Source organism: Cryptomeria japonica, chromosome 5 (genome assembly GCF_030272615.1).
Source record: "Cryptomeria japonica chromosome 5, Sugi_1.0, whole genome shotgun sequence".
NCBI classification, from domain to species: Eukaryota; Viridiplantae; Streptophyta; class Pinopsida; order Cupressales; family Cupressaceae; genus Cryptomeria; species Cryptomeria japonica.
In genome coordinates, this window is record NC_081409.1 from 383,903,371 (window position 1) to 383,975,459 (window position 72,089).

A 72,089-nucleotide genomic window follows, 5' to 3' on the forward strand; every position below is an offset into this window, starting at 1 on the left:
GCAAATGTTTTTGGCGTGTAATTATACTCAGTCATGTGATAGCAGGCTACACGGACTCAAGAAGGACGATGGAAGTCAATCAAGAAAGGGGGATGGAAGACAGAAGATATGAAAGTGAAAGAGCTTCTTGTGCGTTATCATCATTGAGCTTTATTATGGTAAAATAGGTTATGACAATCTAGGCATATGTTCAACCCAGAAAGTCATTGTACTTGTTTGCATGGAGATAAGACAGTCACAAAAAAAGAATGCCTCAGTTCACACTAGACTCTCAGTGTCCTCATATCCTTGGACAAGTCATAGCATTACTAAGAGACAATCCACAGACAACAAATACAAATAGGTGACGATACCCCATCCTCACCTTTCTAGTCAAAGACATCCTGGAGATAGAATCTCTAGTCAGAGACATCCTGAAAAAGCTAAAAGACATGTCACCAAAAGATAAAATCAAAAGAAAACCAAGACTCGACACCAACATCCACTATAGTCCTCAAATTTAGTGTCTCTTGTCACTTGTATAAGTCTTATTTGATTGTGGTCACAATGTTTACTTTCACAGAAAGGATAGATAGCACTGAACCATATGTTGTCTGAGTCTGTTGAAAGATTTGATTTGTTGAAGCCCATTGTTGCTGCTGTGTCTCATCTAAAACTGACTGAATCCATGAAATTGATACTTTATTGCGGAGAAGATGAAACTTTATTGTGGATCTATGATGCAAATGTTGTTTTATTACGGATTGTGCACGGATAGACTGAAGGAAGCTGGAAGAAACTATACTCCTCGAAACATGTGATGTTCTCAGTTCCACACCCATCACTAGATGTAGGATTTGCCTTAGCCACAGATAGGATCTGATTTATTATGGATGGAAAGGGAGGTAAAAAGGGAGGTTTATTATGAATGGCTAACCAATCTTAGGTAGATCAATAACAAGCCATGATGGGAATGGGTAAGCTTATTATGGATAGATAGGCTATGAGTGTGTGCAAAGTGAAGGATGAAATGGAATCCTGAAGGAGGGAGGAGCAATGTCTCTACACATGGCGCTGGTGACCCATTTTTCACCATGGTACTTGCCTAGGGCGCCACCGAAGTGGTTTTCACCGTTGGACGAAAAAAAATTCTCTACTTTTTTTTTTATTTTTATTTTTTTGTGTCACAATGCGCCTGTTTGCCAGGTTTTCACCAAGTAACGATTTTTATGTTTTTATGATTTTTTTGTATTTTTGAAATTTTTGAATTTTTTTGTATTTTTTGAATTAGGATACTCTGAAGAGCTATGTGTAAAACCTACGAAGGTGCATGTTGTTGATAGGATCCTCCAAAGGTTCACCTTCTGTAGTTGAGAGCTGATATGTCCCAGATCCATATGTTGTTGTAATGATGTAAGGACCAAGCCAATTTGGTTTGAACTTGTCCTTCTTCTGTTTGTGTTGCTGATTTTTAGGATTTTCTCTGAGAACCAAGTCACCTACCTCAAATGTGCGAGGCTTGACCTTATGATTATAGTTGTATCATTCCTTGACTGAATGATATGTAGCTTGAGTGACTATCTTCCTTGATGAAGGAATTGAGATAGAATTACTAGTGTGTGGACTATGCAGGCCCGTATGCATGTCACCTGAAGAAGTTTGGGCATCCCTGATAATAAAGTCCTTCGAGGAAGTTCCATTAAAGGTCCATGATGTATCGCCAGAAGGGAAAGGATGTGTGGAACAAGTGGATGAGTTATGAAGACTCATGATTATGAAAGAAGTGAAAGTAGGATAGCATGATGGAGACTTAGGATCAACAAGTATGCTTTTTGGCTTGAAATTTTAGAACTTTTGCCCCCAGTTATTTTGATATTAGGGGAGATCAACTCTTTCTCTTTTTGCTTCATAGGATTTTTATCCTTGACTTTGATTTTTGCAGAGTCCAATAGCTTTTGATTTTGATTTGGACTAAAGCACTTTTCTTTATTTTTGACTTTTAAATTTTTCTTTTCAAAGCTTGATTCTTGATCCCCAATGAGTAAGGGCTTTTGTAATTCTTGTTGATCCAAGTCTGGAAGTTGAGTGGAAATGGAATGAGTGGATGAAATGGTAAGGCTATGTGAGTTCTCAAGAGGGCTGGCGATAAATTCAATAGATTCTTCACTGGAACCACTCTTAGGACTATTGATATCAAGATATGCTTGCACCACTAGAGGAGATTTTCATTTAGACTTAGTAGCCACAACACTAGGTGGTTCACACCCAATTCCTTGACATTGCAAATTGTTTGTAGATTGTTCTTGTAGATTGGATACCTTAGGAGATAGTGGGAGTTGATCAACATGAAAGATATACTCACCACATCCCAGGTCTTTAACCTTGAATTTTTCTTTGAGCTCTGCTTGTTTTGATGTAATAGCTTTTAAGGATTCTGGATCAACAAATGTTGATGAATAAATAGCCTCTCGATTGACTGGTATTGTTATTTCTGATCGAGCTCGCACATTGTTGCAATATATGAATGGATTTGGGTCAGCTTTGACGGTCACTTCAACTCCATTGTGTGGAAACTTGATACATCGATGATATAAAGATGGGACTACGCTCATCTCATGAATCCATGGACATCCCAAGAGTATGTTGTATGTGAGATCAAGATCAAGGACTTGACAAACCACATCCTTTGTAATTGGCCCAACTCTGAGAGGTAAGGTGACTATTCCCTTGGATGAACGCTCTTCATCATCATATGCTTTGATGGTAATTTTGTTTGTAGAATTTACAGCTTTGTCAGAATATCCCAATTGTTTAATAGTGCTCAATGTACAAATGTTTAGACCTGCTCCTCCATCTATCAGGACTCGTTTGATTCTATGTTTGTGTATGAAGGCTTCAATGTGTAATGGTGCATTATGTGGCTGACTTACGGAGGTGTCATCGGCTTCTGTGAATGTAAGGGAGTGTGGAATGGAAAGGTATCCCACCATGGCTTGAAACTGGTCCACGTTCAGATCAGTAGGAACAACAGTGTCTCTCAAGATTTTGTCAAGAATGGATTTATGTGCGGGGGATATGCGCAAGAGTTCAAGTATGGAGATGAGTGCAGGTGTCTTCCCTAACTGTTCTACAAGGTCATACTCAGGTTTGGTTGATGAGGAATAGGTGTTTTTAGCTGGGGCACCTTGCAAAGAGAATTTACCTCGATGAGTTGTAACATTACATTCAAAGGTAGGTTCGGAAGAAGATCCAAAGCCTTTCAGAACGATCTTGGGTCTCTGGGTAGAATTCTCAGGGTTTTTGTCCTTGATGATAATAGTAGAGACATAATTGTCCATTGAAATGTGATTAATAGTTGAATCATAGTTATAGGATGCTCTGGTATAGTTGGTTTGGTCATCTGTGGCTGCAGCTTTTCCCTTGTCATGCTTTGGGAATGGTTCCTTAAACATTTCATGTTCTTGATTGGATGAGTGTCCTTCAATCTCAATGTCACCTCTATCAATGAGATCTTGTATGATGTTCTTCAGTCGATGACAATTTCCTGTCTTATGACCCTTGCTCTTATGAAATTCACAATATTCATCATCATTCCACCAATTTGGTTTGACCTTTGGCTCATATGGAGGAAAATCTGGAATTGTGATTATCTTGTTTGCCACTAGCTTTTTGAAAATGGACTCAAGTGGTTCTCCCAATGGAGTGTACTTCCTTCGTGATTTAGAAGTTGTTTGAGTATTCACCTGATTTGATCTGGAAAAAATGAATTTGGGTTGCACTGTATTGGCATCAACAACACCGTCATTGACTGTGTTCTTGTTTTTATTCCAAAATCTTGGCTTGTCTTTTTCTTTAAAGTCATCTTTGTTTTCCTTGAATATCTTAATGACTCCTTGTTCAATTAGGACCTTTTCTGTCGCTAAGCCTTTTTCAATGACGTCCTTGAAGGTGGACAAACAAGCTTTCCTTAGATCATAGCCAATGTCTTTGTTAACATTTTGGGTGAACATCTCTACCATTTGTTTTTTTGGAATTTCACAAGAGCATCTGCTAGCTAGATTCCTCCATCTTTGTAAAAATGATGAAAAAGACTCTCCATCTTTTTGCTTAGTGTTGCACAAAGTAGTGACTGATATGTTTGTCTCTATGTTGTATGAGAAATGTTGAATAAATGCCTCTGCTAAGTCACCCCATGACTTAATACTAGGTGGAAGTTGGGAGAACCATTCCATAGCTTGATCACCTAAGCTCTGTGGGAATAATCTCATCAAATATGTCTCTTTCCCTGCTACCTCAATGCAAGCTATGAAAAATTGTCTTGTGTGTGCTTTAGGATCCCCTTTTCCTCTATACTTATCAAACTTAGGTGTCACAAAGTGTGTAGGAAAAGGAGGCATTGGAATGCTCTTGCCAAATGGATAAGGACATATGTCTCTCATTGTGTATGTCAGCTTCGGTGTATTTATGTCCTCCATTTTCTTTTGTAAGTCCCTGATTTGTTGCTCCAAATTGTTCTTAGGTGGAGATTGAATTCTTGGACCATACCCTATGCTTGAGGCACCAATTGGAGGAGGAGCATGTTGCATATATGGATGATATTGATCATACACATGTTCATATGGAGGAGGTCTATAGTGATGTTGCATATATGGATCACTTGGTATAGATTCATGTTGAGGAACGAAATATCCATTTTGTCCATGTATACCATACTCTACAGGCATGTCATGTTCTAATGTGTTGCCCCCAAATTTGACACGGGGTTTCCTTGTGTCCAAATTTTGAGCATGCCTTTAAATATCCAATTGCTTTGGTGGTTGATCCTTAGCATTGATATGTGATGGAGCATATTTCTCTGCATAAGACTTCCATAATGGTCTGCGAAGGTGAGTATCATATGCTTGACCATATGTATGTGGGACCTCTGGTTTTTGAAACAAAGATGATGGTGATTCAGGCACAAGATGTGGTCTTCTATTGCCTCCACTATTAGGCCTCCTTTGATCCATGTTGGAGTGAGGTTGTTGCAAAGGTCGATTTTCCATTATTTGAGACATGTCAAAATCATGAGGTATCTTGGCTCCACTTTGTGCCATCATTTGTAAGAAGTATTGTCTATCCCTCCTCATTATTTCCTCAACCAATTGATTGAAACGGGGATCCATAATGGATTCTTCCACATCTGCTGAATGTACTGAAAAGTTGTCCATATCATCATTGTGTGTATCATTGTTGTTTGTAGTGTCCATGTTCTCAACAATTGGAATGTTTCTATAGGCATCCACGTCAAGTAATGTAGTATGATCAGAATTGAAAAAGATATCATTGTCATACTCATAAGAACTCATGTTTGCGGACTCTTGAGCCTCTTTAGTTTCTCTCCTAGATTTTTGGGAACGGGTTTCAACCATGAACTAGGTATTGATTGAGATGTGTGAGACTAGATGAAAATGGAAAAAGTATGGAAGACAAAGGGTTGGATGGAATGTAAATGAATCTGAAGTGTACTTGCAATGTCCAAAGTGTAAGACCAAGTATGTATGTAGTAGAGTAGGTGTGACTTCCAAAGAGAGGATAATTTCTCTTGATGAGGTAAGTTGACCTTGACTCTAAGTAAGACCAAATGAGACCCAAAGGTGATAGACCTTGATGAGGGACCACTTAGCAAAATGTTGTTGTATGTAGTGTGTTGACAAAGTATGATGAGGACAAGCAATTGACCTTTTGACTCAAGTTTAGACAAATGTAAATTTAATGCAAGATGTAAAGCAATGATGGACTTTGTGAGACCCAAAGACAAGTTGAATGCTAGATGAAAACCTAGAGAAACAACCTAGGAAGCTCAAGAATTCCGAAACTGATTGCTCTTGTTTGCTGGACTGTAAATTTTTTCCAATTTGTGAAGTTGTTGGTTGTGACCAAATCTGAATGTTTGACTATTTTTCATGACAAGAGGACATAATGTTGATGAGGACTCAATGTTTGCAAGTGTTTAGACTCAAAATAACTCCAAGAAAAGTGTGTTGTTTGATGTAAAAATGTTTTGCATACACTTGAAGACACAAAAGACACAATGTTTTGTTGTTTGGTCTTGAATGTTTTGAATGTTTAAAATAAGTCAAGCACAATTCTTATGGCTGGCCAAGATAATAGTTGTTGATCCCACATGAGGTTTTACCCCCGAGGCTACGCTATTCAGACTGGATACTTAGATGCTTGACCTCACTGGCTCCACCCTCGGCACTCACTTCTCGGGTCAGCCAAGCATCAATCCCCACGAAAACTCCCCGTGGTGAACTTTGTATCTCTATTAAGAACCATATGTGTGTGGGCCGTTACCAGAGGTCCAACCTCCTGCCTCAACAACTAGAAGGATTTTGGCTTCTAAAACAAAAAGGTGCTAGTAAGGGCATCCGCTCATGTGGCCATACATGTGGCACTTTCAACTCTATAAATATAGAAGGCTCCCAGCCGGTAGGGGTTACGCCCTACAACTGATCAAATAAATTTGATCAAACGGGTTTATGGGGAGACATAGTTTCTGTATGAACTAATCAACACACGTTATCCATAGTTTTCACCATGAATACAGTTGTTTATAGTGGTTCGGAAGAGGTGGGTTTTCCTCGGTACCACTTGGGTCCTTCTCTTCTCACTAGTAGTCCTAATGACCACACGGGAAGACAGGCCCTCTAAAGATTAAACAAAAAGAGCCTACTGCTCAAGACACAAAAGACAATAATTCAATTTTAGTGCACCAATTGAAGTGTTTGCTAGTCTATGAAAACAAGGCACACAATAAAAATCCAAAAACCCTTGCCAAGGACCTGCAACAAAGATTTATTAGTAGTTTGGATTGTTTGAAATAATCACCCCTTCCTGCAAGCACACAAGTTAGGTAAATTTTAGATCCAAAAGACTTTGTGAAATAGGGGCCTTCAACAATGCATTTTGTTGACGAATTCAAAGATATGATTCATCATAAAAAAATAAAACTTGTAAAATTTCAAGAGATTTTCAGAAATGTAAGAAAATCCAAAAAATTTGCTAATTTCCTCCAAAAATTAATTTTTTATGAAAAATCATAAAAAATTCATATAAAATGTAAAATGGATCCAAAAAATCTGAAATTTTTACTGGAGAGTCCTGATGGTCTTTCAAACCTGCATAAAAAAATTTCTACAACAACTCCAAGCAGTTTGTGAGATATGAGTAAAATAATGCAAAACCCTAATTTTCAAAGATCTAATTTTTGAGGAATTATTTTGCATCAAATTTAAAATCACAAAGAATAGATCCTATGTATAATTTTAAGAGATTTTCAAAAATGTAAGAAAATCCAAACAATTCGCTAATTTTCTCTTAAAATTAATTTTTTATGAAAACTCATAAAAAATTCATATAAATTGAAAAATTGATCCAAAAAATCTGAAATTTTTACTAAATCCTTTTGATATGTTTCCTGACCTACAAAAAAAATTTGAACCCAAAATTCAAATCAGTTTGTGAGATCTGATCAAAATAAGGAAAAACCCTAATTTTTAAAGATCCAATTTTTAGGGAAATATTTTGCATCAAAATTAAAATCACAAAGAACAGATCCTGTGTATAATTATGATATATTTCCAAAAATGTAAGAAAATCCTAAAAATTCTCTCATTTTCTCTCAAAATTAATTTTTTATGAAAAATCATAAAAAATTCATAGAAAATAAGAAAATGCTCCAAAAATTCTAAATTTTGTATTGAGACATCCTAATGATTTCTTCAACTTGCAAAAAAACTTTGGTGCAAAATTTCCAAGAAGTTTGTGAGATATGATCAAATCTTTCCAAGATCTTGATTTTGTGTCCAAAACCCTAGCTACACAAGGTTATTCTCTAAATTGTTTTACAAAACAACAATATAGGGTTAGAAAAATCTGCAAAATACACAGATCTAATAAAAATACATGTCCCATGGGGCGTGCCAAAATATATATGGTGAAAATGGATACAATAATAATAACGATATTGAAAGGCTAAATGAATTCAACCACAAAACCCTAGCCTAACAACAACATAGATCCACCATAACATATGAAGATTACCTAAGACAATGCAAATCAAGTGAAATCATAAAGATTATACCATCACATGTCCAATAGGGTTTGGATCTCCATTCTTCCTATCTCCATTGATCTTGCTTGATATATTTGCTCTCAGATTTTATGTGCACAAGAGCTCAACAAAGAACGGAATGTGGTTGCAAGTAGGATCGCCTATGTTCAAAAGCGTAGTGTAGTCAAGTAGTCAACGGGGGGCCTTTGATAATGAAGGAAGCATCTCCTTATATAGAAGACACTATATGAAATGGAGGGATAAGATTGAGAGGTGTAAAAGAAGGTCGGCTATGATTAGAGGGTAGGTAAAAGAAATAATAAAATAATGAAAGGGGTAGGTAGTGTATGAATTAAGAGATGAATGACATGTGTCATGGGTAGAAAAGTCTAATGACTTAATTAAATAAATAAAGATTTATTTAATTAATAGAAGAAGTGGGATCAATTAAATAAATAAGATATTTATTTAATTTAGGAAAAGGATAATTTAAATAAATAAATGTATTTATTTAAATGAGAAATAAGGCTAGAAGAGGATAAATGAATTAATTAAATAAATAAAGATATTTATTTAATTAGACATGACAATTTTAGGTGTCTACAGATACCACAACATTCAACCAGGGAAATCAGAGTTGCTGATAATGTTACACTTGGAAACTTGTGAACAACTATATGTCCACCATCTTCACATGCCAATACAGTAACAAAAATAGACATTGCACCTGCCAATAACAACTGTTGGTAATTGACACTCATTGGATTCATATGTTGTCATTGATGGCAACAAGATTCTGTAGAAGGCTTATACCGGAAGATACCGACATTTGGAGGCATATACCAACAGATATCGGGATTGGAGTATTCAGGGTCATCATCGACACAGGCATCTAGCACTTTAGTGAAGCCGACATCAGTCTAGATCCGAAAGGTTTTATTTGTAAAATCATTTTGTAAATATTGTATAGGGCCTACATTGAATATCTTTTGTATTATAAGCCAACATTAGACATATTCTTTGTAAAGGGTATATAATTCAGTCTATTATGTCATTTTGATATATGACAAGGTAATATAATTGTGTGATGTGAAGGATATGTATGGAGGTCATTTTTTATGCAAAAGTAATATCATGCTATGATCAGTACATGGTTTTTAAAGAATTATTGGAGGAAAGGAGATACCTGTAGAAGGGTTCAAGGTTTATGAACCGGTATAGAACAGAGCTTTAATCGAAACTTTTTTTGGCATTACAAATGCATTTTGTGAGTTCATCATTACTAATTTATCTCAGCAGAAGCTTGTAGTCAGTGAGACTCTTTTGTGTTGAGCAGTGTGCCTTTCTACATGTGCAGGCCCCCATGCTATGTAATATCTTTCATATGGCCAATGAATTGATATTGTGGGTCACAAAACCCATCATGGTTTTTCCTCTTCGAGGTTTTCCACGTATAAATTCTATGTGTTATGGTGTTCGTTCATGTGGGTGGTTTATTTACTTCATGTTCTATGTTTCTTCATTTACCGGTTTACATGTGTATGTTATAAAAAGTTAAAATCTTGTATTACCAGAAGAACACTTATTCACCCCCCCCCCCTCTCAGTGTTCTTAGATTCATTGCATTGCAACAATTGGTATCAGAGCTTGGTACCTCGGAGGAAGTTTAACAGCTTAAGGAAGATCCTGACACCGAAATCATTGAACATGGATATGGAGAAGCAACTTGAGATGGCACTTGAGGACTATGATGTTGAAAGGATGAAGAACTTGAAACTGCAAGATGAATTGAATTCCGCTAATGAATTTATTCTTGTTTTTCAAGAAAGGTTATCATCGGCTCAAGCTAAGAGAAAGGAACTTTTACAAAACTAGGATGATGAAGAGAAAAATGCACTTAAGGAACAATGTCAGAAACTGAGTCAAGAAAACATGCTCATGAAGAATGAAATGCAAGCCCTGACTATGAGGATGTCAAAAGATATTGAGGATAGAAAGAAGAAGGAAGAAAATCTTTCTGTATCTCTGAAGAATGTGGCAGATTGGCTCATGAGAACGATATGTTGAAAACTAATTTGGTACAATCCTAGAATAATGAACAAGATCTTGAAAGACAAATAATAACTTTGAGAGATGATTTGACTACTGCAAGTGAGTACAAAGAAAAATTCAGGATTAGTGCTGCACAGTTGGATGATTTATTGAAAAGACAAAGGCAAAGTGAAGATTCTAGAGGACTTGGATTTGTACAAGGCGAAAGCTCTGGTATTGTATATGAAGATCAAAGAACTGGTATGTAGAACTCATCAAACCAGAGGAAACTGGTAAGGCAATCTAATGCTTACAAATTCAATGGTAGATGTTTTGTTTGTAATAAATTTGGGCATATGGCTAGACAATATAGAAATAGAGCAAATCAAAACTACAATTCAGTTCCCGGTCAATGTACAAATTGCAAGAAATATGGTCATAAGTCAGAAGATTGCAGAATGAATTTTTAAGTGTCATGCATGTGGAAAGTTTGGTCATTTGGCTAATCAATGTAGGTCAAGGAATGACACCGGATATGTCAAAACAATTCAAAAGAATAATGTTACATGTTATACATGCAATAAAATAGGTCATATTGCTAAGTACTGCAGAAGAAAGACTACACCGATTAGCAATGATAAAGAAAATGAGAAAGGAAAGAAGAAGGTAGATGAAATACAACAAGATCACACCAAGAGATGGGTTAGAAAATCTGAAGAACCAAGTGGAGATGCAACTACACCGGTAACTGTAGCTGTAACGCCACCGGTAGAATAGAGCATTCTTGCAACGACAAATTCAACTAGTAATTGAGGCATATGCCTTAGGGGTTGGAAAATTCATTGAAAATATTGCATATTCTTCGAAAGAGATTTGGAGAGTGGTATTGATCATTGATGGAGGTTTATTCAGCATAAAACTATGAAACCGACATCTGGTAGGGTACATCTCTAAGCATTTATGACAGTGAAGAATTAGGGTTTACCCACTAATAAAAAGGGAAAATGGACTCATTTTCACTCACCCAGCACTCGAGAAAACTTGAGCGAAGCAAAGGCAAATCATAGGCCATCAAGAGCGAGCAAAGGCATTCTAAAGGATTTCCAGTAGTTATCTGAGAAGTAATCAAAATCTTTCAACCGACAACTGTTATCCATGTATTTCTTTGAAATGGCATCCTGATCATCATCTTCTCCTACTCTCATTGTGAATCCCATAGTTGTTGAGGTTAAGGATAGGCTTAGACCTGTTTTCAAGGAAGTTCCCCAAACTGCTATGAGGGAAGACTCTACTGGTGCATTTTTTAGGGTTCCCGATGGCATGGTTTATGTGGAAGATGTTAGGGCCTATATTCACTACACATTGGAGGATTTAGGCACTAAGGAAATCAAGGGAATGTATCAATCTATGATACTAGGTAGCTCCAGAACAATCAAGTTGGAATATAAAATCATTGAAGACCTAGGGTTAATCAGAATCTTGTATATACCGAAATTCAAGGATGAAGTGATTAGATATGTTCTGAGCAGGGTCCATAATGAATTCATCTGGCTGGACCGGCCCCACATGATCACCAAAGAAGCTATTTAGGTGATCACCGACTTACTCAAAGTTGGACAGGAACCAGGAAAGAAGATCTCCAACACTGTGGTTGAAAAGCTCACCGATGCAACCCGTGATGGAAGATCGATGAGGGTCAGCACCATCAAAGACACAAAAGTGAAATTTGCTAGCATGATCATCGACTACAAGGTAACTCAATCAAGTCGATTTAACTCTGTTTCCAGTTCCTGTATCCATGATGCACACCAAATGATAAAGAATAATGAAAAGTATGACTTGTGTGAATGGTTAAGGAGTGAATTAATGATAAATCTTGGCAAGATCAAAGGGGTTAAGAAAGGAACTTTTTGGTTTGGAAATCTTATTGTCTTCTTGATTTTATACTTCATGAATGAGCTACCAGGTTTGGGAAAGAAACGTTGGGCTCATGATATACAGGTAGGTAAGCAGATCAAATATGCAATCACCAGTCTTGGTAGTAACATGGATGAGAAGCTTTGGGGCTACTTAAAAAATTTTCAGACGAACATGAGACTAGGGGAAATAATCTCCAAACACATTATGGAGAAATAATGAACTGATATTGCTTCATGGTAAAAATAAATGAGATACTGATGGAAGCAGTGGAACCTAGAACTATATGGATCATTGAATTGGGCTATGAAGTAGATGACAACATCTTGGAGCTATATGCTAAAATGTTGATTGATGCTCCTTTGGATGATAAGGTTGAATACTTTGGCACTGCAGAGGAGAAGGCTCTTGAGGTTAAAATTGGTTTCAACAAGAAAAGAAGAGAAAAGAAGATAGACAAAATGTTTGCATTTGTTCAGAATGTAATTCACAGGATAGTTACAAAACTAGGTTCTGAATCTAAACCGATAGATCAACTGGCAGCAACAAGTGCTCCTGAGGTAAAGAGGCCTAAGACTTTCATTTTTTCTATCACTTCTGACTCTGATCCAGAGGAGAATCAACCTCTTGCATCCAGAAGGGTACAGAGGAAGAAAGCTGACAAGCCTCCGGTAGAAGATAAGAAGGTGGAACCAAAGAGGAAGCTAGTAAGAAAGGTAACAATTGCATCCACACCTTCAGCAAGGAAACCTACCTAGAAGAGGCAACCTTCTCCATCTGCTCCTACAACCCCTAGCAAGAAGAAAAAGAGTGTGATAGATGAAGCTATTGAATCTGGTAATGTTACCATCATCCCCCCAATGACTTGTGCAAAATTGATAGATGAGGTAACTAAAGATGGAATGTTGAAGAATGTGTCAAATTTTTATGAAGATTTAGATGATAATGAGCAAAATTAAATAGAAGACAAAATTTTGTTATATTTAGACATATATAAGAAGGCTTAGGTAGAGATTTTGAAGGAAATTCCCTTATCATTGTATAACAAGTTAGATGAAAGGAGATTAGATGCAATCAGGAGAGACAAAGAAATTAAAGAAGTTGAACTTTTGAGTATGTGTGGTTCTATAAATAATGAGGAAATGAAAAGGTGTATAGATGTTACAAATAGAACAATCTTTAGCAGTGAAACCCGACAAATAGGCTTAATGATGGCAGAGTCAATGAGATAATAAATGAGACCAGAGATGGTTGGGCTAAATTCTTCCAAAACAATCCTGATTTTCTCACTTCTCAAGAAGAATTTGCTAAGGCAACAACTCCCACCATTCCAGACAAATCTAAAGAGAAAGAAATTTTGGGAAGTTCAGATCAAATTTTGAATGAACCGACAGATAGTCCTAAAATTGATGAGTGTACAAAGTAAACCGACAGAGGCAACATTTGTATAGTCTGAGAAAGGTAATATAAATAATGTACAAGTTATAGATAATATTGTGGATAATACTCCACCGACAGTAACAGATACTGCACCATGTAAGCCACTAGTGCAAAAGAGGATGAGAAAAGAGATAGACCAAGAGAGGATAAGGAAGAAAAGGAAAAGGAGACTGAACCGACAGTTGAGTCCCCAGCAAAAATTTTGGCAATTGACACTTCTCAAGTTGAGAAGAAATCACTCACAAAGATGAGTCCCACAGAGCTAATGAAGGAAGGATCTGTAGATAAAGGAATAATAGATCAATCAATAATAGTTTTGCATAGAATGATTCCTGATTGTATGATTGAAAATGAAGCAAGCCCTTCCGACAAGATTAAGGTATTGACAGACCACATATCTAAAAACTTTCAATCATTACAACAGATTTCCGACAAGAAAGAACTTGAAAGATTTACTTTGGCCAAGAAAGTCACTTTTGATTAGATTATTGAGACAGAGAAGAGGAAGGTTGAAGAGAAACTTATACTTATTGAAAACTCTTTGAAACAGTGTACTAACATCTACAGGGTCTGTAGTAATAAAGAAATTTTTACAGCAAATGTAGATAAAAGGTTAGAAGAGTTACATGAAAAGATTGCTAATATTGCTAATTCTTCTGATGGACTAACTTCACTTACAAATTCAATTGATGGACAAATTTTGACTTTGGAGAGCCAAGTTTTTTATTTTGAAAAGGAAAGAGACAAGATCATTCAAAGATCAAGGAGTCTCAGAGGTTTGGTGATTCCAAGATTGGATTCACTTGGTGTACATAAGAGGGAATGTATGGATATGCTTGTGAAGCCCACACCAACAGAAGTCACTGAGAAAGAAACACTTGCACATTTAATGAGTGGACTTGTATCCATATCTGAAACATTCAAAACCGGCTACGACACCTATATACAGTTGCTAGAGAAGGCTTATCTAGAAATCTTGAGATTGGTCAAGCTCTGGTAAAAGTAATCTGTAATTATTCTTTCACCGGTCTTTGGCATTGATGCCAAAGGGGGAGTGCATATTAAGTGAAAAATATGTATATGTCTATAATCTTAGGGGAAGGATATCAGATAAAGTATATCACAGACAGAGTCAATCAGCTCAGGGGGAGCATATTTCATGTTTCATGTTTCATATTTCTGTTGAACTAACAAGGAATTTATTTTTCACATGAGTGATGCCATCAATGCCAAAGGGTGAGATTGTTGGCAATTGACACTCATTGGATTCATATGCTGTCATTGATGGCAACATGATTATGTAGAAGGCTTATACCGACAGATAATGGCATTTGGAGGCATATCCTGACAAATACTGGCATTGGAGTATTCAGGGTCATCACTGGCACCGGCATTGGAACTGACATCCAGCAGTTCAATGAAGCCGACATTAGTCTGGATCCAAAAGGTTTTATTTGTAAAATCATTTTGTAAATATTGTATAGGGCCGACATAAGGCATATTGTTTGTAAAGGGTATATAAGTCAGTCTATTATGTCATTTTGATATATGACAAGGTAGTAGAACTGTGTGATGCGAAGGATATGTATGTAGGTTATTTTTTATGTGAAAGTAATATCATGTTATGATCAGTACATGTTTTGTAAATAATTCTTGGAGGAAAGGAGATACCGGTAGAAGGGTTCAGGGTTTATGAACCGGTACAAAATAGAGCTTTAATCAAAACTCTTTTTGGCATTACAGATGCATTTTGTGAGTTTACCATTATTGTTTTATCTCAATAGAAACTTGTAGTCAGTGAGACTCTTTTGTGTTGAGTAGTGTGCCTTCTTGCATGTGCAGGCCCCCATGCTATGTAATATCTTTCATATCGCCAATGAATTGATATTGTGGGTCACAAATCCCACCATGGTTTTTCCTCTTTTAGGTTTTCCACATATAAATTTTGTGTGTTATGGTGTTCATTCATGTGGGTGGTTTATTTACTTCATGTTATATGTTTCTTCATTTACCGGTTTACATGTGTATGTTATAAAAAGTTAAAATCTTGTATTACCGGCAAAACACTGATTCACCCTCCCCCCCCTTCTCAGTGTTCTTGGATTCACTATATTCCAGTGAAATCAGAGTTCTTGATAATGTTACACTTGGAGACTTGCCAACAAATATATGTCCACCATCTTGACATGACAATACAATAACGGAAATAGACATTGCACCTGCTAATAACAACAACGCATGGATTGCTTTTTCAAATATAAGAGCACCAAATGAGATCAACACCTGGTTGGCCTCATCCTTATCTTAAAGTACATCAACATATAATGATATAGTACCAACAAATGTCATAGTAACATGGCCATAATCAGTCATTCAAGGAATAAGAAACATGTCAATAAATGAAGATACATCATCAACTCATGAGAGCATTCCACGCATCATCAATATTGCAGAGCTCCCTCTAACTCTAATTGAAGAGGAACCATATGATGACAAATCAGATATATACACCTATGTTGAGACAATCAATGATTCACATGACTATGAGTTTCTATCTCTCCATAGTAGCAACACAAAACATGTGGACATATATTATGATCACCTTCCACCTATGGATGATGACATTGTTTATGAAGATATAGGAATAAACCCAAATTCCTTCACAAGCTAGTTTGATAATCAGGTCTGCATGATAACAACAAGCCCAAATTTTGATGATGAAAGAGATCTATGCCTTATGTACCCACATTTAATAGATTGGGAGCAAACAAAATAACTAAATCTAGATTGGTTTGAAAATGACAAGGCTATTGTAGAGTTTTTGGGTGCTAGAGATGGATTCCTGTTTGATGACCACAAGGAAAGATTTTCCATAGACCTGGATAGAAAAACATATTTTGGAGAGGAAAGATCTTCCTCTAATCTAAATGACTTGGAAGAAGCAGAGAGTATGACCCGAGGTAGACTTGATGATCTCCCAATAAATCGAGAACAATCAACACTCTTAATGGAAGAAACTAAAGAGATCAACATAAGAGATGCTGAGAATGTACACAAAATTCATTTAGCAAAATCTCTAAATTCTCTGGAAAAAGAAAAATTTATCCAATTTTCTAAGCAAAGACCTATCAACTTTGCATGGTCCTATGCAAATATAGCAAGGTTGGATCCTGAATTTGTTTTACACCATCTACCATTATTACTAGGAACAAAGCCTTATAATAAAACGTTAAGAAAGATGCATCCACATATAGCCTTATTAGTCAAAATTGAATTGTAGAAATTGTTAGATGTGGATTTCATAAGACCCATAGACTATGCAGAGTGGATCTCCACTCTATTCCTAATAACCAAGCACACTGGGGGCATTCGAATTTGCACTGACTTCAGAGATCTGAACAAGGCTTGTCCAAAGGATGATTTTCCACTTCCAAATATTGATATGATTGTAGATCTTACAATAGGAAATGAAATGATTTCACTCATGGATGGTTTCTTTGGTTATAATCAAATCAGGATTGCACCAGAAGAACAAGCAAAAATAGTATTCACACATCCTTGGGGAATATACTGTTGGAACGTAATGCCATTTGGTTTAAAGAATTCAGGTGCAACATATCAATGAACTATGACGACATTGTTCCATGAAATGATACATGATATCATGGAGGATTATGTTGATGATATCTTAGCCAAGTCACGAACCAAAGAAAATCAATTGGAAGTTCTCGCCAAGATATTTTATAGATTAGAACAGTACAAGGTAAGGCTTAATCCTAAAAAGTGTGTATTTGGTGTCACGGCTGGAAAGCTCTTGGGCTTCATTGTGTCAAACATAGGTATTAAAGTAGATCCGAAAAAGGTAAAAACCATATTGGAAATGCCAACACCAATAACACTCAAGAAATTGAGAAGTCTACAAGGGAGACTCCAATCTATAAGATGCTTCATAGCGCAATTGAAAGGCAAGTGCCACCCTTTCCAACACCTTTTAAAGAAAGGTATAATATTGAAATGGCCAGAACAATTCCATGAGGAATTTCAAACTTTGAAAGACTATCTATGAACCACACTAGTATTAGTGCTACCAATCCATGGAAAGTCACTATTGTTGTACATATCTGTCACAAACTCCACCTTGGGTGCTCTCTTAGCACAACACGATGATCAAGGGAAAAAAAGAGCAATCTAATACATTAGTAGAACCCTTGTAGGATATGAACTGAATTACACTCCTATTGAACATGTATTCTTGGCAATAATCTTTGCTTCCCAAAAGCTTGGACATTATATGATTAACCACAAGATTTAGCTTGTTGCAAGGTTTGACCCACTTAAATATCTATTAAGCAGAGCTGCATTAACCGAAAGGTTAGTTAAATGGGTAATAATCCTAAGCGAGTTCAAAATTGAGTATGTTTATAGGAAGGACATCAAAGGGAAGATAATTGCAGATTAATTGGTAGAGGCACCAATGCCAGACTATCATCCAATGTTGATAGACTTCCCAGATGAATCTGTCTTCACAAATACAACAACCACTAGTTGGAAACTATACTTCGATGGATCACATACCAATCATGGAGTAGGAGCAGGAATCCTTTTTATCACCCCTCAAGGTGATTCTATTCCCGTCTTTCAAAATTAACTTTCTAAGAACCAACAATATAGCTGAGTATGAAGCACTGGTCATAGGACTTCAGACTGCAATAACATGGAATAACAAGGAATTACAAGTCTATGTTGATTCCCAACTCATCATCAATCAAGTAAATGATGATTAAACCACAAAAGATGACAAATTGTCACCCTACAAGAGATTGATAGAAGAACTCAAGCCACACTTCTCAAATATAACTTTTGAATAGATTCCTAGAATTCAAAACAGAGCAACAAATGCAATGGCAATTGTGGGATCTCTCCTTGATATGCCCGACAATGGAACTCAGTTTGAGTTCATAGTAGAGAAGTTGATGGTGCCTTCATATGAAATACCTACTTCAGAATATGTATGTGCAATAGTGGGACTTGAATCTCCTTGGTATCAAGAAGTCTACACATATCTACATGATCAATATATGTTGCATGATCTCTCATCCAATCAGAGAAAGACTCTCATACGACAAGCATCTAGATACACACTCATTGTAGACACTTTGTATAGAAGAAGCTTGGATACCACCTTTCTTAGGTGTTTCAATTGTGAAGAAGCACAAAAAGCCCTAAAGGAAGTGCATGATGGAGTTTGTGGTGCGCACTTCAGTGGCCCATCTCTAGCCAAGAAAATATTGAGAACAAGATACTACTGGCTAACAATGGAGAAGGATGCGTACAAATATGTACAGAAATACAGGCAATGCCATATTCACGGAGATCTAATTCATGCACCTGCACAAGACCTTCAAACCATCACATCACCATTGTCGTTCTCATAGTGGGGACTTGATTTAGTCCAGAAAATACACCCTACCTCATCTAATGGACACAAGTTCATTATTACTGCCATGGAATATTTCACAAAGTAAGTTGAGGCAATCCCTATGACTTACACTACAAACAAACAAATAGAAAAAATCATTCCTAATTACATTATCTGCAGATATGGAGTCCCAATGTGCATTGTGCCAGATAATGGAAGAGAATTCAATAACCAAGAATTAAGTGAACTTTGTGAGTAGTTTCACATCCAACAACGATTTGCAACTCCATATTATCTGCAAAGCAATTGACAAGAAGAGGCAACAAACAAAACAAACTTGAAAATTCTAAAGAAATTTTTCATTGAAACATGACGTGATTGGCACATTCAGCTCAATCCTACTCTTTGGGCCTACAAAACTGATGTACGAAGTGCAATAGGAGCTACACTATATTCATTGGTATATGGCACTGTAATGGTGGGAAAATGGTGAATGATAAATCAAGAAGGAAAACTACCCTTTCCCTCAAAGAGAGATGAGAGTTTCGCTATCGATTACCATTCAATCACTTTTCACCATTACATTAGGAAGGGGGAGAAGATAATTCACTAGATTCAATATCTCCACACAAAGATAGTAGATTGAATTTTGAGTGAATTGGGAATGCTAAGTTGATCCCCTCTTCCTTGTCTAACTTAGAAAGGAATTTGACTGACTTATATAGTGTAAAAGTGACAAAGAATTGATTATAACTTGAGATCAAAATATGGGATGAAGTTGTGCACCTGGATCTGGCAGTAAAATGTCAAGACGCAGTCGCCTTGTGAATTTGAGGAAAAGTTGCCTGAACCATGGCGGGAATGCACACGATCCTCCAAAAAATCCGTGAAATGAAAAGGGTTTTTCCATCTCTGGAAATGAAGCCCAAATCCAAAGTACAGTTGTGCCTCTGCAACCTACACACATAAAAGAGAGGAAAATAGGTTGGGATTGGGGGTTTGCCTTTAGGTCAAACCCCAGTTTTGGAATTAACCAAGTTATGAAAGAAAGTACTTGCAAGTAGATGTAAAGGAAAGACTGAATTATAAATCACCTCAAGGGAGTTTGTAGTAGCAATGTTGATAGAAGCGCTTGTGTGGAATTGAATGCTGGAATCAATCTCCTCTTCAATGGTTGAATCCTTGACTTGATCGCAACACCTAGCCTTGAATGGAGACTTGAGAATTCTCAATGATGGAAAATAATGCTTGATCTCTTGTACACACTCCAATCTTATCCAAATTCAACTTATGAAAATGAGAGGATGAATGCCCCTTAAATACATGTTACGTTGATTTGAATTTTGTCATGGGCCAACACCGGGGGAGTTTCCCACCTGAGGCACAACCCACAATGCATGCTCTAGGAAGGGTCCTGCCCCAAAATAGGGTAGGGACAGGGGCACCACGCCCCTGTCCTGGGGGGAAAAGGGCACCATGCCCCCATCCAAGGGGGGAAAGTGGCACCACGCTCCTGTCCTACCCCTTTCTCTAGGGCAGAGTGTGGTTGGGGTGATGCAGAGGCCATGAAAGAAGTTGTTTTCGCAAGCCGAACACTCTCCAGTCTCCGATCAGGCCTAAATGATTCGAGTTTGCATGCGTGAGGACCCTAATATAGTCAAAAATTGCTAGGGTTGTAATTTTATGACACAACAGGCACATAAGCTATTTTACCTATTGAGGTAGGATTGACATGCCTATGAGTATCTCTAAAGAACATCATATCCGAGGAAGATTACAAAGTGTCTAGATTGCAAGAGTTGGAATTATTAGATGAAAAGAGATAGATTTCTCTAAATCTCCTACAAGGTTATCAAAATTTAATGAGAAGAAGCCACAACAAAAGAGTGAGACCACGTTGTTTTGAAGTGTGAGATCTTGTCCTTAAAGAAAATCAAAGAAACTTAGCAGAGCAAGAATGACCAGGTAAGTTTGAACCTAACTAGTTAGGACCATTCGTCATCATAAGAGTTGTTGGAAATGGGGCCTATGGTTTATCCACCATCGAAGGAGAGTCACTTCCCCATCCTATGAATAATATGCACCTAAGAAGATATTACATCTAAGGGATGGGTTGCACAACATATAGTTGCATATCATAACTACTTTCTCGTGTAGTTGCATATCATTGCTACTTGTTCATGTAGTTGCATCAATAAAACAAGGTAACTATCCAAATTTATCATTCATTTACATTAAAGAGAAACAAGGTTCATCTCCTTTCTTAGATATTCAGACATGAATTTTTGGAGATCCTGAAGTCATTCATTTTCAACATCACCCTGTGATGACACTTTGCCTATGGTTGGGTAGAGATTTCACTATTTGTGCCTTGTAAACCCAAAGTATATCAATTACTATATCTCACACATTAACAAAATCTTAATTCATTCTAGACACCTAGTTGATCATATGACCAGTGAAAAATCTAATATTCGCTTCAGCGTCACTGTAATTGTCATACCCAAGTAGGTTTCATTACTTACAAGTCAAAGCAAGAAAATAAAATAAAAAAATGTTATGCCAATATCCATCTCAAGGAAAAAAGAGAAATGATATATAACTAAATTATAATGCATACAAGTGTGACAAAAAGCTTGACTATGGGAACATGCGAATAACTCCATCAGGGTTATGGACGCTTGCTGGCAATGGAGCAATATTCAAGAGATTACAGTGTATAACCTCGCCGGAGTCCTTAAAGCTTGCTAACAACGAGGCTCTATCTAGGATGCTTTTGAAGTTAGAATAATCCACATAGCTAATCATATAGGATGCTAAGGATCTTTAGTGAACACAAGAGTGGGAATTAACTCACTTGCACACACATGGGCTAAAGAAGATCAAAGTTTCGAGAATCAATGGGGAAGTTTTCCACGTCTCCATTTGCAAATCCTAGTCACTAAGTGTGTTAATTTGTATGTTCCAAGGGATCTTGAGGATAGATTGACCGCTTATCTATGAAATGTTTTGCACCTCCAATTCAATTGGTGTGTTACAAAATGCTAAACAAACAAAGTCATCCTTGTTCAAAATAAAAATGACATATTCATTTTGCATGTTGCATTAGCATCAAGTTGATGCTTAAATTCATTGTCTCCATGTGCATTTTTTGCAAATCATCATGTCATTATAGGTCTGCATACTGGGGGCATAACTAAAAAAAAAAACCCTAAAAATCATTAAAAAACTCCTAAAAATCGTAAAAAGTCATTAAAAAATCCTTAAAAACCGATAATGTCCTGAAAAAAAATATTAAAAATATTAAAAAAGAAAAATACCAAAAACTTTTGCAAAAGACCTAAAAAATCTAAACATCAAAAAACAACAAAAAGAAAAAACATTTGAAAAAAGATCCTAAAAAAAGCACAAAAACATCGAAAAATTGAAAATCAACCAAAAACATTCTGAAATGATCTACAAAATCCAAAAACATTGAAAAATCAATCAAAAAACTTGCAATAAAATGTCTTATGATAAACAAATACCCTAGAAGATATTCAGCAAACACTTTGCATGAAGTTCAACAAAGGATATAGCTATCTTATCAAACATCTGCAACCAAACTGATCAAACTGTCTTATAAATCGTATCAATATCCACATCAACATGATCATTATCTTGTCTTAAACAGAGATGGATACACTCAAAACTAGACATGTTAGTCTCACTATTATATTTGGCACCAATTTCCGACACATGTTTGTTGAAATTTTGACAAACTATCGTTGGATTATCGACAAAATACCCAACAAAATGTTGTCATTTGTCCGATGTTCCTATTTTCATTGAACTATCGACCAAGTGTTGTCAGATGATGTCATGAAAAAATACAAGAAGTTTTTGTCAGAATATCGACGAAAATCTCATTAGTCTTGTAACAAACAATCAACACAAAACATTGATAATTACGATGAAAAAAATTACCGCACATACAACAACTTCATCGGATATTTAAGTGGTTCGTCGCAATTGTGATGATGTGGAGCATGCCAATTCGATAAAAATATCATCACACATACAACAACATCGTCTGATGTCGATTTCACAAGAGTCAAAAAACAAAGGATGCGAAATGGTGAATCTTTCACTTTTTCGCGTATTCTAAGCATGAAGGATGTGAAATAGTGACCCTGTCGCTGTTTCGCGAAGCTAAAATAACGATTTGCAAAGCTAAAATAACAATTTGCAACATCGCTATTTCACGAAAGACAAAAGTGAGGATTGTGAAATAGCTAACTCGATGCTATTTCCAAAGGAGGAATAAAGAGGGTTTGTGAAATGGTGTCAAAACCTTTAATGGGACAGTGCACACATGTGGATCGGACCAAAAAGATATAAATGTTGTGAAATGTCTTGAATATGTTTGAACCAATTATCTTGCATTATTGTCTTGTGGTGATAGAGAATGTTGATAAGAAAAGATGTTGCCTTGTCGTACGCACTGAATGGCTAATATTTAGATGGCTTAAATGTCGGCTTGTGTGGATGGATTGTACGGATGAACTAGAGAACATTCATAGGAATGATGGTAGAGATTGTGATAAATGCCAATTACGGATGGTTGTCATAATTGAGTGTGAGGTGTTTAAAGCTTGAGTGGACTGGGCAAAGTGTTGTTGGAGTGCCATTTTCTTGGTATCATATTGTATGCAGAGTTGTCTTGGGTGCCTTACACATCATGAAAACCAATTTATCCTTCCATACTGACAAGAAATTAGTCTCATTTCTTAGATGATTCATAGACAGGAGGCTGAAAGGTTTGTTTTTGTTTAAGGATGAGCATTTGTACGAGGTTGTAAAGATGCTATTGGGAGAGGAAATTTTCCATGTAAGTCATCTCTACAGGATGAACATGGAGGCATATTCATTGATTGCAACTTAGGGTTTCCAGTTTGAGGCTGAAGTGGACAAGGTAAAAAATTCCTTGAGAGTTGTAATTGACTCAAGGTATTTGTTAAACTTGGATAGTGTGTGTGCTCATGTGGTCCAAATGGTGGGCATTGTTCCTGAGGCATGGGTGGCTGGTCCAGTGGTGCCGCTATCACTCATTCGATGGGTCAGTGATGATTTGAAGGAAAGATGCATAGCTCTTGCTTTTTGTGGGTGGTGGGCATTCAAAAATTTCAAAAGGTTGAAGCAATGTGATGAGGTTTTAGGGGTTCTTCATGAAGTGGCATGAGAAGAGGTGGGTCAAGAGTTGTGGCTGAGACCCCAGACTTCCCAAGAAATGAAGAAGTTCTCATAATTCCATGAGGACCCATAGTATAAGCCGCTTCTGGGTTAATCCTTCCATGGCTGGTGGATTTTGTGTTGTATATTTGTATCTTTTTGTTCTATGTCTATTTTCTCCCCAATTCTGTATGTATGTGGGGATTTTTGCTAGTAGTTTTAGTAGGCCGATTTTGCATGTAGTAGGGTTTGGTTTTTACTGGGATGGTCGTCTTGAGGGTAGTTTTGGGGTTTTTTTTGGAGGTGGCAGAACTCTGGTGGTTTTTCAATACCACCTATACTTGCATATTTGTAATATTTTATGTCCAAGCAATTCAATAGATAAATTATCGATCAATATTTTTATTCCAAGCAATACAATACATAAATTATGGATCAATATTTTATTTCCAATGAATACAATAATGAATGCATTCTAACCAATAAGAAGGGTCTAACAATGCATATATTCATGTGTATACTCTGTGTATGCTTTGTATCTTCATATATCCATGTGTATGCTTTGTATTTTCAAGTGTATGCTCTATATTTGGCTCTATATTTTTAGTTAATCTAGAATATGGGAATAACAAGAGTTAACCAAAGGGGATATGAAGTTCATAGATGTGTCATGCTTCTCACCTTTGTTTGAGACAATTAAAATTAACATCGCTTGAGGACAAGAAAATTTGGGAAGGTTGGACTGTAATGTCCCTACTTCGAAATATAATTTAATAATTTAATAATAAATAATAATAATAATAAAATTAAGGATTAGAAACTGTAAATTTATTTCTTGGATTAGAATAATAAAGGTATTTCCTTTTCATAAATTTACACAATTTGGCATGAGGCTTATTGTACATGTGCTAAATCCATTTTTTACCTAGAGCTAAATTTATCACTGAGATGTTGTGAATACCCAATCCACCTTTAGACTTATCTAAACTCATGTTTGCTAATGAGATTAGACGGATTTTTATTTTTTTATCTAGATTTACTTTCCAAATGAAATTTATGATAACTCTTCAATTTTGAGAATACCAATTTAGTATCTTTCAAAACAACCATGTAACAATTGGGAATGTGTCAAGAGCTGATTTTATCATTTGTATTCTAGATGCCATTGATAACCATTTGCCTTCCCAATCAGAGATCCTACTTTGTAAGATTTGAATGACTTTTTGATAGTCTGAAGGTCTATTTTGAACCATGAAGAAAGGAATGCCAAAGTGCTTTCAAGGTAGTTCTATCATTGGAAACGTAGGACCCTAGTAATATTAGCTTTTACAAGACAATTAGAGTTAAGGATGTATACCTTGGATTTGGATGAATATATCTTTTAACCAAAATCTAATGAGTATCTTGCCAGCAAGGACTTAAGAGTTGAATAGGGAGAACTGCTATAAGGCACCCTACAAGATAGAATTCAATAGGGAGAATTTCTATAAGGCACCCTACATAAATATATTTTCACCACTATCTCATTGTATGAATCTTTCTTTAATAACTAATTTAACTATACTTGTTTATATGAGCAACCCTTAATATAATTATTAGTATCTTCTGATTCTATTTTGCGGTTGCAGATTAATAGAGGTTAAAGGTATTTGCTTCTAAAATTTGATCAACATCTAAAATCATAACCTTATTTATTCATTTACCCTAGGAGACATTATAAATCTGTAAAATCAGAACCTTAAGGCACTCTACAAGATAACATTGAATAGGGAGAACTGCTATAAGGCACCCTACATAAATGTATTTTCAACACTATCTCATTGTATGAATCTTTCTTTAATAGCTAATTTGACTATACTTGTTTATGCTCTATAGTACATCGTTGGGTTCTTTCTCTTGTAACAAAATGCTGAATTTGGAAGGAATGCAAAGCGTGGTTGTACAATCTAATGACAAAAATTGACATTAAAAAAAAAAAAATGTAAGAACCATAAATTTTTTGGGTAAACTATGTGAAAGAGAGAGTTGTATGTCTGAGCCCATAAAAGTTAGGCAATCTCGTGAAGGAGATGTATGCCTCTGGACTCCATGAGAGCTGATACAAATTTTTTGTCCCAAAAAACCTTTACCCACTCAATGTAAAATAACACAATACTTCAGTATGTGCATAAGTTGGATCCTTGAGGCATTTATACAAGTTGTTGTGGAAGTTCTGTGGTTGGTTTGACTACTTATGTATCAAAGGACCCTGAAACTAGTGAAACAGTTATAGAAAGTGGAGCACTAGTATTGAGTGATATGTGTATTTGTTGCATAGACGAGTTTGACAAGATGTCAGATAATGCTCGTAGCATGTTACACAAGGTTATGGAACAACAAACAGTGTTAATTGCAAAGGTTGGGTTCATAGCATCTCTTAATGCAAGGACATCAGTTTTAGGTTGTGCCAATCCTAGCGGTTCACACTACAACCCTAGACTTTCAATTATTGATAATATCCAACTTCCTCCAACATTTCTTTCCAGGTTTGATCTGATCTACCTAGTGCTTGATAAAGCTGATGAACAAATAGATCAACGCCTTGCAAGGCATTTTGTTGCATTTCATTATGATGACCCTGAGGACCAATCACTAGATGCATTGGACCTCCCAACCCTCACTTCATATATCACTTATGCAAGACAACATATACATCCTAAAATATTTGATGAGGCTATAGAGGATCTGATCCATGGTTCTGTTGAAATGCGTAGGAAGGGAAACTTCCCTGGCAGTAGCAAAAAGGTTATCATAGCAACACCTCATCAAATTAAGAGGTTGATAAGAATTAGTGAAGCACTATCCCGCGTTTGATTCTCTGAGTGGGTTGAAAGATGTGATGTGGTAGAATCTTTCCTGCCTACTTGAAGTTGCACTTCAACAATCTACCACCAATCATTCAACTGGGACCATTGACATGGATCTCATCACCATGGGAGTTTCAGCCAGTGAAAGAATAAAACGAGCCAATCTTGTTTCATCAGTTAGGATTCTTATCATGGAAAAGATGTAGGCAGGGGGACCATCAATACGTATAACATAGTTACTAGAGGAAATACACAAATAGGGCTCCAAGGAAGTTAACCTCAATGATATTTGCAATGCAATTGGAAACCTTGTGAGTGAGGGGTCCACAGAGACAATGTTAAGAGAACCTGGAGGAATTTTAAGGATGGTACAACACCCATATGATAATTAGTAACAGTGTCTTTCATAAGACAAATGTCTTAGTGTTGTGACAAACTATTTTAATAAGCTCTGTAGTACATCGCTTGGTACTTTCTCTTGTAACAAATTGTTGTAGTTGGAAGGAATGCAAAGCATGGTTGTATAATTTGATGACAAAAATTGACATAAAAAAATAAAAAAATAAAAAATGTAAGAACCATAAAAATTTTGGGCAAACTCTGTGAAAGAGAGAGTTGTATGCCTGAGCCCATATAAGTTAGGAAATATCATGAAGGAGATGTATTCCTATGGACTCCATGAGAAATAATACAAAATTTCTACCCCAACATTGCTTTCCAGGTTTGATTTGATCTACCTAGTGCTTGATAAAGCTGATGAACAAATAGATTGACACCTTGCAAGGAATCTTGTTCTATTGCATTATGATGAGCCTGAGGACCAAACACTGGATGCATTGGACCTCCCAACCCTCACTTCATATATCACTTATGCAGGACAACATATACATCCTAAAATATCTGATGAGGCTGCAGAGGATCTAATCTATGGTTATGTTGAAATGCATACGAAGGGCAACTTCCCTAGCAGTAGCAAAAAGGTTATCATAGCAACACCTCATCAAATTGAAAGGTTGATAAGAATTAGTGAAGCACTAGCCTGCATTCAATTCTTTGAGTGGGTCGAAAGGTGTGATGTGGCAGAAGCATTCCGCCTACTTGAAGTTGCACTTTAACAATCTACAACCCATCATTCAACTAGGACCATTGACATGGATCTCATCGCTATGGGAGTTTCAGCCAGTGAAACAATAAGACAAGCCAATCTTGTTTCATCAGTTAGGATTCTTATCATGGAAAAGATGCACTCAAGGGGACCATCTACACGTATAAGAGAGTTACTGGAGTAAATGCACAAACATGGATCCAAGGAAGTCAACCTCAATGATATTCACAATGCAATTGGAAACCTTGTGAGCGAGGGCTCCACAGAGACAATGTTGAGAGAACTTGAAGGAATTTTAAGGATGGTACAACACCCATATGATAATTAGTAATAGTGCATTTCATAAGACTGATGTCTTAGTGCTTTGACAAAAGGTTTTAATATTCTGTAAGCATTATGCTCTATAGTACATCACTGAGTACTTTCTCTTGAAACAAAATGTTGGAGTTGGAAGGAATGCAAAGTATGGTTGTACAATCTAATGACAAAAATTGACATAAAAAATAAATAAATAAATAAAATGTAAGAACCATAAATTTTTTGGGAAAACTCTGTGAAATAGAGAGTTGTATGCCTGAGCCCATACAAGTTAGGCAATCTCGTGAAGGATATGTATGCCTGTGGACTCCATGAGAGTTGATACAAATTTTTTGCCCCCAAAAAGCCTTTACCCACTCAATGTAAAATAACACAATACTTCAGTATGTGCATAAGTTGGCTCCTCGAGGCATTTATACAAGTTGTCATGGAAGTTTTGTGGTTGGTTTGACTACTTATGTATCAAAGGACCCTAAAACTGGTGAAACAGTTAAAGAAAGTGGAGCACTAGTATTGAGTGATATGTGTATTTGTTGCATAGACGAGTTTGACAAGATGTCAGATAATGCTCGTAGCATGTAACACAAGGTTATGGAACAACAAACAGTGTCAATTGCAAAGGCTAGGATCATAGCATCTCTTAATGCAAGGACATTGATTTTAGCTTGTGCCAATCCTAGCGGTTCACACTACAACCCTAGACTTTCAGTTATTGATAATATCCAACTTCCTCCAACATTTCTTTCTAGGTTTGATCTGATCTACCTAGTGCTTGATAAAGATGATGAACAAATAGATCAACGCCTTGCAAGGAATTTTGTTGCATTGCATTATGATGAGCCTGAGGACCAATCACTGGATGCATTGGACCTACCAACCCTCAATTCATATATCACTTATGCAAGACAACATATACATCCTAAAATATTTGATGAGGCTACAGAGGATCTTATCCATGGTTCTATTGAAATGCGTTGGAAGGGAAACTTCCCTGGAAGTAGTAAAAAGGTTATCATAGCAACACCTCATCAAATTGAGAGGTTGATAAGAATTAGTGAAGCACTATCCCGCATTCGATTCTCTGAGTGGGTCGAAAGGTGTGATGTGGCAGAAGCTTTCCTGCCTACTTGAAGTTGCACTTGAACAATCTGCCACCAACCATTCAACTGGGACCATTGACATGGATCTCATCACTATGAGAGTTTTATCTAGTGAAAGAATAAGACGAGCCAATCTTGTTTCATCAGCTAGGATTCTTATCACAGAAAAGATGCAGGCAGGGGGACCATCAACATGTATAACATAGTTACTAGAGGAAATGCACAAACATGGATCCAAGGAAGTCAACCTCAATGATATTTTCAATGCAATTGGAAACCTTGTGAGCAAGGGGTTTGTTACAATCCACAAAGACAATGTTAAGAGAACCTGAAGGAATTTTAAGGATGGTACAACACCCATATAATAATTAGGAGCGATGTATTTCATTAGAATAATGTCTTAGTTTTGTGACAAATTATTTTAATATTCTCTGAGCATTATGCTATGTAGTACATCATTGGGTACTTTCTCTTGTAACAAAATGCTAAAGTTGGAAGGAATGCAAAGCATGGTTGTACAATTTGATGACAAAAATTGACATAAAATAAAAATAAAAATATATGAACCATAATTTTTTTGGGAAAACTATGTGAAAGAGAGAGTTGTATGCCCGAGCATATACAAGTTGCACAATCTTGTGAAGGAGATGTATGCCTATGGACTCCATGAGAGATGATCCAAATTTTCTGCCCCAAAAAGCCTTACCCACTCAATAAAAAAAAAACACAGTACTTCAGTATGTGCATAAGTTGGCTCCTCAAGGAATTTATACAAGTGGTCATGGAAGTTCTGCAGTTGGATTAACTACTTATGTATCAGAGGACCCTGAAACTGGTGAAACATTTCTAGAAAGTGAAGCACTGGCATTGAGTGATAGGGGTATTTGTTGCATAGATGAGTTTGACAAGATGTTAGATAATGCTCATAGCATGTTACATGAGGTTATGGAACAACAAACAATGTCAACTACAAAGGTTGGGATCATAACATCTCTTAATGCAAGGACATCATTTTTAGCTTGTGCCAATCCTAGTGGTTCACGCTACAACCCTAGACTTTTAGTTATTGATAATATCCAACTTCCTCCAACATTGCTTTCTAGATTTGATTTGATCTACCTAGTGCTTGATAAAGATGATGAACAAATAGATTGGTGCCTTGCAAGGCATGTTATTGCATTGCATTATGATGAGCTTGAGGACCAAACACTGGATGCATTGGACCTCCGAACCCTCACTTCATATATCACTTATGCAAGACAACATATACATCCTAGAATATTTGATGAGGTTGTAGAGGAATTTTAAGGATGGTACAACACCCATATGATAATTATTAACTATGTATTTAATAAGACTAATGTCTTAGTGTTGTGACAAACTATTTTAATATGCTCTGAGCATTATGCTTTGTGGTACATTTCTGGGTACTTTCTCATGTAACAAAATGTTGAAGTTGGAAGGAATGCAAAGCGTGGTTGTACAATTTGATGGCAAAAATTGAGATAAAGAAAAAATGTAAGAACCATAAATTTTTTGGGCAAACTATGTGCAAGAGAGAGTTGTACGTCTGGGCCCATACAAGTTAGGCAATCTCGTGAAGGAGATGTATTCCTATGGACTCCATGAGAGCTAATACAATTTTTCTGCCCCAAAAAGCCTTACCCACTCAATGTAAAAAAACATAGTACCATTTCAACCTTGTTTAGTAAATTGGAAGGATTTTATAGTAGATTTGAGGATTAATGGGAGTTGACCAAAATATAGAATGCAACACTTACAATGGATTTGCTGGCACTTGCACTTGTTTGTCCTCTCTCTCCCTCCATTTTTCAATTTTTGATTAGCTGGATTCTTTGTGGGCGGCTTGGTATTTCAATTGATCCTTGCAGTCATATGCCAATGGGGGTTCTGCTGGGATTGCTTATAGAATTGGATTATGCCTTTTATATCATAGCCCCAACTCTCCACTCCTGCGCGCGCAAGATTCAAACAAAAACAAGCCAAATAGACAAAAAGTTCATTTTTATACTTTCAAAATTAAATTTTGTATTACAAATTTAAAATACAATTTGGAACCAATTATTTTCCTTCATTTTAATATCGTCATCATTATTGATATTAGTCAGAATATCGTTGGAATAGTGATAATTATTATTATTCATCGAAATTTCGATGAACGTCGGGGACCAGTTTAAAAAAAAATGTATTTCACATTAAATTGAATGGTACTCGATGAAACAATAAGTTAATTCACTTTCGTCAAAAACATTTGTCGGATTTTGACCTCAAATGAGTTAGTGTCGTAAATGGGGTCCAAAATTTATGAAACCAGACATTATCAACCATCACATCAAGAAATCACACAAAGAGATGGATTAGTGTGGCTACAGGATTTTTTCCTAGTCGGTCTTTATCTTTTTATCAATTGACAATCAATCATGTTACTATGCTACTCAAGGATTTCTACAAGTGACTAGAGGAGCCGTGATGGGCATGATCTTTTTCTTTGTTTGTTGTTTGTGGTGTGAACCAATGAAGTTATGGGGCAATAGCTCCAAAGGGTGTCTGGGGTTGTTACGTTCATTCGGCAAGTATCCTATGCAAAACTTAAAGTTAGGGATATCTATGCTTGTGAGTACTGCACATACCTCAACCCTTGGCACTATTCCTAGAATGTAGGGTTCACTCACTGTCTTCTACATGTTTTTTCTTTGGAATGAGATATCTCTACATTTTGGTTCCTTATACCCTGATGTACACAACTTCATTGTTACATAATAAGGCTCAGTGATGAATATATATTGTACTACAAAATAAAGGCACAAAAGTTCATGATTCCATCATCAATCTCATCATGTTGATTGTCTCTTCAGATAATTCTCTCATCAAACATATTTTTGTTGAATAAACCTTTTCGATTCTTTCTAATAATGATTTCATATAACATTATCTCTCTCTATTGGAGTCAATGAACACTAAGAGGGCAGGGAGGGGGGGTGAATCAGTGTTCTACTATTTATAAATTTATTAAGATGATTATTTAACCACCAGATGCAAATAACTGAAAGCAATGTGTAGAAACATAAACCAATTTAACATGCAACCATAACACTGGAATTTTTACATGGAAACCCAAAAGGAAAAAACCATGGGGGGATTTGAACCCACAATATTATTACTATGGCCAGTAGTAGAACAATATTACAAAAGTGAAATGCACTTGCATTCAGGCACACTGCCTAGAGCTCACTTCTTAATTACAAAACATGGTTGCAACCTCGGAGGACTCATTGTCCTACAAATGAGATATAGAAGAAAATACAATGTCTGAACCAGAATATAGCATCTACAAATGCTAGGAATCAGTTCTGGTTAGGCTCAATAATGATTTGTTGTCACTGCTCTTAAAAACTGCTCTGTTTTGCTCTACTACCATGTACCAAATCATGAAAACTTAAGATGCGCAAGTAAAACTATGCTCAATAACTTCCAACACAATCTTGCATACCTACCATCTTTTAAAATGACCATCCAAGTTGATCTTATATATCCACACCACAAAAATAGATCTTCATTAAGTCGGCTTCACAAAACTACAAAATGTGAAACGTATAGTCTCGTGTCAACTCAATCCTTCTAAAAATCCTTATTTTGGACCTAAAACATATGATCACAAGCTTCCCATAAGCTGGCTCAATTACCTCAAACTCATCAACATTTACTGGAATCATCCTAAACAATTTGGACCACATGCTACACCATCAAGCATAATGATGACTCTGTTCTCCCTACCAGATACTGGACCAAGAAACTTGCACTAGAATCAACACCGGAGGATAGAATTGAATGAAAAGTTGCCTCACACATCCAATAAACTATTACAATCATGACAACAAGAACTTAGTCACCAAAAATGAATAATGCTTACCAGATCTATACATTGTGTTCCACCGACCAGTCTTATGCTTCATGAATAACAAAACTTACTTAAGACTTCCGGTAATCCCAATCTCAATATACCAGATAGGATTACTAGGCCGAGTTTCCATTAATGGAAATCCCTAAGTATTCTCCATGCATCTAACATCATCAATCTTCATTAGATTCATCGAAATAGTGTCTCTTGCCAACACTCTCATCACTTAATTTCAATCTTTTCATCTATAATTCTATTATTTCATCATACCAACTACTCTATCCATCAATCAATTCTATTCTCTAACATTCTTCACTTCTTACTAATCATTCTCCACTTTCAGCATATTTCATCTTTCATCCAACTTTCATCAATCATTTGTCTTATGCAGAATGTGTCCTTCCTGAAACTAGACATGATCATCTATCTTTGTCTTATACAGGATGTGTCCTTCCTTAAACCAGACCTGATCTTTATCCTATCAATCAAATCAATCTTATCAATCGAATCAATCCAATCAATCTATAAATCACTCCAATCATTTCTTCTATCTAACTAAACTCATTTGCATCATCAAGTTAATCATTCTTCACCTTTCATCTAACATTCTTCTTCTTTTGAGAGTTAATTCATGCCTTTAATGCGCAAACAGTATCTCAAGGGGGCATTATACCCTAATGTCGTCGGGGCAGGAAATTTTTTCATTTGCTTTGAAACAACGTTGTTCCAACATTGTCTCAAAGAGGGGCAAATGTAGACACCTAAAAATGTCTCACTAATCACACACTAATTATTCATCCTATTAGTTAAATAATTCTTTAATTATTTAATTAATCTAATTAATCTTATTCTTCTGACTTAATCATCATCTTTTCACATTATTAATTAATCAATTTCTATCTATCAATCAATTCATCATTAACCCCCTTTTCAAATATTAATTATTTAATTAATTACGATTAATTCCCCTAATTAAATAATCTTTATTATTTAATTAATCTTATTTCTAATGATTAAATAATTTCATTTAAATTATTTAATTAATTAACTTATTCCTCCAATTCCCCAAATTCAAATTTCAATTAAATCCATCTAATTTCATCTCCCAAATTCACATTTCGGCAAATTTGAATTTCAATAAATTTTAATAAATCTCATGTGCATTTCATCATTTGAAAATAAAAATAAAAATAAAAATTAAAATGAAAATGAATTTCAATTCAATATCCTATAGCACATGTTGAAAATCTTAACCGATTGATCAAATCAGGTAACTCAGTTAACTCTTCAATCCCCCCTTTTTCACTCCAAATAACCTTTTCTAATTAATCAATCAATTCAGTCTTCTCCTCAATCAATCTAGTCAACTGGATAATCTATTCAGTCCACTAATCAATCAAATGAGTTAACAAATAAATCTATCATGTTAACATATCAATCAACTCACTTAACTGATCAATCAAGATCAGTTGAACTATTAATCAACACTTCAGTTCCAAATCTCACCCTATCTCACCTAAAAATCTATAAAAGCAAGCCTCATTTTCTAATTTCAATCTAGAATCACATAATTATAATCTTCAAAACAATTGTCTATCTCATGTAGGAAATCCCAGTGCAACACCTAAGAGCCACCTACATACACAATTCAGAGAAGAGCAATGGACGCCTTGTTATTATTATGATTCCCAAAGATACTGAGAGGGGAGGTGAATTAGTATCTGACCGGTATAATAATTTATTTGAATTATAACCTAAAAAGCATATCAAAACTGTGTATCGGTAAACCAAAAATAATGCAGTAAATAAGAGCAATAACCACAACATAAGAGACACACCATAACACAATATTTTTAATGAGGAAACCTGGTGTGGTAAAAACCTCGGTGGGATTTGTGACCCACAATATTCTCTTACTAGCCAATAAGAGAATATTACTGTTTACAATAGGGGCCTGCACATGCAGGAAGGCCATGTGCCTAGATCTCACTGCTCAATTACAAAAAGAAGTCACACTGACTTACAAAATGGATTATACAAATTCAATGTCTTGTACTGCTTCAGATCAACATCTACTATGCTAGATTCAGTATGAGTTTAAGCTCTGCTACATACATAAACCCTTATCCAATATCTGCCTTACAATTCGCATATTAGGTCTGCATTAATCCTTCCATCTTCTATCACTTCTAAATTATCTACAATGATCTCATACATATATGAGTCATATTACAATCCACCAAGTTGGCTTACAAAATACATTTAAACAAAACTCCTATCGGCCAGGGTGTCGGTGATCTTTGTGTCGATGTTGAGTTTGTCGGTGTCGGTACCTGTCGGTATCATAGGATTGCAAGGTTGCCATCAATGACAATACCTTCAATCACCTACAATTTCTCATTGGAGTGTGCATTTTCCAACAATCTCCCCCTTTGGTATTTATGGCAACACTCATGAGAAAAATCCAAAAAGTGTCCAAAAATGTTGTCCAAAAAGAATCTGCCAAAATTGTCTTACCAAAACTGTGTTGTCAAAAATGTATGCTCCCCCTGAGTTGATGATGTCTTTGTTCTGATCATTTTTCTCATTTCACTACTCCCCCTTTGACATCAATGACAAAGGTTGTCATTCACTGTCAGTGGAGTGAGGTTCCTGCCTAGATCCTTGTAACCAGGGGGTTACAATCTGGAAAAGATCTGCCAATACCAAATTCTGACTGTCGCTGAACCTTTTACTATCCTTTAATGTCACTTCTATTCTCTGAACTGTACCGGTTAGTATGTGCATTTTCTCTTCTGGTGTCTTAATTCTAGGAACCAGAGCCTCAAAAATTTCTTTTCTCGAAGAAATGAGGTAATCTAGTTTAGGACCTAGTTTGCATTTTAAGTTCTTTGCCTTATCCTTTATCTTCTCTTTGTCTTTTTCTAACTTCTCAATTTTCTCTTCAAGATCTGCAATGTTCTTATCAATTTCCAAAAATGAATCTGATGATCCTATTAAATTGTCAGCAATATTGTTAATGTCTTCTTGAGCTTTGCTGATCTTCAAATCTATGTTCTCTGTCAAAATATTAGTTTTGCAGGTGTCTCTGTACAGTTTCTTGTAATCCAAATTTGTTTCTCCTAGTGCCGGTAATAAGGTTTCTATTTTCTCCTTATTCTTCTTTACTAATTCCTCAAAGAATTTGTCTTTCTCCTTAATCATTCTCTCCTTGAATGTCTCCTCATTTATCTGATCAAATGCCAAAATGTTACTGGTGATGTATTTAGACAATGTGTCTAGTTGACCTAAAGAATCTTTATTATTCACAATGCACTTGGGTGCTATCAATTTAAAAATAGGAATAGTGTCATCAATAGCCTTATAGGCTTGTGCATTACACTCAGTGATCTTCTTAATAGAATCCAATAATACCTCTGCCACGTGCATTGGTCTGAATTGTGTCATTGAAGTACTAGATGTCTGCCCAACTGTCTTCACAATTTCTGTGTTGTCCGTTGCAGTAGTAACTTTGCTTGTCTTGACCTCTGGTAGGTTAGTTTGTGTTTGCATTTCTACTAGCAAAGGTTTAGGCTTTTCAGCTGTTGCCGGTGGCACTGTCTCTGTTTGAATCTCACCCTGTTTCTCAACTTGTGTATCAACCTGTTGGTGTTCCTGTTTCTATTCTGGTGCCTTAGAGGATTTCTCTGAGCTCTCAACTGTCGGTTTCTTAGATGTAGTCTCTGTATGCACTGTCGGTTTCTCTGTATTTACCTCTGATTTTTTTTTAGTTTCATTTACCAGTGCTTCAGATTGTTTCTCAGTGGTGTCCTCTGACGGTTTTTCTGTATCTGTAGGTTTTTTAGTGCTTATGTTTATAGTCTCACTAACTCCAACCTCAACATCTGCAGTCGATGGCTCAGTAGCCATATCTTTCTTCTTGTCCTTGGTGGTCTCTTTATCTACCACAATATTCACCTCTTGTGTATCTATATTCATGGTATACAAAAATTCAGACTCGGGATTTGTATCCTCTAGAGGAGTCTCCATACTTTCTGTAGCCAGTTGATTGTCAATGGTTTCTACCGGTGGAGTATCAGAAAGAGGTGAGGATAAGTGATCAGTTATTTTTAGGTTTGGAGGTCCCCCTTCCTTACCTTTCCCCTTATACCTGTCCTTTTGATATACTCTGATAGTCTTAGGTCTTTTGAGTTCTTCCTGTTTCTCCTTTTCAACAAAGAATATGTCTCATTGGTCTGCAGTCTCTTCTGAAATTTCATTCATTCTTCCTGCTATAAGTGCTACATGCCAGTGACTAGTTGAAAATACTCTCTGGTTGGCATCACTAATTAATTGATCAATCTCTTCAAGTGAGTTCACTGGGTGAACTGCAAGTAATTTCTCAATTTTTATTTTCTTATCCAGCTCAACAATAGCTACCCTTCTAGCTTCAAGTCTTTTGTAGAGATCAATGGGTATTTCATCAACAATTTCCATCAAAAATTTCTTGTAGATGTCCAAGTGTAAGGTTACACTGTTTTCTATGCTTTCTCTATCATCAGTGGAAAGTGTGTTATACAGTTTGCTAATGTTTTTCAACTTTCCATCCTCTGTTATTTCACTAAGGAGTTTATCCAGTGGAGAAATGTCTTGTTTTACCTTATTCTTCTTTGGAGTCAACTTCTTAACTGGAGGCCTCAATGCCTGTTGCTTTTTCCTTGTTCTCCTAGGTGTGGGTGAGGGTACCGGTGAGGGTTTTCTTTTCCTTTCTACCCTTTTGAATACTACCAGTATATCACTTTCAGAAGAAGTTGCAATCAGTGAAAGATGAGTTTCTGGTTGAAGTCCTTCCAATTCACTTTCCTTAATACCAGTTTGCTTCAATACATCTTCCTTAATAGCTTTAGCTTTTCTAGTTCCCTTCCTCACTGTTTTCTCAACTTTCTTAACTCTTTTCTATGATTGAATACCACTTTCAATTGTTTTTGCATTTCCAAAGACTTTCTTAGAGGGTTCCTTTGGTTCTTCAAGGAGGGCTTTTGCATATGTTTCAATGATGTTATCATCTGTTTCATATCCCATTTCAGTTACCTAGATAGTTCTAGGGACAACTGCCTCCATTCAGATTTCATCATTCTTGATTACAAAACATATTTCCTTTTGATATTTATCCACAATTGCCTGAGACAGCCTAATTCTTGTCTTCATTCGAGCCTTTAGTGCTTGAAAATTTTCATTTATGTTTTTCTCTTTGTTTTCTCCCATGTTCTTTAATGTATCCACTAGTTGCTTTCCTACGGGTATATCAAAACCAAAATCTCTCCTACCAATACCGGGTACTTCTTTAGTAATGTACAACATCAAACATACAAGCAAATTTCCAAATCTAAAAGTTCCTTTCTTATCTCCTTTGATCTTCTTCAGATTGTCTATTAATTCATCTTTAAGCCATTCACACACTTCTATTCTAGCATTATCATTAACCATGTCATATGCACTTTTAATACATAGGCTAGATACTGAGTTTAGCCTATTTGCATGTGTAGCGTTGTAGCCTAAAATCATACTAACAAATCTGACATTTATGTCCTTCACTTCATTGACTCTAAGTGAGCTCTTGTCAAATTTTGCGTCGGTTAGGTCCATTATTGTGTCATTTGAGACCTTTTTAGTTCTATCAAGTCTGCTACCGGTGGAAGGTAACCCTATTACTACCTTAACTGCTTCTTTTGTGATCTTATGAATTGAATCCAACCAAAATAATTCACCATGAACTCTTCTTAGCACAATCCTTATAACATCCTTGGGAAATTTCGGGACACTAAGGATTTTAGTAAAACCTAGGGTTTCTACTATCTTATGTTTCGACCTGATATTTCCAGATTCATCACATAAAATAGTTCTATACATATTCTTGATTTCTTCATCTCCTAATTCTTCTCTATGACAATGTATGTATATCCTAGGATCCTCTGCATAAACTACTCCTTTAGGAATTTGAGAAAATGCACCTACGGTATCATCTTTCTTCGCAATTTTAGGAACAAGTTTGAATATGGGTCTAGGTTGCTTGATTACTTCAATCACAATAGGGTTTGCAATAAATTCAGGAGTGGATGAAGAAGCCATAGTTATAAATACCTCAATCTGCCTTAAGGATGAGTGCTTGGATGAACTACTTCACTTTTTCGCTAAGGATGCCTTCACTCGAGAATTTTCGTGCTCTCAAAGATTTGAATGCTCGGTGAATGAAAAAAGAGCCAAAACACTTACTTTATAATGTTATTTTCTCTAACTACCACATTTAATGCTTGTTGGTGAAGTCACAACTTAACTCATCTATCAGTAAAGAAGTAATTCAACTTCTCACCATCAACCGAGGGTATGTTAGTGTATACACCTAAAAATGGTCTGAAGATAATTAATTAAATAAGCAATTATTTAATTAATCTCTCTCCCCAATTTAATTGAATTCACTAAGCAATTTGATTAAATTTTCCCTTTCATCTACTTATTAATAAATCTAAAAATTTATTTAATAGGTTCATTTCACCCCTTTAATTAATTAATTCCCCCCATCAAATTCATTTCTTCTAAATCCCCTAATTAATTAAAACAAATCAATTATGAGTTGTTGAGATTAATTATCCTTTTCATATTATTTAAATTTTTAAATTCAAATTCTCCTAACTTCTACCCCTCCTAAACCTAACCATTCCTAAACCTAACCCATTCTACCTACCCTCATGTCCCCTTTCTTCCAACATCTTCTATAACCTTTGTGACACTTGTCACTAAGTGTTCCCTTTCATCCTACTCCTTCTAGAAGCCTCTTGACACTTGTCACCATAGAGATGACAAATGTTCCCTTTAATCCAACCCCCTTTGCCATCCTCCTCCAATTTAACCATTGATATCTTCAGATCAATCTTGACCATTGATTCTTGCCACCTCACCCCTAGCCTTGGAAAATCCTATAAATAGACCTCATTTTGGATCTCAAAGGGTCCCAATTTCATATGATTTTTGCATATCATTTGCATTCAAGCATTGTTACTATAGGCATCTAGCTTCTAGTTTATCATTCTTAGCAATGTTATCATGCTCAATTTTAGCTTATTTCTTATCATAATCATGAATTCATATAGCTTAATCATGCTATTCTTTCTAGATCATGCATTTTTATCCATCAAATCCTCCATCAAAGTGTAGTCAATTCACTGGAGTATGCATAATCAGATCTGAGAGCATTTTTCATACTCGCATTTACTAGGAGGCAATAAGTCGATTAGCTATGGTTTTGTCTTTCATTGTTTCAATTTAATAACCATTGCTTATAATGATTTATTGAGTGCATTGTGGTTGCATGTATAGGTACACTTCATAGAGCATGACATTTTGGTGCCCACCGTGGGGCCGAAATCATCATTTTTGGCCTCTCAAGCTTCATCAATCTTCCTCTCTGCTCAAGACAGAATCAGAAACTTGTACGAGCTCCCTTTCTGGCTCATACAAACTTCTTTGTTAGTTTAGATGACAATTAATCCTGACTCGTACGAGACTCTAAAGTGTCGTACGAGCCACTTTATTCTCTTGCACGATACCTAAAGTTATGTCGTATGAGTGTATTTTGTAAAATTTATTTGCTCGTATCTACTCATTTATATGTCATACGAGTCTGTCTCTGCACTCGGATGAAGTCAAAAATTTTGTCGTATGACCTGTAAATCTATGTTGTATGACTCTCTGCCTTTGTGTTTTTCCACAAACTGCAAGTTAGAATTTTCAAGTTTGTCTATACGTTGGCAATTTGCATTTTTGAAGGCCTTCTGGGCATTTTTATCCCTTGAAAGTGGTGAAGCCAGGCATGCTCTTTCAAAATCTCATCTACAACTCTTGGAGACCTTTCCAACGAGTTAAACGGCTTGTAATTTTGAGTCCCGAGCAGAAAGTTATGCCTATTTGAAGTTAGGATAAAATTTCATATAGTTTTTTTTGAAAATTTCGTAGTTCGGATCACTAATGCTAATCTTGTTCTGTCTGTGAGATTTTTGGTAGCCTAATTCTTTTCTCCAGGACAATTTATGAAGATATGCTTGTCAAAGACATAATTCAAAACACAATCATGACTACTAATGGATTTATTGCAGGTTGCCTATGAATTCAACTAAACTTGGTGTATTCATTTAAATTTCTAGGCACACTTGATTTTGGGCTAAAAATGAACAACCATGTATCTCATGTCTTTGATGATAGGAGAGTATTCTCTCACCTTTCTTAGGTAATCAGAAAGCTAGAGTCATCCTTTTACTTCATTAGTGCATCTCTTTAGTAGGCATGCCATCCCGAGGAGTTATTAACTCTTAGCCCTTAAGGTTGGTGAGAGGGGAACGACCTAAGTGGGAACGGCTAATGCCAAGTAATCCAACCCCCTATAAAATAAATGTGTTTTTTATGAAAATCAAAGCAACGACAGTGCTTGGGATATCTCTACTCCGTACCTTCAGGTATATCAAACCTTGGTTTTCAAGGTTGGGAGACCTCTTAATTGAGTTTATACCCCGACGCGTCGAACAGATCCCTTACTAGTGCCAGTTAAAATAAAAGCTACCTAATTCACCTCTGAAAGGGTGATAATCTTTGTGCAAGAGAGATAGTAACTCTCCCAAGACACTTTCCATATCATGCCCCCATTAGCGTTTGGAGTCAGATAATACGGTGTTGAGAATCCGTTACGTGAGACTCAGCAGTCGTATTCTGATTAGCTATTGGGTGTGTACCTAAGTCAGCAAGCAAAGTTTTTCATTCTCATCCAACTTCCTTAGGGTTTAGCTTGATTGGAGTCATTTATCACATCATGTGTTTGTTGTGTATTCATCCCTAAATGAGAAAATCAGACACCTAAAAACTAGAAAACATTAGGAAAACATCATCAGAATTCAAAGATCAAAATCAGCAAAACAAACACTTTTTACCATTCTCTACAACCTGTCATACGAGCTTTAACTCTTTGTAGCACGAGTCATAATCTCTTTCAGATGAGTTAACTTGCATAAAATCATTTGTCATACTATCTGCTATCCTGTGTCGTACGAGTCATCTGTTTTGTCGTATGGTCTATAATCCCAAGTCGTACGAGTTGTTGTTGTTTATATGAAAAACTTTGTTCTGTCATATGGCTCTATATCTTGTGTCATCCTTAGTTGAATCTTATGTTGTATGAAACTCTACATCTATCAGTCCAGAGTTGTGTCCTGCATGTCTGTTTCAGATTTATCATTTCTACCTGATCAATTTGTAGTAAGCATAAACACCTGTTATCTATCAATCTGTGCTTAGATTGTTTGCTTGGTTTGCTTGGTCAAGTTATCATCCATCAAAATCAGACTCTAGAAGATAAACACCCCAAGATTTTCAAAGTGCTCACCCCCAACAAGTTCAAGATCTAAACATCTCAAAGTGCATTATCACCCTCTTTGATAAACTGATCACTCAAACATAGTTTCTCATCAGGATCAATCATCCTTTATCACGAAACTGAAACGTTTGGTCAGGATAACCTTCTCCCACATCGTATGATAGATCATTCCTACTGGACCTGGTTCTTATCAAATCATCACCATTGCACTCCTAAATTGAAGATCAAAAAACTTGCAAACTTTTAAACACTTGAATTCTCTTTTAGTGTCATATCACTCTATTGCCTTGAAATTGACTATTGATCACTTACCAAACCAACTTTTGGACAATCGAACCCCTGAGACAAAAATAGAAACATTTGAAATAGCTGAAGATCATATCAACATGACATACCAAAGCAAAATACAAGTAACAAGCCAACATATCAGAGCAATCAAACAAGTTCAAAATCAAAATCCAACTATGTTAAAACTTCACAAGGATTTAAATACATCTCAAAAGAAAGGTGTCTCTTTTATGCACCTCTTAAAGAGATCCCTAAAGGATTTGGCTAAAAAAGATCAAAATCGTGCACCCATATCTAACAATGATCCATCCATCCATAAGCAAATTGACTCTCCAAAGGCATCTATTCCTACACCTCTTGAAAGCTTGCAAGAACCTTCCATAGCATCCTCACCAAACAATATACCCATCAAGCCTATTCCAGAGGATCCTATTCAAAGCTCATCTCCTTCGTATCCAAGCATTAAGCCATTGCAAAATCCCCATAGCACTCCCTTGCAAATTGAAGTCCTCATTCATAGAATGCTTGTTAAATGTGTCCTGATAGATGGGGGAGTTGGCTTGAACATTTGCTCTTTGAGTCTTATCCATGCTCTAGGATATTCAGAAGATGCAGTTGATCCCCGGAAAAGGATAAAAATCAAAGTCTATGGTGAAGAAGAACATTACTCTAAAGGAATTGTGGTATTACCCCTCAGAGTGGGACCTTTGCAAAAAGAAATAGCATGCCAAGTTCTAGACTTGGATCTACCATACAATATACTCTTGGGAGGACCATGGATATAAGATATGCAAACTCTCCCATCAACCTATCATCAATGTGTCAAATTTCCCTACGAGGGATAGGAAATCACAATATCAGCAGAATCAAATCCATTGCAGTGTTGTAATAATCTGAAAACGACTCAAGAGATCATTATTCCACATAACAAAGAGGCAACATCTTCAAGCAAGGAACAATCATTTGAATCAATTATGTCAAACATGGAAAAACAAATACAACTAAAAGATCAAGGAATTGGAGAATATTTGCTATCATGGAAAAACAAACAAGAGCAAATTCAAATTGAGAGGGATGAAGAAGAAGATATAGTAGTTGATGTAGTGCACACCTATGCAGGACAAACGTTAGGAACTAGTTCACTTGAATCAGAATCACATTCGACTGACATGGACTTAACCGAGGATGATCAAGATTTTCTTATACGAGGTCATTCTGATGAGAGTATCGTTCTAGACATGGAAATACATACTTAAAGATTTGACATCTCTATCATGACCCCTAATATCTTTGAAACTATTCAACCTGAAGATCCTTTATCCTTACGCTATCCTAAACCTATGGACTGGGAAAATGAAGAACATATTGACATTGATACCTTACCTAATGACCATGCCATATCCTTATATCTTAATGAAATCAAACCTGTAACAACTTTCACCAGGGATTCCGCTAACATATCTTCAGGTCAAGTGGGTGTTAAATATCCTAGTCGCAAAAGTGAAAATAAACAAAACAATATCAGGTCTAATGATGAAAACCATTTATTGGCAACATTAGACCGAGAAAAAGTAAAAATAAAGGATGCATCTAACGGTGAAAACCTCCTCAAGGCGCCAAAAGATGGGAGATTTGACACCTTACCTAAATGTTATCAAGAGAAGTTATCTATCATAATAGCACCAACAAAGGCAGTTATCATTGGCACAACTGATCTACATCCAGCAATCTCTCTATCAAAAACTAGCAAGGCAAAAATATTTGGAACCATTCAAAAGATGGAAAGTCAATTTTACCTAGTCATTTACAAACATTCCAGGGTTTGATCCATATCTTACAATACATCACCCGAATATTAGTCCAGGAGAAGACATCAATAAAGGAACACAACATGGATCAGGTGTAGGAATTCTATTCATCATGCCACAAGGACATACAATCCTGAAAGCATACAAATTAAGCTTTTCGTGCACAAACAATATAGCAGAGTATGAAGCATTAGTAACATGTATCAAAATGGTTATAGAATGGAATATAACACAACTTCAAGTCTTTGGAGAATCTCAGTTCGTCATCAATCAAATCAATGATGACTATTAAACAAAAGATGACAAACTCATGCCTTACAAAAAGATGGTGGATGATATCAATAAGTACTTTGTAGAAATAACTTTTGAACAGATTATAAGAAATGACAACAAAGTAGCAGATGCCATGGCTACACTTGCTTCTCTATTACAGACACTTGAAAATCAACAACGTTATGAATTCCTGGTTGAAGAGTTGTTTCATCTCGCCTATAATTGTCCTGATTCCCAAACCATCTGTCAACTTATTGGACACAATTCCTCCCGCTATGGCCAAACTTACACATACCTAAGAGATAATAACTTATCTCCAGATTTATCGAAGAACCAAAAGAGAAACTTTATTCTCCAATCCTCCCATTATACTCTCATCGCAGATACCCTGTTTAAACAAGGTCTAGACGGTACTCTCTTACGATGTCTAGAACAAGAAGAATATGAGAAGGCTTTACATGAAGTCCATAATGGTATTTGTGGCACTCATTCAAGTGGTCTTACCCTTTCAAAAAAACTCATATGCTTGGGCTACTATTGGCCGACTATGGAACGAGATTCTTTTAAAATAGCAAGAACATGCAAACAATGTCAAATCCATGGGAATTTGATACATGCACCAACACAAGAACTTCATGCTTTAGCAACATCTTGGCCTTTTTTCCATTGGGGTCTTGATCTGGTAGGAAAGATAAATCCTTCTTCATCTAATGGTCATAAATTCATCTTAGTAGCTACTGAATATTTCACAAAATGGATTGAAGTGGTACCTCTCATAAACATCACAGGAAAATAAATTGCTACATTTATCTTGAACTATATCCCCTGTCGCTATGGAATACCAATGACTATTATCATTGATAATGGGTGACCATTCAAGAATCAAGATGTACAAGAGCTATGTGAGAAGTTCAAATTCCAGCATAGATTCTCCACACCATATTATCCACAGGGAAATGGGTAGGCAGAAGCATCTAACAAAACTATTTTGAAAATCCTTAAAAAGACAGTGAACGATGCCAGGAAAGATTGGCATATCCAACTAAACCCTACTCTGTGGGCCTAACGCACCAGTATCCGCACACCAACATGTGCCACATCTTTCTCTCTTGTATATGGATCAAAAGCCATATTGCCAATCGAAGTAGAGATACCTTCTCTACGTGTATCACTAAAAGGTCTCATCCCAGATGAAGAACAAAGAGTATCTAGACTGCAAGAGTTAGAACTAATCCATGAATGAAGACAAAATTCCTTTGATCATCTAAAGGTATATCAACAAAGAATGTGCAAGACCTATAATCACAAGGTTAAACCATGAGTCTTTCAAGTTGCAGAACTAGTGCTAAAGGAAAATCCACGCAACCAGGTAGATCGAGAAAAGAAAGGAAAGTTTGAAAATTCTATGTTTGAAAAATCAGAAAAAATAAAAAACAGTGAAAAAGCTAGAAAAATAAAAAAAAGTAAAAAAGCAAAAAAATCCTAAAAAGTGAAAACGAAAAAGAAAAGAAAAAAAAAATTAAATATCAGAAAAAGTGCAATAAAAACAGATGGTGAAAACCTGGCAAATAGGCACTATCTGTCTGCTAGCTCTTCCATCTATTGTTCATGCATTATTTCCACTTGCATTCATCTTCCATCAGTGCTGACCATCATAAGCCTTTGTACATACACAAGCATCCCAGGTGGCTTCTTGCCATGGTTTGGATCATTGGATATATCATAACAACTTTGTTTTTGAGGCTTGGGGTAAAATCTTGCACTTAGCTGGGGGCAAAACTTTGGATCAATTTTGAGCTTAATCAAACAGGTAGAACAAATGGTTAGACAACACTTAACAAGCAAAAATTGAGACACATCCAACATTGAACACGAGATCAAACTATCAACTATCAAGCTATCACAAAATCAATCTAAGCACATCACACACTTTTCAGTGCATAATATCTTTTTGAATAATGATTTTAACATGATTGTTAAAATTTTCTATATTGCCTTTTCGCTATCATGATTTCTGAGTGACTCCATGATGTCTTTGACTAGAGGAACAAGGATGAAACATGATATTTTTCTTGTCTGTTGTCTGAAAATTAATCATTAACATGTACAAATTTGTCTCAGGACATGATCATCAAAGTATCATTGAAGACATTTCCGATTTGCATATTGAAATGATTAATACTGCCTGTTTTACGCAAGCAACACTTAGTTCATTGCGGTTCAATTATACCTCGATGCTTGTGCTAACTTGCTATATCAAAATCCAGGAAAGAAGTGCTTAGGTCATCATGGTTTAATTATACCATCGATGTTTGCACTCACTTCCCACATTTCAAAAAGCTCAATGATGACAAAAACGCAAAATAATCTAGTGACTAGTCTGATCATTCCATTGCATTTTAGCTTGCATTTCATTCTTGCATGAGATCCTACAAGCTCCCACTAATACATTTAGCCTAAAATTCCGACGGAGGTTTTCGACAGAGAAGGTATATTGTGATCAAACTTGATTTTTTTTTGAAAAAATGCCCGATTTCATCGGAATTTCGACGATAATGCAACATTTGGTTTCGACGGAGAAGGAATTGGCAATGACATTAGGGTTTTTTTAGAAAAAGTGCCCGCATTTGTCGAAATGCCGATGACCACATGCATTACTTTAAAAAAAAAGAAAAGACCAATTCATTTCATAAATCCCGCCTCTTTACAAAATCCCGCCTCTCATTCGACATCCTGCCTCTGTAGCGAACCTGTGGAGATCATTGGTGTGACAAACACAGCCACAACGAGGAATAGGGGAATGAAGTGCCAAGGGTTGGCACATAACCAGCGAGGACGACTGCAAGGGAGCCCAAAATGGGTTGTGTAAATGGCGACGCCCGGGCCTCCGTCAATAGCAATAAGAGCTACAGACAGAGGAAGATGACTGATCATTGGTGTGACAAACATGGCCGCAGTGGGGAACGGGGGAATGAAGTGTGCTTGCATGGAAGAAACTCACATCTGGTAAGCAGAAATTCATTCTACCTTATCTTCCATACAATGAACGCCTATTTCCATTGGTAAGAGAAGATTTCATTTACTGTGTGTTTGAATGTTTGTGTAGAAAACGGTGGAGTTGTTTGTAATAATTTTGTCTGTCACGCAAATGGTGTATGTAGTGGTACTCATTCTCTCACATCGCTGAATAGAAGAACGTACAAGGGTTTCCCTTTCTTGCAACCATTGTGTTTTACATTCTTTAAAACATTTTGAAGTTCACGGGCACAAAGTGCCAAGGGCTGGCACATAACCAGTGAGGACGACCGCAAGGGAGCCCAAAATGGGCTGTGTAAACGGCGACGCCTAGGCCTCCACGAACCTGTGCTCGGAGCATGAAAATGATGATGATTAAAGGATCACTTACAAAAAAATGAGTTTGTATTTTTTGTGAGAGTAATGCTTGTGAGTAAAGGGCTAACAACCAAAGGGGCTAGTTTAAGGAAAGTAAGGATCACGAGACTTGTTTTATTGCTTTGTAAAATTTTGAATATATTTGTTCTGATTGATGAAATGAATTATTTCAATTTGAGCCATATCAATGAGATGAATCAAAGAACAAGTAGCAATAATTGTTGGTGTAATAGGGATATTACCTAGCTACTTCCACTATTAGGTCATTTTTATGCCTTATCATTTAAGTTTACTTAAGGTATACATAGGATACTTATCACTTTATGTCTCATATCATAAGATTAAGATACTTTCATAATCTTATGATATCCTACATGTCTCATCTTGACCTATATAATCAAGGGGTTCTATTTATAATCTCATTCATTCATATTGTAAACTTGCATTCATTGATAGGAATATAGTTTATTCGTGTCATATTGATCTTCTCATTTTGTTGTGCTTTCCATTAGACCTCTAGATCTTGGGTGGCTATCTCCATAGTCAAATCTTAAAATATTTACCTTTCTAGATTCTATAAAAGAAATGGTTTTATCAAGAATATCATATGGAATAGCTTCTAAATATTTGCATTTGATAACAATATTGTTAGAGCATTTTCCTCTATAGGAAAATAATCTAAACTAGACTTTTTTTTTCAAGCTAAGACAAAACAAAGTAAGGTAGTAAAATAATCACTTTCTCTAAATTGAGATTTTTTGGCAAAATTTTCCATAAAAATCTCTAAATTAGTCACATAAACATACTTTCTCACTATCTTCTCCTCCATATAACCCCTTGGATCAAATAAGGGTATTGTAACGTCGTAAATTGTACGCACTTGCTAAAGCAGTACAATTTCACACCTAGTTTAGCACCCGCCTTGGTGTATTTTGCATTTTGCATTGCATTTCCCCTTTAGCACTTAATTAATCAAATTAATTAGGTCTAAGGTTCTATTTCATCATCTTCCACATCATAAAGTCGGGCCCTTTTCATTAAAATGTGCCCCTTTCATTTTATTCCTCCAATACATCATTTAACCAAAAACCCTAATTAGGTCCTATTTTAAACTTAGGGGCTTGATTTCGGGGGTCAAAACATCTCAAAATCACTTATAACTTTGGGATTCGCTCTAAAATCATCATATCCGATGGCCCTAAAAATTTGGTGAAAAGTTGTCAGGACCGTGGCGCCCGGAGTGCACACAGTCCCGGACATTTTTCCTGAAATTTTAGGAGTGCAATCCAATCATAAAATAAAGCTTAACCCCAAGAAATTGGCGGGAGATTCAATCTCTAGGTCGGCCAAAAGTTGGAATTAAGACATAGGGTTTCATACATAAGAGCTCTCTTTCTTCATTTGAAAGGATCCGAATTTTGGTTTCAGGAACCTCATATGCAGCAAAAGAGCAGATCTTTGAAGACTTGAGCAACATTCAATATTCATTCATCAAGCATTCATCAATTTCATTCATCCACTTAGGGCTTGGAAGACATTGGAGAGCAATAGGGGATCACTGACTGAAGATTGGCTTGTACCCCTCCCTTGGGGTTGGGTATGATTTCATGTTGTTTTCATGTCTTTGCATGAGCTTCATTATATCATTTGCATTCATGCTTTATATCACTTTGCATCTTGATTTGGAGCATTCACATTATCATTTACAAGCAATTAGGGTTTACTTTCTAGGTTGCTCTAGTTTGCTTACTTGCATTTTAGGATCTTGCACACACACAAGGTTTGCACACACATTACTTTTACAATACAACTTGGCTATTCGTGGAGGTGGAAATCACCAAAGCGGGGGTTTGACTAAGGCAAAACCCTATATAGCCACCCAAAACACCTTTTCAGATATAAGTGCAGATTTCGGGATTCAGACGACGCTGCAAGTTGCAAATCCGGAAGAAGCAGACGGAGACGGAACCATACACCAAGTTTTAGAGCCGAAGACCAGGACAGGGGCGTGGGGCGCCCTGGTCCTGCCAGGACAGGGGCACTGGGCACCTTGGTCCCTGGGACAAAGGCGCTGGGTGCCCTGGTCCCTGGGACAAAGGCACTGGGCACCCTGGTCCCTCTGTTAGATAGCAAGTTTTCAGCAGTTCGGATAGCTTTCCAGGTTGTAAGACAGTAGTTTCAGGAGCAGTTTCAGGGGCAGAATCAGGACAGCGGTGCTCGCGCCCCCGTCCCGAACATTTTCACTCAGATTTTGACTCCGAGTACGCATTTGCATTCTTGTCTTGTCCTTGTGTTTACAGCTTTCCATAGTTTAAGTTCAATTCTGCAATCTTGTTATTAGTTCATACTTGCACTTTGGGGTTAGGGATTGAACTTGCATCATTTTATCTTTCAATTACAACAAAGGAATAGAAATCCTAATAGGTAGCTCGTGGCTCTCTCTTCCACAAAAAGAAGTAGCCAATTGTGTGATACCTCTAGGCTCTTTCGTATTCAACAATGTGTGTCAAAAGGTAGGATTAGGACATGTTAGCCTAGTCTCGCTTTTTCCCCTACACATTTTGGTGAACCCGACGTGAATCTTATTATTGCTTTCTCTTGCATTGCATTTGTTAGATCTAGATTTAGTGTGTTTCATTTAAGTTTCATTTTCAAAAAAAAAAAAAGAAAAAAAAAAAAAAGAGGAGAGTGTGTTTCTTTGTTTCTTTTGCATTGTGTGTTTAAGTTTTATGCAACTTTTATTTCAAAATGTCAGATTTTTATTTGCAAGATGTTCATATTTATGATGATGTATGCAATTATGTCGATTATGATTATAGCCAAGATGAATTAGATGAAGCTTTAGATGAGTTTTTGAATCCTAAAGAAACCAAACCTTCATTTTACCAAAAACTCATAAACCTTGTTGCTATGCCATTTCGTTGTGATGAGAAAGATAAGTTGAATGATTCCTCTCAAGGGTACATTCCTATCAACTCTTCCACTGAATCTAGTAACATGGTTGTTTTCAATGATCCCCTCTATGAAGAGATGTCTCCTTTTGAATCAAAAGATAAACCTTTTAATCGATATGATCATGCTTTGTTGGATGATGCTCTTGATGACTTTGTGGCTTTATCGAAATCTTTAAACAAGAACAAAACTTCTAAATTAGTTAACATGATAAACCTAAAAGAGCATAATAAGCCTCTCTTTGAAGTCCAAGGTGCCTATCCTTCTCCCACCTTTCAAGTTCCTAAATCACCTCTCCTTACTGTCCAAGGAGGGTATGGTCATGATTCCTTTTTTACTCCGAATAAATCTATCATCACTGTGCAAGGAAGAAAACCTATGAGTCCTTATAATTACGCCAAGCAATTAACTAGAGAGAGTTATCATGCGGTTGCCCATACTTATCATACTAGAAATAATAGGCAGCCTAATCCTCCTCCTGTTACTCCAGTTTCTCTTCCTAATCCTCAACCAACTCTTCCGCAAGCTCCACGTATTTCACAAGTTCTTGGCAAGGAATATGATCTCATAGAACAACTTAAAGCTACCCCTGCTAAGATATCCCTTTGGGATTTGATTCAAACTTCTTCTGCTTATCATGGAATGTTACAAGATGCCTTGAAAGATTTGAATGTTCCTCCACCTAATGCATCTAGTAATATAGTATCTTTAGTTAACTCTGTGATGAATCCTAAAGCTCAAATTGTGTTTACTCAAGACGAGTTGCCTACTAGTGAAATTCAACATCAATATGATCCCTTGATGATTGTGGTTATCATAAAAGACACTACTATAAGATGAGCACTGGTAGATAATGGCTCTGGCCTTAATGTGTGTAGCATTAATCTATTGCATAAGATGAATGTGGATACATCCCTTATTGAGCCTGACTCTCATCCCATTCGAGGCTTTGATAATGTGGCTAAGTCTTCATTAGGTATTATCACCTTACCCATCACGGTGGGACCTGTTACTTTTCCTACTCCTATCCATGTTATGTCGGGAAATCTAACATACAACTTGTTATTAGGGAGACCTTGGATTCACAGTATGCAAGCTATCCCCTCTACATTGCATAGACAAGTTAAATTTATCTATAACAATAAGACATATACCTTGATAGGTGATACTAAGTTTCAAGCTTTTTTGCAAACATCTACTTCCAAAGGGAGTTCTTCTAAGTCTTCCTCTTTTGGTGATGACTCTTTACCTATGGATGAATCATCACCCTCTAATAATCAAAGTTCTTTGGATGAGCCTGAAGTTCCTGAAAAAGACTCTTCTCAACTTGAATCGACACATGAAAAGGCTCTTGATCCTGAAAAGGTTCTCGTAGAAGACAACTGGGGATCTCTTGATTTTAATCCCACCTTTGTAGGTGAGTATAGGGTCCCTTCTAGAGAGCTTAAAGTTGAAAAGAAGGAAGAGGCTAAAAATCAATCAATCTTACCTGAACCTATGAGCAATAATTTTGTGGCTGCCTCTCAAACTTCTTCTCCTCACACCTCTAATTCTGAAGGATTTGATTCTTTGTCTTATGAAAAACCACCTTCTCTTTTTGAAATGGCTGATCGTTATGGTCATGGTTTTCATATTCTAGCTAAGCATGGGTATCATGGAAATGGTTGTGGTGCTCATGAACAAGGGATAAAGGTTCCTCTAGAGAATAATCTTTATGATGTGACCTTTGGACTTGGTTTTAATCCTTACAAGTGCACTAAAGCTTCTAAGAGACCATGTATTAGTGTTAATACTATTTCTACATCCCTACCAATGAGACACCCTGAGTATATTGATGGGGATCCTTCGTGTGCCTGTGCTTTGGATGTCTTTCCTACCGATGATGCTTTAGCTGAGTTTTTAGGAGCATATGATACTGTCCCTCGTTATCATCACAATAGGGGACTTCCTTATTGTTTGAACACTTAAGCCTATTTTGGAAAAGAGATTGATAATGATGAGATTGTGAAAGAATTCCCTCAGTTAAAGGATACTCCTCAACAAAGTAATCTTCTCACAAGTGACACCATTGATGTTAAGATGGATCCTGGCAATGAAGAAAAAGTTATTAGAATTGGAAAATGTTTGGATGAAGAAGAAGAACAAAAACAATATGTAGATTTATTGCATGAATTCCCTGAGATCTTTGCTTGGACATATTCTGACATGCCTGGTATAGATCCTAAGATTGTTACTCATAATATTGTCTTAGTTCCCGATGCTAAGCCTGTGAAACAAAAGATTCAAAAAATGAATCATAAGGTAGCTTTGCTTGTTAAGGCTGAGATTGAAAAATTATTGGAGGCTGGATTTATCCGCCCTATTGATTATTCCCCGTGGATTTCAAATATTGTCGCTATGGCTAAATCAGATAATAAAATAAGAATGTGTACCGACTTTCGAGATTTAAATAAGGCTTCTTTGAAAGATAATTTCCCTCTCCCAAACATTGAAATGATAGTTGATTCTACAGCAGGACATGCTTTGTTATCCTTCATGGACAGTTTTTCAGGATACAATCAAATTTTCATTAATCCTCAAGATCAATTCAAAACTACTTTCACCACTCCTTGGGGTACGTTTTGTTGGGTGATGATGCCTTTTGGACTTAAAAATGCAGGCACAACTTATCAACAGGCGATGACCCTTATCTTTCATGATTATATGCATAAGATTTTAGAAGATTATATTGATGATGTTTTAGCCAAATCCATTCTTTGTATAGATCATATTAAGATCCTTCGTCAAATCTTTGAAAGAATTCATAAATATCACATGCGCTTGAATCCCCGAAAATGTGTTTTCGGTGTGGATAGTGGAAAACTATTAGGATTCATAGTTTCGCATCGTGGGATTGAGGTGGACACTAAGAAAATAGATGCTATTGTCAACATGCCACCTCCTAGAAATGTGTCTCAACTCAAAAGCTTACAAGGAAAGATTCAAGCTATTCGTAGGTTTGTATCTCAACTTGCGGATCATACTTTTCCTTTTACTCAACTTCTCAAAAATAATATCACTTTTCAATGGAACGAAGATTGTCAGCAAGCATTTGAAGATTTAAAAGTATATTTGGATAATCCTCCTATCCTTCAACCTGCCGAACCTTCTAAACCCTTCCTCCTTTATACAGCTGCTTCCTCTCATGCTCTCGCAGCATTATTGGCACAACATGATAAAGATGGTAAAGAGTGTCTGGTTTATTATATAAGTCGAACCTTACTCGATTATGAGACCTGATATTCTACGATAGAAAGACAATGCTTGGCCTTGGTGTTTGCGACTCAGAAATTGAGACATTATCTTTTGAATTCAGAAGTCCATGTCATGGTAAAGTTTGATCCTTTGAATCATCTTTTCTCTAAAAGATTTATCAGGACGCCTAGCTAAGTGGGTTATGATGTTAACTAAATTTGACCTTAAATTTGTTTCACAAAGAGCAATTAAAGGGCAAGCGTTGACCGATCACTTAGTTGAGGCCCCTTCACCTTTCTCCTTCCCCAACCCTGAGTCTTTTCCCGATGACTTCATTCTTTGTACAGAGAAAGATGAAACTTGGGAGCTGTACTTTGATGGCTCTAAGTGTCATACGGGATTGAGGGCAGGTGTTGTTCTGATTTCTCCTACAAAGAAATCCATTCCCTTATCTTATCGTCTCAATTTCCTATGTACCAATAACATTGCCGAGTATGAGGCTCTTATAGCAGGAATAAAGGCAGCCTTGGCTCTGAATGTAAAGCACATACATATTTATGGAGATTCTCAATTAATTATAAGACAAGTAATAGGACTGTATCAAACAAGACAAGATGAACTATCACAATATATAGACCTTGCTATCTCTTTGTTACAAAAATTCGATTCTTATACCATGGAACCTATTCCTCGAAAATATAATCGACATGCAGACACAATGGCATGTGTGGCTTCTCTTGTATCTTTAGAGGACCTTGTGGTTGATCTTAAATTTGTTATTCACAACCTTATTTCTCCAGCTATTGTAGATGATTCTAGCCTGGTGACATGTTGCGACTTTATAGACTCAGATGAATGGTATTCACATATCGTAAGATACTTGACCGATGGTACCTTTCCTGATTCTGCCAATAGAAACACTAGGGCTAGAATCCGCAAGTTGTCTGCTAGATATATCATTCTTTCTAATGTTCTTTACCGAAGGGGTTATAACAGTCTTCTCCTTCGTTGTCTTAACAAATCGGAAATCCCTGTTGCTCTTGAAGAGGCACATTCAGGTGCCTGTGGGGGGCATTTTGGAGGCAAATCCTTGGTTCAAAGATTGCTTCGTATGGGATATTATTGGCAAACTATGCAGAAGGATTCTTTTTCATTTGTTAAGAAATGTCATCAATGTCAACAACACAATAATCTGATTCATGCTCCTGCCCAAGAACTCCATTCTCAGGTAGCCTCTTGGCCTTTCTCTGCATGGGGGTTGGATCTCATCGGTAAAATCTCTCCTCCTTCATCTCAAGGACATACTTTCATTATAACTGCAACAGATTACTTTACAAAGTGGGTAGAAGTTGTTCCTCTTTGCTCTACTACTGCTGACGTGATTTGTCGATTTCTTCTAGAAAACATTATTTCTCGATTCGGGATACCTTCCACTATAATCTCAGATAATGGGACATCATTTAAGAACAAAGACGTGAAGAAATTCCTCGAGAAATATCATATCAAACATCAATTTTCTACACCATACTATCCTCAATCAAATGGTCAAGCCGAATCATCCAATAAAATAATTTAACAAATTCTTCGCAAAACTATGAATAAGCATGGTAAGGACTAGAGTACTCAGCTAATTTATGCTCTTTGGGCTTACCGAACGAGTGTATGAATTGCTACAGGAACTACCCCTTATAATCTTGTTTATGGTGCTGATGCTATTATGCCTTTAGAATTAGAGATTCCATCACTTAGAGTTTCTCTCAAAGGTATAGTAGATGATGACTCTTATAGAGAGCAAAGACTTCAACAGCTTGAGATGCTTGATGAACAGCGTATAAATGCTCTTGAGCATATTCAAGCGTATCACAAAACTCTACAACGAAGCTATAATGATAAGGTTATTCAACGTTCCTTCTCAGTAGGTGACTTAGTTCTCTATGAGAATCAGCGCAATGTGAATGCCTTACCTGAAGAAAAGGGAAAATTTAGTCCTAATTGGCTTGGACCGTATATTGTTATTGAAGATTATGGATCAGGTGCTTACAAAATAGCGGATGTAGACGGTACGCCTCTTAAAGAACCTATAAACGCTATGCACTTGCGTAGATACTATGCTTAATTCCTCATTCCTTATCATTCATCTATTTCCTTCTTCAAAATTGGATAATATGTTAGCATATCTTTGTTAGAGCAATTAGAATTAAATGATATGTTGTTTAATCTATATTGCTTTGTTCCTGACAAGCGTGTTTCTTTACTCTCTAGTTTGTCTTGAATTCATTTATGTAAATTGCAAAAGATTTATATTTTCATTATGTTGGCATATTATACAATGTCTTTATGTGTTAAGTTGAATTGTGTCATGTTGTGTTTAAGTTCAAATTAAATCACATTAGTTATATGATTCTTAGGCTTAACACATATTTCTTCCCTATCATCAATGTAGTACTTGATCAAATATTTTAATTAAGTCACACATGTATCAATTTAATCATGGAGCATTGAAAAATCAATCACATGGAAATTAAATTCAGAACATACATGTAAATCTACCAAATGTGTTAGCCTTAATCAAAGCAAAACATACATTGTTTTAGGCATTAAAGATAACACGTTTGAGACAAAGAGAAGCATGTGTATATATATATATATGTGACTTGTATGATACAAAAGTAGGTCACTATACAAAATGTGACCTATCCTAAATCATGAAATCATCTCCTATCCCTAGGGCTAGTGGCTGGAGAGTGACGACTAGACACTCCCTCCTGATCCAGCCGTGAAGGTGGACCCATAGGTGTATAGCATGATATAGACCGTGAATGACTCCGAGAGGAACTCCTATGATCCCTATCCATAAGGATCACGCGATACGAGGTAGCCTCGGCCTGAGCTGCTACTAGGTCATGGTGCGCCTGCTGAAGGTTCTCTGATAGAACTCTCTCTCTCTCCCTCCATATTTCCACCTGTACTCAAAATGGGGAAAATAAGTCCTCATGCTGACCCGTGTTCCCCTGAGGCCTATAAGCAACTTGTGAGGAACTAGGGATCTGTGCCCTCGTGGAAATATCTGTCACTGCTTGCTAGATCAAGGAGCGCCACTCCTGCACATTAGCTATAGTAGTAGAACAGATTTTGTATTAATACCATTCTATATCATCAAAAAATTAATCAATCAACATAAACCTTACTATACCTAGATCTCCCTCGCACCAGTAGGGATCGTGATATGGTAGCATCTATGACTGGGAACTGCTAGGCTCCCCGCACTCGAATGATCTGTGCACGATGGGTGCAGGTCTCCGTATCGCCTCGTGTTCCCCCTTTTGAGGAATATGAGGAGGATCCAAGGCTATGGTATCATCTCCTGAATGGTGGGGAGCTGCATCTGACTCCTCCTCGTCATCTCTATCCTCCTCCTCATCATCATCCTCCTCATCTGCATCCTCGCCCGCATCCTTGTTCTCCTCATCATCATCTCTATCTGTGTCATCCTCCTCTCCTTCCTCCTCCTCCTCGGCACTAGGCTGATCTCCTATGGGTGGATCGGGATCTCCTGCCTCCTCATGACCCTCTCCCTCCTCTGGCTCCTCCGATCTGGATCCTGGATCCTCATCTCGGTCTCCATGTCTCCATGGACCTGGATGGCCTGTCGGGTGATCCGGTGGAGAGATAGGCCCTGGGTATGTCCTCACAAACCATGACAGATACCTGCGCTGTGCTCTAGGATCTATGGCATAATCAGTGACCACATCCTGATCGGACCCCTCTATATCTATGATCTTGATATCATCTATCGTAGGTCTCACTACTGCTCTGGGTCTGGGAAGGACTCATGAGTGTCGAGTGTAGATGGGTACATCGGCTGGAACACACTGCTCTAGCCCAAACTACCTCCATACTCGGTCAAAGTAGAATGGGACTATGATATGTGGGTATCGTCCTCTCAGTAGGCGGTTCCTCTGTAAGCATGCTAGCTGCCTCTCCATCCCATCCCATCTGTGCATCTGCAGATATGGTCTCCATATTGTCACCTCAGCTGTCAATCTATCAAATGTCACTCTCCAATGTAATAGATCCCCAAATCTCCACTCGTTGGTAAGTGGATAGGCAAACACCCTGGGTCGCTCGCTAGCCACACTCATCGAATAGCTGACAGGCCTGGTGCATATGAAGTGCTCAAATATCCACACCTGCAGAAGTGTGCATGTCATCAAGCTACAACCCTGTCCAAAAACATACTCCTCAAGGTCGTGATAGAGATGTGCAAGCATACTCCGACCCCAGGCATATACTCTCCTATGTCTCTCCATAGCCCTAATGCACCATGTGAGACCCCCATGCATGTGCGTACCTCGCCCATTAGGGCAGACAGCTAGTGCAATGATGGCAATCATAAGACGTCTCATGAGGGGCACCTCTCCGGTAGGATGTAAGAGCCAGCTAACCATGATGCGACCTCTCGTCTCACTCGGCATGACTCTCCCTATGCAGTATACCTGCTCCCTCTGATGGTCCTCTGCTGACCGATCGGTCGTGTATGTCACGGTAGCTCCTCTGATAGGTAGGCGAAGTATGCGGTACACATCCTCAAGTGTCACTATCATCTCCCCTACTGGAAGCTGGAATGTACATGTGTCAGGATCCCATCGCTCCATAAGTGCCATTAGCATTGCAGGATGGAATCGAATGGCCAGCATGAGAATCGTAGACCATAGACCTACTATAGATAATGTATCTCTCTCTGCCTAAGTCAACCGGGGAATCTGATCTCACAGACTGCAAAGAATCTGCCCCGTAGTGTGCTCTCTCATGTATGGGAGACCCTGCGATATGAAAACATCAGTGTAATCAGTACTCAATCATCACAATCATCTATGCCAAAAATGAAAGCTGTCGAACATCAAAAGCTAACCCTAGCATCCCTCGCCAAGTCCTGATTGGGACCATGGCGCCCTTTAGGGACCATGGCGCCCTGAGAGGACCATGGCGCCCTCCAAGGACCATGGCACCCTTCAGGGACCATGGCGCCCTTCAGGGACCATGGCGCCCTGATAGGACCAGGGTGCCCTGGGTGGGACCCAGGGTCAGATTCCCGGGCCCGCATTCGATCACAGAAACTCAAAGCAACAGAAATGCAAAAACTCAAAGTCAAAGTTCAGTCAACTCACCTCGTCCAGTGGCTCATCGTCGATCATGGCCTGTCGCATGATCTCTATCCTCGTGGGACGCTCCGATCATCGTGAAGGCATGATGATGGCTATGCAGGCTCCGCTGCAATGAACAATACTCAGAAATCGACAAAGTGACAAATGCAATAGTCGCTTTCAAGGTATATACTTTCATTCCTTTACCTTTACTTTCAAAACCCTAATTCTCCTCTATCACTCGTTTCATCATAACTTGAGTTTGGGAAATGCGATTTTTGAACCGCTTTTTGCGTAGGAATTGTATTTTCGTTCCCTTACTCCCTTGATGTTCCAAAATGTGCTTTGATGAAGCCTCTTTAGTGAACATCTATCATCAATAATCTCTCACACAATTTGTCATCAGTAAACATGCTACCCTGTTTCACCTCCCTAATACGCAAGCCGAAACAGGGGGGCATATAGCTACTCGCAAATTTCATCACTTTCCTTAGTAAGAATTAGGTGATTTTGTGATCTAACGTGTGTTTTGTAGGGTGCGGTTCCTAACTATGTACTGCAGATACCGCTGGGGGCTTCGTTCGACGGACTTATGGATATATCCTTTTTCAAATAATGTTTACTTTCCTGTACTTTAGCTTGCATATGCATGTAGTACTCATATGACCGCTAAAGTGGGGGCTAAATGTAACGTCGTAAATTGTACGCACTTGCTAAAGCAGTACAATTTCACACCTAGTTTAGCACCCGCCTTGGCGTATTTTGCATTTTGCATTGCATTTCCCCTTTAGCACTTAATTAATCAAATTAATTAGGTCTAAGGTTCTATTTCATCATCTTCCACATCATAAAGTCGGGCCCTTTTCATTAAAATGTGCCCCTTTCATTTTATTCCTCCAATACATCGTTTAACCAAAAACCCTAATTAGGTCCTATTTTAAACTTAGGGGCTTGATTTCGGGGGTCAAAACATCTCGAAATCACCTATAACTTCGGGATTCGCTCTAAAATCATCATATTCGACGGCCCTGAAAATTTGGTGAAAAGTTGTCAGGACCATGGCGCCCAGAGTGCACACGGTCCCGGACATTTTTCCCAAAATTTTAGGAGCGCAATCCAATCATAAAATAAAGCTTAACCCCAAGAAATTGGCGGGAGATTCAATCTCTAGGTTGGCCAAAAGTTGGAATTAAGACCTAGGGTTTCATACATAAGAGCTCTCTTTCTTCATTTGAAAGGATCCAAATTTTTGTTTCAGGAACCTCATATGCAGCAAAAGAGCAGATCTTTGAAGACTTGAGCAACATTCAACATTCATTCATTAAGCATTCATCAATTTCATTCATCGACTTAGGGCTTGGAAGACATTGGAGAGCAATAGGGGATCACCGACTGAAGATTGGCTTGTACCCCTCCCTTGGGGTTGGGTATGATTTCATGTTGTTTTCATGTCTTTGCATGAGCTTCATTATATCATTTGCATTCATGCTTTAGATCACTTTGCATCTTGATTTGGAGCATTCACATTATCATTTACAAGCAATTAGGGTTTGCTTTCTAGGTTGCTCTAGTTTGCTTACTTGCATTTTAGGATCTTGCACACACACAAGGTTTGCACACACATTACTTTTACAATACAACTTGGCTATTCGTGGAGGTGGAAATCACCAAAGCAGGGGTTTGACTAAGGCAAAACCCTATATAGCTGCCCAAAACACCTTTTCAGATATAAGTGCAGATTTCGGGATTCAGACGACGCCGCAAGTTGCAGATCCGGAAGAAGCAGACAGAGACCGAACCATACACCAAGTTTTAGAGCCGAAGACCAGGATAGGGGCGTGGGATGCCCTAGTCCTGCCAGGACAGGGGTGCTGGGCGCCCTAGTCCCTGGGACAAAGGCACTGGGCACCCTGGTCCCTCTGTTAGACAGCAAGTTTTTGGCAGTTCGGACAGCTTTCCAGGTTGTAAGACAGCAGTTTCAGGAGCAATTTCAGGGGCAGAATCAGGACAGTGGCGCCCGCGCCCCTATCCCGAACATTTTCACTCAGATTTTGACTCCGGGTACGCATTTGCATTCTTGTCTTGTCCTTGTGTTTACAACTTTCCATAGTTTAAGTTCAATTCTGCAATCTTGTTATTAGTTCATACTTGCACTTTGGGGTTAGGGATTGAACTTGCATCATTTTATCTTTCAATTACAACAAAGGAATAGAAATTCTAATAGGTAGCCCATGGCTCTCTCTTCCACAAAAAGAAGTAGCCAATTGTGTGATACCTCTAGGCTCTTTCGTATTCCACAATGTGTGTCAAAAGGTAGGATTAGGACATGTTAGCCTAGTCTCGCTTTTTCCCCTACATAGGTATAATTCTAAATTCTCTCAAGTTATACATAGTAATATCTTTGTCACATTGTTTTAAGTTTCATATCTTATGGCAATGGTTACTCTTGTCATATGATTGCTATTGTGTAGATGGGTCCTTGAGCCCTGGTTCAATCCCATTTTTTTTTTATCTATATCAAAGATATTCTTGGCATCCTCAATCAATGGCGATCAAGCTCTCCCTACCCAGATTAACCTATCTCTAAATTTGGAAAATGGGTGTAGAAGTTTGAGTATGAGTACTCTTCGGTTATTTTTCATGCTTGTAAGGAGAAAAATAAGGATGAAACTTTCCCTATTTCCTAGAAGATTCAAAATATTGATTCTAATCAAGGGAGTTCCCCTTTGGATTGTTCAAGGATATATAATGCTTTGGGTTCTAATGATGGATGTGCCAATGATATTATGTCCCTTCATTGTCTCAAGAAAATAGGATCTGGAGAGAAGGGTCCTTCCTTTGTGCTCAATCAAAGAGCTTTGGATCAATTTTTTAAACCACCCTGATTTTAGGATGGTTCATTTTTGCTTTAGTTATTTTGCCTCTTGTTGTTTTGTTGTTTTGGAGCTGTTTTGTTTTGTTGTTTTGTTGGGATTAATGCTTCATCTTTCTCTTTGCACAAGGGATCAGGGCCCTTTCAAAATCCCTTCTTATCTAATTAAAAACACTCAATGATGATGGATCATTATAGTCCCCCCTCTATGCTTGGATTTAAAAATAGAATGAACTCTAACTACTTGTTTAATTCTAATAGAATATAACATTAGGGTACCTAGGTAGCATAAGAGGTTGCTCACTAAATTCTTCCACCTTAATGATAGTTAATGTTAAGGATTGAATGAAACAAACTCTTGTTCATGGATCACCTTCTTAGCCTCCTATGGAAGTCATTCTTTATGTGGTCTACCATGACCATAATCAAGGTCTTAATAAATGTATTAGATACTCTCTATTATCAATAAGAGAGTTATCATAATATAGTCATGGCGAGTGGTCACAAATAAGATTAGTGGGTCCATAGTTCCCACTTGGTTTGTACTTAGAAACATTATCATTTCTTAGTTGTATGGAAACTACAAATTCATGCATCTAGGCAACAATACACACTAGCTATTATATGATTCCACTAATGAGAAAAGCCTAGTCAATCTTATAGTTTGTGGAATTAGTCATATCCCTCATATAGAATATCTATATATGGAGTATTCTTGCCTATAGATTACCTATTATTTTGCTTAATAATGTGATTATTTCACATACATCATAAAAGTTCCCTTCTAATATGTTTGTGCATCAATCTTGAAACCATATTTTTATTAACCAGCCAATGATAAGAATTATCTTAAACACGCCTCTATATTTGAATCCCACTAGCTTTGATAATCAACCATAATAACCTTAACAATGCATCGACGACAACAATGCCTAATAAATCATCAATTGTCTTGGGTGAATCTAGCCAAAGCCAACCCATCAAATCCACTAATCTCCCTTGCATCCCAATCATATTATGGTTGTTGGAACAAGGTTGGGAGATTGAAGAGATATAAGGAACATTTCAACTTCCAAAATACCAAAGGAACAAAAATAATTAGCTAACACATCTTCTTTTGGGAATTTTTGTATTTAGTTCTTCCTTTGCAAATCAACATACCCTATTTTGGTTTCCCAAATATTTACTAAATAACTTTGAAGATAAATTGGGAAGAGAATCCATCATATAGACATTTCTTTTCAACAGCCTTAGAGGACATTGTTTTGTCTATCATTTATTATAATAGCTAATACCCAATTTTTTTATAAGATAACAAGCAAAACCTCCTCTTCACAAACTATGTTTTCCTTAATAATCCAAGAATGAAAAAAGGAACCCACATAAAAATTACTTACTCCCTACCATGAAGGCAAAAGAACATCCAATTTAAAGATTGATGTACCAAAAGGAAAGAAATATCACCTCAATATCTGTCTTGAACTTATACATTGAATCTATACACACGAGAATCCCCTTAATAACTCTCTCACAACTTTCAATGCTAGAAGAATGAGTGTTTTCACAAGACTTTTATACTATGATATTTATATCAAAATTCACTTGCATAGTTTTAGAGTCAAGCTGACCCATTCTCATGAGTAGTTTACATGAACCCCTCATAAGAATGGATCACTTAGTACTCATTTCATCAAAGTGATGCTCATAGCGGTGAAGCATTAGGGATTCCTAGGAGGTCACCCATACTAATACTACTCTAAATCAAGCAAGTTTAACCATGTAGATTGTCCCAAGATCAAACCCATTCAACTTGCCACCCCATTTGCAAAACCTTCATCAAGTGGTGTGCCTTATAAACCATCCATTATAGAGCAACTTTAGCTTATCCATTGACAAGTGGGAGGTGTTGATGTGTTTTTTATGCACATGCGAACGTAGAATAAAATACCCAAAAGTATCTTATCCTCTCTTGAACAAAGTTACTCAAATGCTGGAGATTTGCTTAAGGATCACTTGAGACAACTCGAAGGTTCTAGTATGTTGGGTCACAACGTGTGGATAAACATAGTTGGTTGATGTGATTGCTGGTATCACAATGGGACTTACATTGAATTGTCAAATGCTTGAATAGCTGGAACTTGATCATCTGATATTTCAATCTCGTGATTCTTTTTGTCCTAAACTAACTTGAATTGAAAAAAGGGCAAAAGGTGAAGTGTTAATAAAATCTATTCTAAGGCCTAGACTGTAAGAAGATGGATCCTAGTTTATCCCTTTAACCCTGATTAATTTATTTAGAGTGTTTAGTTCCATTTTAATCCTTTCTTTTACAATTAAATATTATTGAAAAATTGTATTATTGTTCCAAATTTTGTGGATATTTAGGAGACACAAATAAAATATAAATGTAATCATTCCATATTTTTGTAGGAGATATTGGAATGAGACTAATAGGAAGAGTAGTAAACATGAGTCACAATGAGCACTTTAGAATAAATCTAAACATTATAAGGAAGAGTAGCTTGGAAAAATAGAAGCGTAATTTATTTTCCAATATGCAAGATTATTACTTGGGAAAGAATCTTGAAAGAGGATTGAAAAGATTCCTTGAGCTAACATTGTCTCACTTATCCAAAATTATGAGGAAGGATTCATTAATGAAATGGTCATTAACAAGATGGAGAGAATAATAATTAGGAAGAGATAGATTTCACATGCTACTAGGTGACTAGATTGGAGAGAAACTAGAGGCAAATAATTTAGCTTGGCCATGACACAAAGTCTTAGAATAGATGCCAACCTTGGTGAATGGAATGAAAATCCCAAACAATTAATGAGTGGTGAGACAAGTAGAGGCATGCATCTATAAATTTTATTTTGAATATATATAAAATAAAGAAAAAATGGGACTAAAACCAAGGGAAATTCACATGGAAAGGATATGATGAAAATCAAAATAAATAGTTTGAAGATAATATTAGTTACCTAAAGGATATTCCACTTGATTATTTGGTATATCATAACTATTTTGACAAATTTTGAAACCATTAGAGGTACCTTTTACTTTTGTAGATGAGGCATTCATTCATGTTGAAGTTGTGATAGCTTATTTGCCTCTTTATAGACAGCAAATTATCCATACGAATTATCATATATACTTGTAACCTCCATCCCAAACCACCTATTTCACTCTTCTTCCTTTGTGTACCTCATTTATTCTTCCATTACCTCTTCGCTTACCTAAATTCAATCCAAAACATATTGTATATAGCATCAAAAAAATTCCATATATGATTAATATTATCCACAACATATCGAAAAGACAAATACCACACTTACTATGTCATCAACCAAAAATAATTTACTTACATATTCAAAGAGTTCAATAATGGAGAAACATCCATGCCGTGCTCTACACATGTCCTTGAAGGTTCAAGAAATACTTATCCTCTATTGGTCCAAACTTTAAATCACTTTCCATGCATGAAAATAATTGCAACCATACACAATTTCCCACCCAATGGATTCTTTCAAACTAGTTTACTATCTTAACATAGGGTCAAGGAAAAGCGGGCCAAAATAGGAATCCAAGTGTCTTAAAGCCTTCAAGACCATAGTGGTGAGGATTGAATTTCTTTCTTTAGTGGTATCTTTCTGTAGATTAATTAGTTGGGGATTGTATTAGGACCTTTTCCTAATTAAAAAAAAAATATAAAGATTACATCCCTAAATATTGCATTCATAATAGAATAAATTTCTGCAATATTGAGACTATATTCATAATATATTTATAGTGATGAATAAAGAAATATTTAAGATTATGAAAAAATTGATGTTTTCTTTCTCCCAACTGTCATTGGATATTAGGTGATCTTTGAGGCATTATGTCAAATAGTTCATGTGCCTTATCTAAGCTTACATATTTTGCATGCATGTGTACCTGGGCAGTTGCACTACAACATCTATACTCACTAATCACATTTGGTTGGAAGTTTCTAAATCCATATCAAACACATCTTGTGCATATCCTGCAATCTATGCTAACGGTGATTGTCTTTAATGGCTTAATTGTGTGCATAATTGATTGGCTCTTCACTCCTAAGACCTTCAAAAGTCTTTACTGGCTTCATTGAGTCCTTTTGTCTTCCAAATTCACCTGCACCAACTTGAATTCTCCTTCAATGCTTGATTGCCTGTTCACTTGGAATTGAATTGATTTTATAACTAATAGATCACTTGATTTTATATGTCTTGAAAGCATTTTATCCCGATGGCTTTAAATTAAAGTACTTTCTCTTCTATCTTGTATTGGTGGAGCAGATCCTTTTATGATATGTAAGTTGAGAATATTTTATGAAAGGTCCCTAAAAGAATACACTTTAAACTGATTTTAATATACCTTGAAGTGTGCAATATGGAAGGTTTGTATTCTTAATCTCCTGCCCATTTCTTAATTTAAAAGATGATATCTTTATTAAATATCTTTATTAACTTGATTTCTCCTTCAATTCTTGATGAATGCTTGATTGCACGTTCACTTGGAATTGAATTGATTTTATAATTAATAGATCACTTGAATTGTAGGTAAACCCCTTCAAATGACAGGGTAGGCTTCCTTTTATACCTAATATATGTCTTGAAAGCATTTTATTGTGATGGCTTTAAATTAAAGTACTTTATCTTCTATCTGGTATTGGTGGAGCAGAGGTTGCATTGCATCGTCCTAGGATACATATTTCCGCAGATACAACACAAGTTAAATGTATCCCAGGTCAATGCAAAGCAACCTTTGCTATATAGATCACCAAAAAATAGAGAAAGAACTTTAATTTAATGCCATTAGGATAAAAGTCTTTAATCAAGACAGCTAAAATTTGAGTTTGATTGTCATCATTTACTTTGCCAAATTCTTCACACGTAACTCCTGAATCAATTTCCTACTCACAAGAATTTTATTATGTCTCAAATATAGGGAAACAGAAGGCTTCAAATAGTAAACTTGAACATGCAACTAAATCCATTGACTAACCAGAAGAACAAAATTAAGAAATGGTTTGATCATCTGAGAGATGTTGTAGACTTGCAACTCACCAGCTAAGTTTTTGTAGGTAAGAATTTTTCTTGTTTTGGTTATGGTTGTGGTGTTTATAGGGAGACATTTACAAATTTATATCTATTTTCACTATTTAATGGTTTATGGGTTTGTAATGGTAATTTAATGTTCTTTCATATTTTTGTATATATTCTTTATAATAACCTATTATATTGATTTGTTCTATTAAGCATAATGGTGTGGGTCAGACGGCTTTGCCGTCGGTGCATGAAAGCATTGAACGAGTTCTACTTTTAAAAATTACATGAAACATTTTTAATTTATTTGATTCAGTGTTATTTGCAAAAAATGATTATCAATGATGTTTCCTTTCTCCAAGAATTGTCTATGACCTTTCTGTCAGATAATATGTAACATCGAATGACTAAATCTTTTCATTACAAATGCTTATTTTATTTAATTATTATCTCAGCGTGAATTAAAATTTATATCTGTACGGAAGCAGAACATACAAGTTCAAGAGTCATGTGCAAGCAAATTTCCTAAAAGAAATCAAGCAGGCATTATCTTGAATGACATGGAAACAAGCTCATCAGCTGCCTAGAAGAGAGCAATTGGAGAATGGCAGAGAAAAGTGTTTAAGGGTGATAAATAGATAGATAGTATGCAATACAAACAAACAATGTCTGGAGTGTCTGATGTGACGTCTCTAATTTATGTTTGGAGGGTCTAACTGGTTTTGGAGTTCCTGCGAAACCTATTGGGCCACGCTTGGAGGAAATCAATGTGTTCATGCAAGGAGCACCTTTTTTCTATTATGAGAATGATACTTTTGCACCTAGGGATATTTGGAAGTCAATATCCAAAAATTTCTATAGTGTGGAACATGAGTTGGCGGACTCGAAGTATAATTGTCAGCTTTCAGAAGACCAAGAGGTTATGTACACAATCTCCCAATAGAAGAGTGATTTCAAGAATTACCTCTCCTCCCCATGACTATCCAGGAAGCACTTCCTCAAACAGAGGACTATTGGCCTCCATGGGATCAAAGAAAAAAATTAAAGCATAGACTCTAGACGATGTGGTGGTGTCCTCTGTGAAGAACTCTACACTATAATTGAAAATTCACGAGGGAAACTGCAAGATAGTGAAGAGAAATACAATCTTGAAAAGTGGGAAGAATGGATCTTGGTTTGGGTGGGGCCAAGTCAGATGGCTCCTCTAGAGGTTGATGAGATAGAAATCATATTAGGATTTGAAAAAGATCACACTCGTGGAACTTCATGTGCAAGTGATCGATTGCGGTGTTTGGGTAATGCATTCCAAATAGATACAGTTGCATTCAAAATAGATACAGTTGCATGCCATCAAGACTATATCTATTTGGAATGCATTACCCAAACACTGCAATCGATCACTCGCACACGAAGTTCTACGAGTGTGATCTTTTTCAAATCCTAATATGATTTCTATCTCGTCAACCTCTAGAGGAGCCACCTGAATTGGCCCCACCCAAACCAAGATCCATTCTTCCCACTTTTCAAGATTGTATTTCTCTTCACTATCTTGCAGTTTCCCTTGTGAATTTTCAATTATAGTGTAGAGTTCTTCACGGAGAACACCACCACATCGTCTAGAGTCTATGCTTTAATTTTTTTCTTTGATCCCATGGAGGCCAATAGTCCTCTGTTTGAGGAAGTGCTTCTTGAATAGTCATTGGGGGGAGAGATAATTCTTGTGGTCGCTCTTCTATTGGGAGATTGTGTACATAACCTCTTGGTCTTCTGAAAGCTGACAATTATACTTCGAGTCTGCCAACTCTTGTTCCACACTATAGAATTTTTTGGATATTGACTTCCAAATATCCCTAGGTGCAAAAGTATCATTCCCATAATAGAAAAAAGGTGCTCCTTGCATGAACACATTGATTTCCTCCAAGCGTGGCCCAATAGGTTTCGCAAGAACTCCAAAACCAGTTAGACCCTCCGGACATAAATTAGAGACGTCACATCAGACACTCCAGACATTGTTTGTTTGTATTGCATACTATCTATCTATTTATCACCCTTAAACACTTTCCTCTGCCATTCTCCAATTGCTCTCTTCTAGGTAGCAGATGAGCTTGTTTCCATGTCATTCAAGATAATGTTTGCTTGCTTTCTTTTAGGAAATTTGCATGCAAGAGACTCTTCAACTTGTATGTTCTGCTTCCGTATAGATATAAATTTTAATTCACGTTGAGATAATACTTAAATTAAATAAACAATTGTAAAGAAAAAATTTAGTCATTAGATGTTACATATTATCTGACGGAAAGGTCCTAGACAATTCTTGGAGAAAGGAAACATCATTGATAATCATTTTTTGCAAATAACACTTAATCAAATAAATTAAAAATGTTTCATGTAATTTTTAAAAGTAGAACTTGTTCAATGCTTTCATGCACCGACGACAAAGTCGTTCGACCCACATCATCTCTCGTTGTCGGAATTCCGACGACCACTAATGAAATGCCCGATAAGGATGCTTTGCATCCCATGGCACTCCTATGTCAGAATTTTATACTTTGGTGTCGGAATTCCGACGACAGCCCGAGATGGCGACGGTATTCGTTCGCGGAATGAGCATGCATGGTGGCCATTAGAAAGGTTGTGGTAATGTCGAAATTGTGATGACCATGAGGATAGTCGGAACTTCCGACACAAAGTTTTTGACGACCATTTTTGTCGGTAGTGCGATGAAATGTGGTCGGAAATCCGACGATTGGTCGTCGAAATCTTGACCCAAATGTACTAGTGTCCTTTTATCCAAGGTTAAATCTATCACAGAATCATCAAAGTATCATCACAAGTGTATACACAATCAGAATGATGACTCATATCTCTCAAGATATTATCAACCCAGCAAAAATCTTATCTTATGCTATCTCCTCAACAGAATCAACATCAACATATCCAAATATTTCAGCAACATGAAATCAAAAAATTGCTAGTTCTTTATCTATCAACCTTATCAAATCAAATCAATCAATCAAACCTAATCGATTCTGATCATGTATTATACAGGATGAATCCTTCCTAGAACCAGACGATCTGATTTTGATTCATGTCTTATACAGGATGTATCCTTCCTGAAACCAGACGTTCTGATCATGTCTTATATAGGATGAATCCTTCCTGAAACCAAACGCTTTGATCATTGTTGTCTTATACATGATGAATCCTTCCTGAAACCAGACTGAATCTAATCAATCAAGATTTTTCAATCTTCTCAATCTAAGCAATCAAGCTAATTGAAGACCTCGCATTTTCATCAAACCACAGTTGTAGAAATCAAATCAAATCTATTGGGATATCAATCTCACAAAACTCCAAAGATCAATTTTCTCAATTGATCTCCCGAGGGGGCATCATCAAACCAGAATTTAGCAATCAAGAGTTGGGGCATCCTATCAAATCAATACCATCATCAAAATGAGATTATTCTTTGAATCAACGCGTCATCACACCTCCCTTCAAAGAGGGGCAAAATGTATACACCTAAAAATGGTCTAAAGATAATTAATTAAATAAGCAATTATTTAATTAATCTCTCTCCCCAATTTAATTTAATTCACTAATCAATTTGATTAAATTTCCCCTTTCATCTACTTATTAATAAATCTAAAGATTTATTTAATAGGTTCATTTCACCCCTTTAATTAATTAATTCCCCCCATCAAATTCATTTCTTCTAAATCCCCTAATTAATTAAAACAAATCAATTATGAGTTGTTGAGATTAATTATCCTTTTTATATTATTTGAATTTTTAAATTCAAATTCTCCTAACTTCTACCACTCCTAAACCTAAACCATTCTACCTACCCTCATGTCCCCTTTCATCCAACATCTTCTAGAACCTTTGTGACACTTGTCACTAAGTGTTCCCTTTCATTCTACTCCTTCTAGAAGCCTCTTGACACTTGTCACCATAGAGATGACAAATGTTCCCTTTAATCCAACCCCCTTCGCCATCCTCCTCCAATTTAACTATTGATATCTTCAGATCAATCTTGACCATTGATTCTTGCCACCTCACCCCTAGCCTTGGAAAATCCTATAAATAGACCTCATTTTGGAGCTCAAAGGGTCCCAAAGGATTTTCCTCATTGTGGTTGCAGGTACAGGTACACTTCACAGAGCATGACAGTTAGCATGTTTTTCAGTTGTTGCTAAACCCCCAAAGGATTTTCCTTTAGTTAGATGAAGAGTTTCCTGTCGGTGGAGTGATACTCTGTTCTACAGATGGAGG

At 36.7% G+C, this 72,089-nt stretch overlaps 2 pseudogenes; both read left to right on the plus strand.

Moving 5' to 3' along the window:
• The first annotated feature begins 26,246 nt into the window (after positions 1-26,246).
• On the plus strand, positions 26,247-27,333 carry LOC131054124 (DNA replication licensing factor MCM4-like; annotated as a pseudogene).
• A 1,409-nt stretch (positions 27,334-28,742) lies between these two features.
• LOC131054127 (DNA replication licensing factor MCM4-like) lies at positions 28,743-29,796 on the plus strand (annotated as a pseudogene).
• The last annotated feature ends 42,293 nt before the right edge of the window (positions 29,797-72,089 follow it).